Here is a 55971-nt window from a genome sequence, read left to right on the forward strand (position 1 = left end):
TTTGCGGAATGGATGGAAGGAGGGCTGGCTTGCTTTAGTCATTGTGGGGCTAAATGTAACCCCAGAGGTGAAAGCATTGAAAATGGTAGGCAAGAGCCATCTTTTTACATGGTTCACAGCCAGTGACATGTGACAGAGGAAGGAGGTGGGGCTGAGAGCCCCAGAGGGAGGACAGAGAACTGAGATGTGGGACAGATTCTCTGACCTGGAGGTCTTTCCCTCCCAAGGCTGAGCCGTGCCTGACCCCGGAAGCCACCCATGCCAGGCTTCCAGAGCCAGCAGGCAGTCCGAGCCCTGCACAGCCACTGCGGGGCGAACACAGCTGGCCAGGGCCCAGGAGAGCCCAGCAGGTTCCCCACAACAGACCTCCCTCTGCCGTTTCCACCATAACATTGTCAGGCTCCCATGGGGGCCCCTGGCGGGGAAGAACCCCCAGAGCCCCTAGCACGAGCCCTTCTTTTCAAGGAGATTGAAGGATGAGCTCCATCCATCACCACCAGAGCCCCCGTGCTGAGCACATTTGTCTCATTTGGCACCAGAGCGGGCGGGAGCTGGCTCTGAATACCAAGTGGCTTCTGCTGCCTGGAGCCCTCTCTCAGCCTTGCCTCCCGGATACTCCACAAAGGGAGCTGCCCACCTGCTCTAGGCAGACACCCCATCTGGGATACTCCCATGATGCTCCTGTTGCCTACCAGCTCTGATGTGCCCCCTCCAGGGATGCAGAATGAGGCAGCCAGGACCAGTGGGTTGTAAAAGGTTTGTTTAATGTCCCAGCACTCTGAGGAGAAGAAACTCCAGCCAGCTGGAGCCAGGAGCAGGACCACCCTGCCCCAACACCGAGCTCCAGCCTCCATGCTCCCACACCAAGCCCCCAGAAGCCACGACCAGGGACTGGCTCACAGCAGGGCAAGGAGACCCCACTGCTCCCTGTGACTCCAGGCCAGGTGGGAAGGGATTTGCATAAGAAGATAGCAAAAGCCCAGCCCACACCAGGACCTGAGGCTGCTGAGGTCGCTGAGCTGACCATGGAAGACATCATCTGTCACTGGGTTCCCATGGCCAGGATTTCATGGCAGAAGCCAGAAAAGCCCGAGCCCACCTACCCCCCAACGCTGGCAGTGCCAGGTAGAGAGTCCAGCTGAGCAGAATAGCTGACACGTCACACTTCCGATTCCAAGCTGGAGATCCGCCTCCAGGTGCACGGTCGGGGGAAGCCATGCATCCCACAGGCCACCCTACTGACCTCTTCCAGCCCCCCAGTGTCCCTGTATTCTGTGCTCAGCCCCAGAGTCCTGCCCCTGTGCCCCGGAGGCCCCCAAGCCCCAGGAAGCCAGGGGCCGTGGCTGACACAGGGTGGGAGGTGAGGGCAGACAGCCCCCCAGCAAGGTGGCAGGTGGGCATGGGCGTGGAGGCAGGCGTGCTGTCCATGCGGCCAGGGGGGGGGCCCTGCCCACATCCGCTCCTGGCAGGCCTCCCGGTAGGACGGCAGCCGCATCGACTGCGCCTGCGTCCAGCGCCCGCAGGCCGGGCGGGCACACCGGGAGGGCTCCGAGCTGGGCCGGGCGAAGGCCTCGGTCACCGAGCTGGGCAGGGAAGCGTGGCGCGGGCGCGAACCTCGGGCCCAGGCCGCGCGCAGGAGAGCCTCCCGCCCGGCCAGCTGCTCCGGCCCGAGCAGCGGCAGGTTCTCGGGCTCGGGGGTCTCCGGGAAGAGCGGAAGGAAGGGGCACCCTGACCGTTCGGCTCGAGGGAAGGAGCTGTAGTGACAGCGCTCGGGCGACTGAGGGCGCTCCGGGAGCGCGCGCCGCTCGGAGGCCGAGAGGTGCCGCCCGCCGCGCCCGGTCAGCGACGGCCACCGCGCCTCCCAGGCCGGCCGGCCGGACACCTGGGAGACGTCGGGTAGGGAGGACCCGGGCGTCGGGGGGCGGCCCGGGGGCTGCGGGGCCCTACGCCCCAGCGCGGTGCGGCCCCCGCCCGGCGGCCCGCAGCCCGTGGGGCTCGGCTTGGGGGTCGGGCCGGGGGTGGGCGGCCGCGGACTGGGGCAGGCGGGCGGCGGGGGCGCACGGCGGCCGCCTCCCCAGCTCTCGATGGTGCGCGTGGCGCGGTCCAGGGAGCTGCTCACGCCCGCCGTGGTCACGATGTCGCGCGCCGCCTGCAGCATCTTGAGCACGCTGACCTGGGCCGAGCCGGCGGTGAGGTCCGGGCTGGGCGGCCGCGCGGGGCTGGCCAGGCTCTGCACCCCGCTAAAGCAGCTGTAGATGCCCTGGACGGGAGGCAGGAGACCGACACGGCGTGAGCGGCGCCCACCCTTCCGGGACTGCCCCACGCCCCACGCCCCACGCCCCACGCCCCACACCCAGGTGGGAAACATCAGCCCAGGTGTCTCTAAGTCCCAGGAAGTAACTAACATTTGTTAAGCTCCTACTGTGTGCTGCTGGGAGAGCTTACAGTGGAGCTCTCCGAGGCACCAAGAGGGTAACTCCTTCTCCTAAAGTCACACAGCTTGTAAATGGCAGTGAGGACTCGAACCCCGGTCAGCCCGGCTCCAAAGTCCTGCCCTGCCTGCTGGAAAAGGGCTCTGCTTCTCACCTGCTGTGTGATGCTGGCAGGCCATGCCACCTCTCCAGACCTCAGTTTTTACATCTGTAAATGGGGCCATGGCCAGCTCTGACTTAGCTGGGTTGCTGCCCCTGAAGCTGGGGCCTGTCTAGGGTGGAGTGGGCACCCACCCTGCTGAAGGCCAGCAGGAAGTCCAGCCGGGACGCGTTGGGCACCGAGTGGCGCAGCTTCCGGTAGACCAGATGCTCCCAGGCGAAGACCAGCAGGGCCAGACCCATGGCCACGAGCAGCATGTAGAAGACGCCGGCCATGTTATCGATGTCTAGCTTGCTGCTCATCACCTCGTTCTTCTCGTTCTGGCAGATCCCCGAGAGCCACACCGTCTCCAGCTTCTGGGTCTCCCCTGGTGGGGGCGAGGCACACCTGGCTCAGGAAGGACCCTTCCAGTGCTCACCCAAGCCTGGAGTGAGGAGGGGTCTGGAGCCAGGGTACCACCCCCCTGTAGGACCACACGGGGATCCAGCCCGGCAGGGGAGGATGGGGGGAGGGGTGTCAATGAGCAGGAAGGAAGGAGAGCAGAGTGGGAGCTGGGGGGGGATGCCAGCCTCTGACATGCCCACCTCCCACAAGCCCACACTCCACATGCCCAGCAAAGGCTTGTCGACTGCATAAATTTTATCATTCATTTATTCATCAAACACTTATTGGTCACCTACACGCCGGGCATGGAGCTGGGCACACAGAGACAAAAGGCCTCGGCCCCCAAGGAGGCTGCAGGCACCTTCATGGTTATCACTTGCATTATTCTACGGCACTGATGGAAAACCAGACAGTTCTTTATCTCACAGGGTTGGGACTCTAAATTCAAACTGTCTCTGGGTGTTGGGGCAGCCCAGCCGGACCGCTCACACGTGTGAGCCCCCGGGGTACCAAGGCAAACCTGGGTTCTGGCTCTGGGATTAGGCAGGCTGTTGGCACTACCCCAGGTCATCTCAAGATGGCAATGGAGGGGAGGGGTCTTGGGGAAAAGTAAAGGAGTTCAGATGCCCCCAACCTCCACCGTGTGGCCTGAGCTCCTTCCTGTCTTCCCATCCTGCAAGGGCTCCCCAGCTAGTTCCTGCTCCCTCCCGGCAAACCAACCCCTCCCCACGTCTCCATCCCGCTGCTCCTAATACCCGCCACCCAGCCACTGCACCCACCTCTCACCCCCAGAGACCTCTCTCCGTGCCCGCGGGCCCTGGGCACTCAGAGGACAGTGGTGGGGATGTTGACCAGCCGTCGGGCAGCTGTCCCGACCACGGGCTCTGTGGCCCACCTGGGACCCACCCCAGCCCCCATCAGCGGCTGCACCCACCGTCCCCCAGGAACTGCAGGAGCGCCAGGTCTATGGCCCGCTTCCAGTGGGAGTCCTTCTGCATGGCGATGCCGTAGCCAGTGGTGGCAAAGACCTTGCCAGAGCCAATGGTGACCAGCTTGCAGCCCTCGTCCTTGCCCGCCATGTAGTTGAGGACAGCAGCGTCATAGATGAAGGCATCCAGCTTCCTGGGGACAGGCTGAGCCCTCAGGCCAGGGATCAAGTGGGGTTCAGGGCACCAAACCTGGGGCCTGACAGGGGTCTGGGCCACGTGGGCCCACTGACCACCACCCAGGAGGGATGGATGGGCAGAGCCTTCTCTAGTTCTCTGGGGTCCTGGTACAGAGAAGCCCCCTCCCACAGCTTCGGAACCCCACCTACCCTCCTCCTCAGAGAGGCCAGGGGACACTCTGCTCCCAGAGGACACACCCTCTCTGCCCTCCAGGCCCCTAAACATCCTAAGAAGGTGACAACCAACACCTGAGGGCACGGCTGAACCTTGGTCAATACCACAGCTGCGTCTCTGGGCTCTGGTGGGCGTCCTCAAGCTGCACTCTGCCCCAAAACCTCCTCACCCCCTCCCCGGGGGTCCTACATGGCAACCCAGTCTCACCGTCCCACCTTGGGTCTCTCGGGGAGACACGTGGGTAGAGACAGTCAGGGGGTGGGTGCAGGACTGCGGACCCACCCCATCTTGAGGCTGCTAAGCGCGTCCTCCACTGAGCGCTGGTTGAACTTGACCATGTGGGTGTGCATGTCACGGTAGTTGCTGCGAATGTTCCGCTCCGTGCTGCCGTTGGGCACGGTGCCGAAGCGGAAGGGCGGGTACTGATCCTGAGGCCGCTGGAACTGAGCGCAGAGGGCAGCGCCATTCATAACCCCTCCTCCAACCCTCCAGCCGACCCGGCCCCGACCCCATCCCCCCAGTCTGGACTTGAATAGCGAGCGCAGCATGGTCTTAGAGACTGTCCAGCCCACGCCTGTGTTTTACAAACGGGGAAACTGAGGCCGGGACAGGGAGAGACTTACTCAAGGCCACTTAGTCAGTGGACCTGAGCCGTCTCTCCCTGTCCCCGTCCCCAGCCCCCTCCTCCCCAGGCTCCCCCGCTTCTGCCTGCGCCCGCCTCCAGTTCAAATTCCACTGATTCCAACTGTCCTGTGTCCCACCCAAGGCCTGCCCCTGGCTGCGGCATCCCCCCCCACCCTCCAACAGCACCCTCTGGGGCTCCAGAACCTTCTTGTCACTGAGGCCAGACACAGTGTCGATGTACTGCTCCTGAATCATGAAGGCGGCCAGGTTGGCGGTGTAGCTGGCGAGGAAGATGACGGCGAAGAAAGCCCAGACCAGGACCATGATCTTGCTGGTGGTGCCCCGGGGGTTCTCGATGGGCACCGAGTTGTTGAAGACCAGTGCCCAGAGAAGCCACACAGACTTGCCGATGGTGAAGGACGGGCCCCCAGACTCTGGGGGTGAAAGGGGGGACACTGGTGCTCCTCTTGCCCGGCACAGGGGGGGTCAGGTTCAGCCCACCCAACTCCACGGCTCCCATCTCTGCTCTGTCCTGGGTGGAGACCCCATCCCTGGCTGTCCCCACCCCAGGGCACGTCAACTCACCTTGCTTCTCTCTCTCTCATGCATCTGATTGGCCCCCTGCATATTGTTGGAAGGCCAGGGACCTCCCCCACGGGGCATTCTCTGAAGGGCCCTCTGGCCCTGAGCCCACCCCTCCTGGGAGTGCCAGCCCTGCCCCTGACCCCGGGCCCAGGTGGGAGCTGACTCTTGCCGCTGGTGAGGTTCTGGTTGTAGCTGACGGGGCTGAAGTACTCGAACATGAAGACGGTTATGGCCACCACGGTGAGGCACATGACAAACATCATTACCCACACGGCAGGGCTGTAGGGCTCTGGGGACAGAGGCGGGAGGTTCAGAGGAGGCGGCGCCGTGTCTCCCCCCAACAGCTCAGGCGTTCTGGGTGCAGACAGGTGGGTCCATGTGGTCATATCAGCCCCGGGGACTGAGCTCAGGGGTCTCTGACTCTCAGAGCAGTGGAGCCCCAGGAGAGACGCCATCCCCCAGGGAGGTCAGGCTCCCCAGCATTCTTGGTCTCTCCCCTCCATCTGCCCTGGGCCAGGGTCCCATCACCCATCACCCACCCTAGGAAACCTCCCTTTGATTCCACATCTCCCCTGGCTCTCATTCTCCCTCTTCCCCCCACTTCCTTTCACAAAAGAGGGCCAGCACCCCATGCTCTTTCCCTTTGCCCTCCCATCCCCCTGCCCCTGCCTGCAACCTCTTCCACCCCTCAGCCCCTGAGGGTGGCCCCTCAAAGCCACAGGAGCAATCTCAGGGAATTCCCTCTGCTTTCCTCCTCTCCTTCCTCGCCGCCAGCACCGCTGCCCACGCTCCTGGGTCTGGAACTCCACCCCCGCCACACACACACCCCGGGCCCAGCATGGGTGAGCTGCTTGGAATCAGAGCTCTGAAGCCAAGCCTTACCCCTCATCCTACTGACACAGAAACCGAGGCCTGAGGGGCTGGGGAGACCGACCTGAGGTTTCTGACAAAATCACTTCAGTCTCCCTGAGTGAGAAGTCATTACTGCCCAAATCATTTTCTCCTTCGATACAATGCCCATCCTACGAAGTGGAGTTTGTTGCCTTCCCTGTGGCTGAGGAACCCTGCTCAGAGAGGTTCAGTGACTTGCCCAAGGTCACACAGTAGGAAGAGGCAGACCTGGGATTCCCTCTTCTGCTCCTGGTCGAGAGGCTCAGCTGTCCTCAGGGCTCTTTGAACCAGTCCACACTGCAAGTCCCACCTGAACTTCTGACTGGGCGCTCTGGGCAGGCCAGGACTATGGCCAGATCCCAGCACCTGGCACGGGACCCGGCACAAGGGAGCTGCCCAGGAAATGCTGAATTTCTAATCAAGTCAGAAACTAGCCCGGCTTCCCGTGCTCTGGGTTGGCTCCTCCAACCCCCCGTGAATCTTCTCCCTTTGTCCCAACGGCCCAGCCCAGGAGTTCCCTGGCGGTCCAGTGGTTGGGACTCTGCGCTTTCACCGCTGAGGGTGCGGGTTCAATCCCTGCTCAGGGAACTAAGATCCCGCAAGCCACGAGGCCAAAAAAATGAAACAAAAAGCAATGTCGCAGCCCACGAGGTACCTCCTGAAGGCAGCCTGCTTCGCTGGTTTTCCTGTCCTTCATAATGGTGCCACCTTTTACCCCGCTCTCCCCATCCCCCGCCCTTACCGAGCACCCAGGCTCAGGACTGAACCTGGACGTCACCTCTTCCCTCTCCGTTCTACCCACCTATCATAGCTCAGGCCTCCGGCTAACCTCCAAGGACCCAAGGCTGCAGTGCTGCCCTCTGAGGGTGCACCCCAAGCTCCCCATCTCCACCCACGCTCCACACGTCCACTGCACTATCCCTGCCCACCCCGAGCCGCACCCAGGAAGGCCGAGGGGGAGACGGTGCCGTTGCTGCGAGCCACCATCACGCTGATGCCCGTCTCCACGAAGGGCACAGAGAAGTCCACGATCTCGGAGCGCTCCTCATTGATGGTGAGGGAGCCAATGGCCATGTCTGCCCGCTTGTAGTACACCTGGCGGTCAGGCCCGGATCAGAGGAGGGGCTCCCGCAGGCTGGAGGACTCCCCCACTCCTCTCCCAGCCCCGCATCCAGCACCCACCAGCTGAGTCAGTTGTTCCCACTTGGGTCCTCAGAGCTCCACTTTCAGTACTGACCCGAGGGGTCATCATTGGTGCCAGCACAGTGCCCCTGCCAGTTCGGAGACCCTTAGGAGCTGGGCCTGGGTCCCACCCTGACTGATCCCCAGACCAGGAGGAAACACCTAAGGAACATCCGGGGGTGGCTGACGGATGGATGGGGCCCAGGGCAGCAGGCGGGCAGGTGGGCGGGCTCAGGTGGCCTGGGGCCGGGCCTACCTCCCCAATCATGCCGTTCCACACGCCGCGCACCCTCTTGCCATGCTTGCCGTTGGTCACCAGGTACAGGTCGTAGGAGAACTTGACCACCTTGGCCAGCTTCTTGAGGATGTCGATGCAGAAGCCCTTACAGCAAAGCTTGGTGTAGGGAGCCGTGTCACCACTGCTGCCACCAAGAGACCAGCAGGGGTCAGAGCCAGCGGCTCCTCCCAGCCTGGCTGGTGGACGCCCACTCCTATACCCAAGCATAAGGCACACACAACGCCCGCCATCGCACGGCGGCACACGGCTCACACCGGGCCTCCCGGGTGTTCTCGCGGACCTGAAGGTGTGGTTGCCATGCCGGCGGCAGGGCACAGTGTTGGGCACGCAGCCGCCTGTGCCAGGGTCGGGGCTCTCCACGATGACAAAGGGTCGCTCTTCCAGCGTGGCCACCGTCAGGTGCCGGCTGTCCACCACGGGCTGCAGGGAAGCACTGTAGCGAGGCCACACCGGGTACTTCATGTGGAGAACACCATGGTCCCAGCGCCCCACCTGCAGAGGATGACCGGCCTCAGCCCGGGACCTTCAGCCCCACTAAGCCCACGCTATAGGTGGGGCCTCTGGGCGAGGCCTGCAGGACCAAGAATCCTCCCGCCACACCTAAGGTCACTCGGGGCAGGACGAAGCAGGGCCTGGGGTGGGAGCATCTGGAGAACAGGAGAGTCAGGGCAAGGGGCTGGCCAAGGAGAGGGCTCCCTGCAGCCTCCCCGGCTTCTGGCCCCCCACTTTCCAGCCCAGCCTCCACACTGCTGCTGGCTCACGGCCTCTTCCTAAAGCCCAGACCTGAGCCTGTCACACCGCACTCATTCCCCCAAGCTTCACATAAAGTCCTTAGCCCAGCACTCAAGACCCTTCACGGGTCCAATTTATCTCCATCACCCTACCCTTCTTCCCCAGTCCCCACACCTCCAAACACATCACTTAAAAATGCTCCAGGGGAATTCCCTGGCAGTCCAGTGGTTAAGACTCGGCACCTTCACTGCCATGGGCCCTGGTTCAATCCCTGGTCAGGGAACTAAGATCCCACAAGCTGCGTGGCATGGCAAAAACCAAAACCAAAACCAAAATAAAACAAAAAAACTCTAAACCCTCCTTCCCCTCAGTCTACACCAGGCTACTATCCCTTCCCGATGGGCTCCTACTCAACCATCCATAGCCCAGCCCAAATATCCCAACTTCTGTGAAGCCTTCCCCAGTTTCCTCCTTTGAAGGCAGAACTAATTTCTGCCCCTCCTCTCTATTCCCATAGTGCTTTGCAAACATTGTTTCTTAAGCACTGACCACCCCAAATTCTATTTGTTTACGTGTCCGTCTAGCCAGCACAGCTGTGGGTTACTCCTTCAGGGGCAGGACTGTGTAATAAGAGTGCTTGATAAGTTCTATAGTGAAGGGTGTTGTGGGAGCCCGGAGCAGGGCTGCCTCAGACCCCCGGGAGACCTGGAAGGCTTCTCAGTGGAAATGTTTCAGCTGAGACCTGAAGGATGAGGGGCTGGATGAGGGACAGAAGGGACTCTGCTCAGCTGTGGGACAAGAGGGGAGGATAAAATGAAAGGATACCGAGGGCCCCTGGGCTCACCCCCTTCTCACCATCTCCCAGAGGCGGTGCCGGTTGAGGGCGATCACCACCATGGTGGGCCGGACCAGGTACCCACCAGGACTGAAGGAGAAGTCCCGGCCCTCCCAGGTGACATTCAGTAGGTGCCTGCGAGGGGGGAGAAGCCAGGGTCCTCTTAGCCCTGACCAGGACCAGCTGTGCCCTCCCCCACCTTCTGCCTCATCACTGCCACCAACAGGTAGCATTTGTGTAATTATTGTTCTGTTTCCCTGTGTTGACCCTCGAGATCCTCACCACACCCTCACACCCTGCTCTTTTCTCAGATGAAGAAACAATGGCCCAGAGAGGTGAGGTCACTTGGCCCCAGGCACACACCTAGTGGGAGGTGTGATCAGTGAGCCCAAACTCATGGCCACTCGTGGCCATCCTATGCCCTGGGCAGGTGCCCACCTGTAGAAGGCCTTCCGGGCAGGGCTGACAGGCCCAGGGTGGCCGCGGCACTCCCCAGCCGGGGTGGGCAGGGTGCCGTGCTGGCGCCGGTAGCCGTGGGCGCCGAGGGCCAGGATGGCCACGCCGTCGCGGACTTTCTGGCGCAGGCTGAGGCGCCAGCTCTCGGTGACGACGCTGATGAGGCCCACGGGGAAGGCGGCGGGGGGCGCGTCGGTGCTGCCCAGCGCCAGGTTGGGCACCAGCCACACATGCCCGGGCCCCACCAGGCCGGCCTGGGCCGCCTCGGCAAAGAGCACCTCGGCCTCCTCGCGCGAGCAGTAGGCCACCAGCACCGGGGCGTCGATCTGGCGCAGCAGGCGCTGGGTGTGGGCGCGCGTCCCGCCGGGGCCCAGCTCCAGCGTGAGCACGTCCAGCAGCCGCCAGCCCACGTAGTTGGCGTCGGCGACGGCGCGCACGCTCTTGAGGAAGAGCGTGTGGCCCGGGTGCAGGCTGGTGATCACGGCGAACGCGCTCCAGTCGTACTCCTCCAGCACCTTGAACAGCACCTGCAGCTGCTGCTCCAGGGACACGCCCAGCTGCAGGAAGGCGGAGCCCGGCTCCTAGGGGGAGGGGTGGGGCCTGAGCGGGGGGTGGGGCGAGCCGAGTCCCGCCCCGCCCCAACTTCCACTCCCTCCGTCAACCCCACACACCCTTGCGTCGGAACGTCTTGGGTGTCCCGGGAGCCCTAGTCTCGCGATAACCTCCTTCCCGCCCGCCCGCCCCGCACGTGGTTCCCAGCCCCTGCCGCCCATTAGAATGCCCTGGAGAGATTTTTTAAAATATTCGTCCCTGACCAAGGCTGGACCGCAAACCAGCAGAAGCATCAGCTGGGAGCTTGTAGGAAATGCAGATTCTCGGGCTCAGTGCTCACCTGCTGGATCAGAATCCCTGAGGATGGCGCCCGGGAATCTGTATTTCAACAAGCTCTTTAGGTGACTCTTGAGCCCGCTAGTCCAGACCAACTGAATGGGACTCTTAGACATGGTACACTGGGTGTCTGTATTTTTCTAAAGCACTGGGTGGGTGGAGAACCACCGTGCTGAGAGCTAATGTCAGGCCCACAGGTAACTGGGAAAGCACCATCCTCTATGCAGCCCTGGGGATGAGAATGTTCTTCCTCTCTACCGCCTCTGCCACCACAAACGCCCAGGACACTGCAAGATCGAGCCTGGGCTAGTGCAAGCCTCTCCTAGCTGTGGGTTCCCTGCTGCCACTGCAGCCCCTCCAAGATTTCACCACACTGCGACTGTCCCAATCTTTTAAAAAAGCAACTCCGAGAAAACTCTACAGGACAAGTAACCCAGTTCCTTCAACAAACAAATTTGCAAGGAAAAAAGAGAGAGTTGGAGGAAGAGCCTTGAGAGGGAAGACTCCGAAGTCATCCCAACCAATCGCTGGGTGGGAACCTAATCTGGCTCCTGATTCAAGTCAACAGACATAAAAATAAACATTTATGAGAACGCGGAAGATTTGAACACTGCCTGGATTCTTTATGATGTTAAGGAATTTTTATTATTTTTTAGATGTGATGATGTATGGTGGTTTTATTATTTTGTAAAGTCCTATCATCTAGAGATGTGTATTGAAGTATTTATGGATGGAATAAATATTGTGTCTGGGCCTTGCTTCAAAATAAAACAGAAGAGGAGAAGTGGGTGGGGGTAAGGCTGAGGCACGGTTGGCCTGGGGTGGATAGGGGATACATGGGGTCATTATACTCTTCTACTTTTATGTATGCTCAAAATTCCCCATAGGGCTTCCCTGGTGGCGCAGTGGTTGAGAGTCCGCCTGCCGATGCAGGGGACGTGGGTTCATGCCCTGGTCCGGGAAGATCCCACATGCCGCGGAGCGGCTGGGCCTGTGAGCCATGGCTGCTGAGCCTGCGCGTCCGGAGCCTGCGCTCCGCAACGGGAGAGGCCACAACAGTGAGAGGCCCGTGTACAGCAAAAAACAAAACAAAACAAAAAAATTCCCCATAATAAAAATATAATCATAAAAGAAAGGCAAATCAGATCAGTCTTCCCTCAACACCTTCTTCAGCTCCTCACTTAGTTAGAGTAAAACCCAAGTGTCCTCCCGTGTGGCTGGGACCTCGCCTCCCTCTCCAGGCTCCTCTCTGTTCCTCAGAAACTCTGTGCTGCTTCTCACCTCTGGGTGTTCACACCACCTGCTCCCTCTGCCTGGAACACTCTCCCCCAGTCCACCCCACACACACACCTTGTCACCCCCCCTCATCCTCCAGGTCCCGGCTTAGGTGTCATTTCTTAGGAGACCTTCTCTGACCAACCCCAGACCCAGAAGGGGTCCCACTGGACTCCCTCGGGGCATCCTGTGCTTTTCCTTCAGGACTAGGACCCCAGCTGTGATTGCTGGTGAATGTGTGTTTAGCGCTTTCTCCCCACGGGACAGCAAGGGCATGACCTGCCCTTGGATGTTCTCCGCTGCAGGCCAGCTACATCAGATCCCACACCCAGCCTGGCCCTGCACCTCTGGGTCTGGAGCCTGACCACGGAAGGCCAGAAAAACAGGGAGAAGGTGGGCGAGGGCTGCCCCAGAACCAGAGGTGGGTTTGGTACCTGCCCATCCCTCATCCAGACACAAGTGTGAAAGCAGCTCAGAAAGCTTATCTTCTAGAACACAGGAGCATCATTCCCACAGGCTTCTCCTCCCTCACCCAGGCCTCCCTCCGCCCTCACCCCCTTGCTGGGCCCACCCAATCCCAGGTTCCCAGGACCTAAGTGTCTCCCTGGCCCAGACTCAGCCCCTCTCCCCCAGCCCCAGCCTGGCTCCAGGCTCATGGGATGTAGGGACATGACTTTGAATGGGCACCTTGGGGGTGAGGACCACAGCAGAGCCCCCACTGATGCTGAGGATAGGCACGTGGGTCTGGAAGGAGATGAAGTCGAGGATCTGGGCCACGGCCTCGGTGTCCACGTTGTCCTCAAAGACGATGCCGTGGACTCGGGCAGTGCCCAGGAGCCCGCAGATCTGGGTGAGAAGACTGCTGGGGTTGGTGTTGTTGACACCCACGGTGAGTGGCTGGATCTCCAGGGGCAGGTCCAGGAAGCTCTGGGGGGTGAGGCGGATACGGGCCTGGGCCTCCGGTGGCCCCAAGCTGCCAAACACCACGGCCACCGTCACAGCCTGCTCGCCCTGCCCCGGGCCCAGCCCTGCCCAGGCACCGAGGAGTGAGGTGAGTAGCAGGACCGGCCCCAGGGCCCCACCCATGTCCACTGGAGGGTCCTGCGGAGAGACCACGATAGGCACAGGGAGGGGGACAGAGGCACGGAGAGAAAAGATGAATGACAGAGAGGAGGCAAAGGCCAGAGTCAGAGGGACACACACCCAGAGGATGAAAGAGAAGAGGGAGAAACCTCCCTCCACAAAGAGAGGCAGAGAGAGGGGGAGACAGACAGACACAGACAGAAAAAGAGAAAGAGACAGAGAAGTTAGCTGAGCGTCCAAGCGCAGCCCAGAGGGCAGGACCCGGGAAGAACGTGACCAGAATAGGTGCTCACTACTTCCATTCTACTGTTGAACATCAGGCTTGGCTAGAAAGGCCAGACCTTTGGAAACTCATCCATCTGGGTTCTGCCCCAGGAAGGTTCACAGCAAATGCTAATCTGGTGGGACTTCCCTGGTGGCGCAGTGCTTGGGAGTATGCCTGCCAATGCAGGGGACACAGGTTCAAGCCCTGGTCAGGGAAGATCCCACATGCCGCGGAGCAACTAAGCCCGTGCACCACAACTACTGAGCCTGCGCTCTAGAGCCTGTGAGCCACAACTTCTGAGCCCACGTGCCATAACTACTGAAGCCCATGCACCTAGAGCCTGTGCTCCACAACAAGAGAAGCCACCGCAATGAGAAGCCCGCGCACTGCAACAAAGAGTAGCCCCCGCTCGCCACAACTAGAGAAAGCCTGGGTGCAGCAACGAAGACCCAACTCAGCCAAAAATAAATAAATAAATTTATTTTTTAAAAAAATGCTAACCTGGTACCAAGTGCATGGATATGAGTCAGAGAGACCTGAGTTCAAGTCCCAGTGCTGCCACTTACTAACTGTGTGACCTTGGGGAAGTTGCTTAGCCTCTCTGAGCCATGATTTCTTGCCTGCAGTAATCACATGACCTACTTCACAGCAGTGGGAGGGCTACCCACTGTTATCAGTATCCTTATCCTATAGGTGACAGCCCCACAGCCAGGTAAAGGAAGGCAGCTCTTGTAACACACACATACACCCACCCACCCACCCACACACACACACACACACACACCCCTTCTCCATCCTAAACTGAATCTAACATCCTCAAGGGCCCTGCTCTTCATAATCCTACTTGGCACAAAGCCCCCTCCTCCTGGGCACTGGATATCCCTACTCTACCCTCTGTGGCCTCAATTAGTAGCAGCTCTTCCACAGCAGGAGTGTGTCACCACTGATTCATTCAGGGCTCGGGGTATCTCACACATGACCTGCCACCCTAGGCCATCGCTGGTGTGAGGGATTTTTTAACCTACCCCAAGGGCCTGACGTGTATCCCTGCGAAACAAACATCATTGCTTTTGGACAAACAGCCACACCGGTGAGTGGTGCCCACGGATACAGCTCTCCCTCCCAGCTGGCCATCGGCCACAGCTTTGCCACCCTCTCCATCTCCATGACATCCCCAGTGAAACTTCTGAACAGGGGAGAGCCAAATGGTGACCAGGCTGGGCTTGGTTTCATTTCAAAATGAGAAGACAGGATTTGGGGCAGGGGAGGGCACACTGTGCTCATTTTTGTGCTCTTGAAATCTCCCCCTGTGTATGGTTTCCCAGTACACTGACTTAGAACATCAGCCTGGAGGCGTGTGATTCTAGGGTGGGAACCTAAGCGTGCCGTGCCCACCACTACCTCCAATGAGGGATTTCAAATCACACCTGCAAAGGGCACTGTCGGGCTCATTTCTTCCTTTGCAATTCCTCTCTGTGCTCATCTCTGCCCACCTCTGTAGGTTCCCCATCCTCTGGGAAGCCCGAAGCTTCCCCCACTTATGCCTCCCAGCTCTGAGCTCTAGAACCGCGCTGTCAAATACGGCAGCCACCAGTCACGTATGACTACTGGGCACTTAAATGTGGCTTGTCCAAACTGAGGTATGCTGTGAAGTGTAATATGCACGCTGGAGAGTGAAGACTTTGTATTACAAAAAGAAAATCTCTCACTAATATTTTTATATGGATTACATGTTGAAGAAATATTTTAGCTACATTGAGTTAAACAATATAGTGTTAGAATTCATTTCACTTTCCTTTTTCCTTTTTCTAATGTGCCTACATGTGGCTCTCATTTTGTTTCTTCTGGACCACGTGACTCTAGATGAAGGACCCAGGTCCTCCCTCAGCTCTGAGGGGGGACTGCCCCTAGAAACTCTCTGTGCTGGGAAGGTGTCCTCCAGGACTGGAGATGAGGAGGGATTGCCGAATGCTCCTGGAGGGAGGGGCCCCAATCAGGCCAGTCTCTGAGCTTCAAACAGCAATGGGCAGATCCAGGCTCCAGAGTCCCAGCACCACGTGGCATCCAGCCTCCCCGCAAGGTAGGAGGTCATCCCCGAGCCCTGGCCTCGTCCAATTTCCCACTTGCCTCCCCCTGGCCTCCCACCTCTCCGCCTCCCATCCACCCACCCCCGCCTGCCCCACTGGCCTGAAACAGTCCTCTGGCCACTGCACCCCTCCTCTAAGAGCACAGCTGCTCCCTGGTGCCCACAAATGAAGTCCAGACACCTGGGTCTCATGGACAGAGCCCCACGCACCCCAACTCTCCTCCCCTCCGTACACCCCACACTCCCTCCAGTCTGGTGGCCAGACAGCTCCTGCTGTCATCATCTCCAGGCCTTTGCTCTGCTGTTCCCTCAGGTTACAATGTCCTCTTCCCACTGCCTCTCTCTTGTCTACAGGACAAATTCCAGAATTTTCAGAGCCCCACCTAAATCCCTCTCCCACAGAGCACCTGCCTTAGTGCCTGGCAGCTCTGGAAATACAGGTGAGAAGACAGAGGGTCTGGGTCTGGCTGTAAGCCAGTTGCCCTTCTCCCCCGCCCCCAGCCCCCACCCCCAGGTTGGGGAGCTCCTGGCTATGCCTCTGCGATGTCTCCCTCATCATTTTGCCCCCTGTTGCAGGAATTTGCCCACTCCATGATGCCCCTGCCCCATACTGGACTGTGGTCTTAAGGACCTCTGCCCACCCACTTGCCGTCGCACCTTTCACAAACGTGCTGTTAATATTTGATGAACTCCCGGACCCCCCAAAAGCCCGGCGGAGAGTGGCAATGGTGACACTTCCGGGACACTCAGCATCACCTTGAACGGCCTGAGCACCTCCACGAGCTTAGGGCTCTTCTCTTCCCCCTGCTCCCCCAATCCCAGGCAGGCTCCCGCACACGGACGTGCACGCGCACTCACACCCCAGACATCTGATGGCCGCCCACCAACCGCGCTGTTTCCCGGGCGCCCAGGGACCCCGGCTGCGCGGCTCCTCTTGATCCACTGCCCTCCGAGTGAGCGGCCTCAGCTTTGCCGTCGGGTTTCCCTCCCTCCATTTTGCCGAGCTAAGACCTGAACCCAGGCGCCAGGGGAGAAGACCACCCCTCCACCTTGCCCCCACTGGCGCGGTCACCGAGGTCTCCCTCCTCCAAGACGAACCCGCCCCCCCGCCAGCTGATTCCTCCCGGAACCCCCGGGGGAATCTCTTACACTCGGGCTGTGAAGTTCTGGGTATTTTTAGGCCAGCGATAAATAATTCATAGGGAACGTGGCATCGGGCTCCCCTCCCGGGAGGAGGGGGCGCGAGCGGCGAGGGCCACCGTCACCCGCGGCTCAAGGACACTCGCGATGCGGCCGCAGCAGCGGCGGCAACTCCGGGCGCGGGGAACCGCGCCACGCCTCCTGGCGGCCAAACTGGGCACCACGCACTCCGCGCCCCCCGCCTCGCTGCTACCCTCTGAGGGGGTCCCGGCTCCCAGGTCCCCATCCCCACTGCCCCAAGCTGGGTCGCCACCCCAAGCCCCGCGGGTAGGGGGCGCCGAGTTCGCCTGGCAGGCGGGGCTGTAGGCGGGTACCAGCCCAGCCCTGCCCTAGGGCGAACCCAGGAGTCCGGTTCCCGACCTACCCAGTCCCCTTCACGCTCCTCTTCGAATTCCTAACGGGGTTTAGGAGCAGGTTGGAAACGGACTGGCGCAGCCAGAAACTAGACGGGCTCTGAGACTGAGCAGACGAGCTCCCGCCGCCCAAGTTCCTTTCCTCAGTTTCTCCATAGCCCGGGTCGGATCGAGCCGGGGCGGTGCCACTGTCAGAGGGCTGGGGACTGGGCCCCAAGTCCCGACGGGTGAGCAGTAGGACAAGTGGGGTGAGCCTCAGGGCCCCGCGGGAATTCCCCCTTCGCTCACCCAGCAGGACCTTGGGATGGGTCGTGGGATGCACCCTTGGCGATTTTCTGGCCACTGGGTGCTTTTGCCTTCGTTTGGACCTGGCCCTGCCCACCTAGGCCTGGCACGAACCGTCTTCTGCCGCAGGAGGCTCAGTGGCTCCCCTTCCCCGCCGTCGGGGATCCTGGTCGAAGCCCCGGAGGACCAGAGCAACACGCTGGTGGGGCAGCCAGGGCCCAGCGCACCCAGGCTCTCGGCTCTCCCAGGTCCTCTTCGCCCACCCTTCCTTTCCCCTCCTCGGAGCCTGGGTCCGCCGGGCGCGGGCCCAGCATTTGGGAAGAGCCCACCACCCGGTGAAGCCCACGCTGATTTCCTGAGGTCAGAGGAGGGAGCGCTCTACCGAAGGAAGAGCTGGGAGGGGAGGACCTGGGGGACTTACAGCCTGTGAAGGGGCGGGAGTGTGAAGGCAGATGCGCGCGGTAGGTGCTCAGCAGACCTCCGGGAGCAGGGGACCGGGCTCCTGGAGCCACCGACAGCCCCCTTTCGTCCTCTCTGCTCCGTGCCCTCTCCAGCCCCCTCCGCTCTGGCCGAACCCAGCCACGGCCCCAGCTCCCAGCCCCGCTCCCCAGCCCCGCTCCCCAGCCCCCGCCCGGCTTCCAACAGCAACAGTTGTGGGGCCCGCAGCCTAGACTCCCACGTCCCCACACCGCACCCTCCCCTGCGGTGCCGCGGTGCCGGGCGAAAGAGCTGGAGGGCTCGGCGACCCAGGAGACGAATGTCTTGGGCGCCTCGCCCGCGCCCTTCCCTCGCGCCCGCCGCGCGCCTGTCACCTCGGCTTCTTCCTCACCTCCTCTCCGCCCGCCCGGGTCCAAACCCCAGGCCCGGTCCCCGAGGGTCCCGGTCCCCCGGCGCCCCCTTCCTGGGGTTCCCTGCGTCCACAGACTCTCCCCGGTGCCGTGCCATCTGTCTCCGCTGTCCTTGCCCGCGCGGCGCCTGAGCCCAGCCCCAAGTTGGCGGCGAAGTTGGCGCCCCCGGCTCGGCGCCCGCCACTCACCGGGGGGAAGGGGCGCTGCGCCCGCGCCCAGAGCCCGCGCCGACCGCCTCCCGCGCGCTGCATGTCCCCGCGCCTCGGTTCAGCGCGCTGGCGCGTGCTGTCCTAGCCCGGCGGGCGCCTGAGCTAGGGCGCCGCGGGGCCGGTGCCCGTGGCGCGGCCTGGCGCGCTGGACCGGGCCCGCCCCCCGGGCCCCTCTAGTGGCCCGCTCGGCGCCCGGCTCCGTCCCGGGCTGGGCAGCGCGCCGCGCCCAGGCTTCCAGGGCTCGCCGACCGGCTGTGGCGGAGCACTTGCCGCCGCCGCCACCCGCGCGGGCCCGCCCCACCGGGGCCCGCAGCCTCCGCCCCGCCCCGGCCCGCCCCGGCCGGCCCACCCCGCCGCCCGCTCCCGTGCTGTTCTAGGACTCTTGTTGCCCGCCCTCGCGTCCCTTCTCCCCTCTCCACGGCTGTGTCCCCAGACCCGACAGGACACTCGGGGCCAAGTGCAACCTCGGAGAAAACAGGCTGCCCGGAACCCCAGGTTCGAGCCCGAAGCTCACTGGGTGTGTGACCTTGGGCCGGTTAATTCCGAGAAGCCCCCTGTCTATAAAGTGAGGCCAGCATCTTGGGGCCTGGTGTAAAAGATGGAGAACAGGCTACGGACATTGATGTACTATTTTTTCAAGGCTTGTCAGTCTGGCTGGAAACCAACAAAGGCGGGAAGGACAGAGTGGGGGACCCGCCCCAGACAGAGGGGCCACAGGGAGCAGATGGGGCAAGCTGCTGCCCAGCTCTCTCTGTTCTTGTTTGGGTCGTACTGGGGACTAACCAGGGAGGGGACCCAGCAGTAGGGCCAGCAGAGCAGGCAAGGTGCCTGCCGTGTGGGCAGAAGGCAGGTCGGCTGCCGCAGCAGGACCAAGCTGAGAAAAAGACGGTGGGTGCCAGCACTGGCTGCCAAAACCCCTCAAGCCCCCAGGAGGCCCCTGAACAGGGAGCTGGCTCTGCAGCGCCACCTGGTGACTGGAGGGGAGCTGCAGCTGGAAGGTGACCCCGGGCCCCAGAAGAAGTCGCACATCAACCACCGTCCCTCGGTTGCAGGTGTTTTATTTCCAGCATATATCCGACCTGGTGACCCTCCAAAGTCCAGCAGGAGATAGGCAGGAGGGAGGAAGGTCAGCCTGCACCTGCACCCATCCCTAACTAAGGTTATCTCCTTGCTGAGAGTTGCCCACAGTGGCAAGAGCGACTTTCTGGTACGAGGAAATGCTCAGAGGCCCCTGGCAAAGGGGCAGCCAAGGCCCCACGCCAGGACGGCCAGGCGATGCAGTTGTGGTGCAGAGTCCTGCTCAGACTGACCCCGATCCCTCTCCCCCGCACAGCACTCCTCCCCTCCGTGCCTGCCTGGGATCTGGTCTCAGCGTCCCAGCAGCCGCAGCATCTCCTGAGGATCCAGCAGCTTCTCCCTGGGCTTCCCCGCACCCTGGCCCCGGGACACCTCCTCAGCATCCAGCTTCTCCCAGTCCGAGAAAGAAACAGGCCAGACCCCTGCGGCAGAGGGAAGACGGGTCACTGCTTTCACCTCCTCCCCTCCCCCAGCCCAGAGCAGCCCCCTTCCAGACAGTGAAGGGTCCAGGGAACCCCCACCCCACCTCCCAGGAGCTCACACGGGGCCCAGACCTCGGCGGCCGAGCAGGGCCTTGATGGCCGCATAGCCAGGCCTGGGGCCAGACGGCAGCAGCCCCGCTTTCAGGTCCTGCAGCAGAATCTGGCCGGTGACGAAGCTGTCAGTCATGGTAGTGGTGATGACACCTGTGGGCCCGCGCTTCACCCAGCCGCTGCAGTAGAGGCCTTGGAGAGGGGTAACAAAGGCGTAAGGAATGGGGAGTTGGCTGGACACCCCTGGCAAGCCTGGGCCTCAGTGCACACACATGAACACACGCTTCCATACACCCCACGGCCTCCCAGCATCCATCAGCTGGGCCCACTCTGGCCGCTGGCCCACTGCCCTCAATGCTTCCCAACCTGTATTTACCATGCCATCCCCCTTACACCTCAGTGTCCCTGTAGACCAGGAGCTCCCTGTAGGAGCTGGGTCCTGCCCACCTTGTTTCAACAGGCTCTCAGTAAACACTGAACGAATTAATGAATGACTAGACAGGTCTGTGGATATTAAATCAGGCTGGAAGCTCGCTGAGGCCAAGGGGCTGCTGCTTCGTCTCCAGTCCCAGCACTAGGCCTAGCCCAGAGCAGGCCTCAGTAAACTGAATGACTTAATAACCAGACATATGTGTGGGCATCTCAGCTAGACTGGGAGCTTCCTCTAGGGCCAGGAGGAGGCTGGGGCAGGGCCAGGGTCTTGGGACAGGGCCTGGCTCAGAGCACGTTCCCAATGCATGTCACCAGATGAATGAATGAATGTGAATGGCCCCGGGAGACACCAGCCTCCCTGCCCCCCACTGCACCCTCTCACCTGGCACATCCACAACCCGGCCCTCCATATTGGGGATGACCCCGAGTTTGGGGTCAAAGGGCACACTGGGGTCGATGGGGCGGCTCTTATAACCAATGCTGCTTAGCACCAGCCCACAGGGGAGGTCCTCCACGGCTCCAGTGGGCACTGCCCGGGTGGCCTCACCAACACCCTGTGGGGAGAGGGTGGGAAGCACCAGGCTGGGGCTGGGGAGATTTGAGAATGGGGGTGTCTTTGGGTAACAGGAGACTCACCTCCAGTCTGGTGACTGCCAGGCGGATGCCTGCCGCTCGCCGCCCATCTGGCGAGGGCAGCACCTGCTGAGGGCTTCGGAAAAAGCGGAGGCCCCAGGCGCGGGAGGCCGATGCCCGGCGGGCAGCCTCTGCCACCCCTGGCTTCTCCGTGGCTGCTCGAAGCAGTAGTTCCACCAGCCGCTTCCTCGGGCGAGGGACCTCTGTTAGCAACACAGAGCATCTCAGGGCGGCGTCCGGGTTACAGCCCTCTCCCCTAATGCCCTCTCCCGAGCCCTCTCTGACCTAGACCATCCCCTCCCCAGTGAGCCGGGGGGCCGGGCCAGGGCCCCTCACCCTTGATTCTGTCCTGAAGGCCCAAGAAATCCGCAGGATCCAAAATGGGCCGAGTTCCTGGTAACTGAATCATCTCCCGAAGCTCCTTGGTGGTGTGGGCGGGGAGTGGGGGAGGAGTCAGGCCCAGAGCGCTGTCCACTCCTGAGCCCACCCCAGAGCCCAGCCCAGGTGGGAGACACCACCAGCTCCCACCAGCTCCCACCAGCACGGAAGGCACTGGGCCCCAGGGGGGGCCCTGCCTGGCTCTCCCTCTTCCATCCCAGGCAGCTCTGCCCTGCCACACCCCCCAAGGAGCAGACCATCTACTTGGGACCCTGGCCCCTCTCCCTCAGGCCCCAGCACCTTAATGGTGAAGGCCACTTGCAGGGGTCCACGTCGGCCCACTATCCACACCGTCTTCACCTGACTCTGTCTCAGTGCCCCCAGGGCAGCCTCCGTGATATCCGTTTTCTGGCACAAAAGGAGGACCTTAAAGTCGTTGGACACTGACAGCAGAAGGGGGACCTCTCCATTGGTTGGGCGGTGAGAAGGTTGGCAGCCTGAAGTGGCACCACTGCCCATCCCCCCGACGGCCAGATGGAGCACTGCTGCCAATTCTGCGAATGGCTCCAATTAGTAGCAAACCAGGCCCACGCTCTTCATTCAACAAGTGTTTACTGAGGGTTTACCACGTGCCAAACACTGTGCAAAGGGCATGGATGGGGGGGTGTCAATGTTGAGCAAAAGAGACGTGGTACTGGCCTTCACAGAGCTTCTGATCTGGTGGAGAGAGAGACTTATCGAATATTCAATAAAAAGTATAAAATCGCAGTGGTGACAACATGCTTTGAAACAGAAGTAGCCAAGTCTATAGGAGGAGAGTATTACAGGGAAATGGACCTATTCAGGTCCATGGAGGCTTCCTGGAGGAAGGGAGAACTGAACCAAGAACTAAAAGATGCAAACAGGTTAACGGGCAGGAGGGGAGCTGAGAGGGTTCTGAGCAAGAGGAATGGTGTGTGTATACTGAAAACTTTTTTTTAAAAAGCCTATGGGGGCTTCCCTGGTGGCGCAGTGGTTGAGAGTCCTCCTGCCGATGCAGGGGACGTGGGTTCCTGCCCCAGTCCAGGAAGATCCCACATGCCGCGGAGCGGCTGGGCCCGTGAGCCATGGCCGCTGAGCCTGCGCGTCCGGAGCCTGTGCTCCGCAACAGGAGAGGCCACAGCAGTGAGAGGCCCGCGTACAGCGGAAAAAAAAAAAAAAGCCTATGTAGCTGCAGAATGTGAAGGGGGAAATGGTATGAGACGAAGCTCACGGGCTGCCTTCTAGAAGGCCTCTGCCCAGCACCAAGGGGAAACAGAGGCTCAGCGTGGAGGCACGAGGCCCAAACCCTGCAGGCAGGGGCACCCTCTCCTTGGTGTGACCCCCCCCTCCACCCCTCCGGCCCTTGACCTACCCACTCACCTCCAGGTACTCAGGTGGCGTCAGCAGGATCCGGGCCACATCCAGAGCCACATTCCCCTGCCCCAGAACCACGGCCGTGTCACAGCTCAGGTCCGGCGCCAGCTGGAGGACAGAGGTCTGGATAGGGGTCCCCTAACTTCGGCCCCAGTCAGGCTAATCTCAGCCTCACGCCCAGTCCCCGGCCGCACCCTCAGGCTCCCCTACTCTCGGAAAGTCCACCCGCCCTGAGCTTCAGCTCAGGTCCCTCCACCCCGACCCGGCGCCCCCTCTTCCCAGGGGCCTCGCCCCTCGGCCAGCCTGATGTTTCACATCTCATCTCACTGCGTGCTTCCCAGGCCTGTGGCTCCCTCTTCCCCAAGCTGCGGCAGCCAAGAGCTGGCCCCGGTGGAGGAGTGGGGAGGAAGAGGCCGGGGGAGCGCTCCCCAAACTCACCTTCCGGTTCTCAGGAAGCCCATTGTACCAGCCCACAAAGGCCCGGGCTGAGAGCACGCCCGGCAGCTCCTCTCCGGGGATCTCCAGGCCCCGATGGTCCTCCGCCCCGTAGCTCTGAGGAAAGACCCAGAGGCCTCAGCAGCAGCTAAGGGGCCAGGCAGCCCCCGCCGGGCTCCCAGCGGCCTCCTTCCTGCTTCTCCTCCACAGCCTCCGCCGTGGCCCTCACCCCTAGGTCTTCCACCCGCTGCCACCAACCACTGTGGCGGCCCTGCCCCCTCCCCGTCTGCACTCACCAGCACCACGGCGTGGTAGGCGTCCCGCAGCTCCTGCACGGTCACATCCCTGCCCACCATCACGTTGCCGTGGAAGGCACAGCGGTCAGAGTGGGCCGTCCGGGTAAAAGTGTTGATGACATTCTGCCGGGGCCGGAGTGGGAGGGGTTAGAGCGTGGGGCAGCTCCAGGGCCCGTGGCTATGCCACCCTCACCCCACAATGTCCGGGATGGCATCCCCCCAGAGGGCCTGGGGTCATTCCATGCAGTCAGGGAGCCTCCCTTCCCTCCTCACCTCAACCAAAGTCTCCAAAGCCCTGCTCTGAGCCCAGAGAGACCCACCTTCACCTCGGGGTGGTCGGGCGCCACGCCAAAGCGCACCAGGCCGAAGGGCACCAGCTGCTTCTCGTAGATGTCCACGTGGGCCCGGGAGTGGTGCTAGGGGAGAAGGCAATGGCTGTGGGGCCGAGGCGGGCCCCTGTGGGTCCTGCCCTTCCCAGGACAAAGCAGGAGAGCCCAGCTCAGTGGGCTAACAAGGTGGCCTTGACCCTCTGCAAGGAGAGAGAAAGGCCCACGACTCCCCATCTGCCTAGAGAGCCGGGCTAGAGGAGTGGGCAGCACAGGGCCAGGGCAGCCGAGGCCAGACTTCAAGGACTGCCAGCCCACTGAGATGGCGAGAACTCCGGCCAACCAAGGAAGATGGCAGCTTTCCCTCCACTGGAGTTGTATCAGGGGAGCTTCTTCGTCTACTTGGGTCAGACGTGACACACAGCCCTGCCCTAGAACCCGCGGACACTTCTAGAAATGTCCAGCCCATAGATGACCTGAGAACCACCCTTGGAAACTCACACCTGCTTCAGCTCTAGCCTCCGAGACCATCCTGTTGGAAAGCGGACCAGCAGGACAGAGACTTAGAGGCACAGCTGGGGCATGAGGGGAGCAGAGGGGATGGAAGTGGCCCTACTCCTAGTCTTAGAAAAAACAATCTCACTCGTATGTCGGTTCCACATTGCCTGCCCCCCACCCCGGGGCACCCAGAGGGGCCGTGGGGAAGGCTCAGGTTTGGGGGTCGGGCAGACAAGCGTGGTGTAGCTCTGCCACCAAACAGCGCATGGCCCCGGCAAGTCCCAGCGTCCGCCCGGGTCTCAGTCTCTCCGTCTGTAAACCGGGACAGATGACACGCCCCTCAGGGTTGTTGGGAAACATCCCGGAGGCCAGGATGGTGAGACTCTGGGCCACAAGCAGGTTCAGGGTCAAGCAGTTGGGGCTCCCGTGGGTGACACTACCCTGCCTCGTGCCCGATCAGGCTGTTGCGCGATTCCACACTCCCGATTCAGTGGGACTCGAGGCAAATGAGCTCCCGCCCTCCAGCAGCCCTCAGCCCAACAAAGCCTCCCGCTCAGCTCCTTGCCTCTGTCCACATCCCACTGCCTGCACCCAAGTCCCGGCCCTCCACGCGCCCATCGTGCCTCCCGACTCTCCCCACCCCCCTCAAGCCCCGCTGACGTCGCTGTGCCCTTGAAGAGCTGCAGCTCTGGAGTCAACAGCCGCGGGGCCAACCCAGCCCCACCGCTATCTGACTCTGTGCCGCTGGAATGTTCCTTACTGGACCACAGAACATTCCTTCCGGCGTGGGCTTCTGGATGAAATGAGCAAAGCCTACACCCTTAGCCCAGGGAGTGACCTGCTGTGGGTGTTCAATCAAAAGCTGTCATTACCGTCACACCACCTTGCTCACAAACCTTCCCTGGCTGTCCTGCCGCGGGACAAAGTTCAAACTGCTGAGCCTGGAGGTCGATACCGGACGCTCTCCGCCTTTCCATCTTATCTTCCCTTCTTTCCAGCTGTGGAGCCTGCCCTCCAGCTCACAGCGCTCTCTCCAAGGCCACCTCCATAAGGCTCAACCCGCTGGACCTATTTACTGGTTCTCTCACAGGACTGGCCTCATCTTCCAGGATGCCCCTCCTCCCTAGCTCTCACAGGTCCCTGGCTGTCCCTCTGGCTGTTCTTTTCCAGGCCCCTTTTTCTCTGTCCCCCCTCTAACAAGAATATTCTCTGAGGTTCTTCCAATCTGAGACACCCCCCTTCCCTTGCCCCCGCACACATTCCCTGGGGAATTGTCATCCGCTCCCTCCTGTGACTTCAAATTCCCGTGGACTTACTGATGACATTCTACTCTCTCTCTTCTGCCCAGACCCCCCACCAAGCCTGAGACCCCTGAACAGCTCACCCCAGACACCTCACACCCATTGGGATGAAAGTCAGTCCTCCCCTCCCCCAAACCTCTCCCTCTCTGCTCCGGGGTAGGAAGCTGGGGCTCCTCCCTGACTCCCCTCTACCCTGTCCAATCAGACCCCCATCCTCCCCACTGCTCTTTCGGCCACTAGCCCTGCCTCTCGCTCTGCAGGCAGAGAGAGGGCTCCAGATCAAAAACGGGGTGCTTTCAGTCCCTTGCCTAAAACCCTTCACTGAAGCCAACCACCTATAGCAGCAGGCAGGGGGTTGTTTTCAAATATTGATTCCTGGGCCCCAGACACAGTGTGATTAGGTGGGAACTAGGCCCAGAAATGTGTATTTTCACAAGTCCCCCAGAGGTCTCTGATGGAGGGAAGGGGGTAGACAGCACCAAGAGAAACTGCATGAGTCCAAGCTGGTCAGTGGCTTCCCAGCCACAAGGATCTGGGCCCGCCTACCTCCTCCAGCCTCTGCTCTCACCCCTCCACCCTCACTGCACACGCCCACCTTCCTGAACTCAACGGTCCCCAAACCCGCATTCTCTTTCCTCTGGGCCTTTGTCACACGGTCCTCTGTGCCTGGGGCCCTCTGGCCTCTTACCCATTCCCCTGCCCCACTGGGCTTGTCCTTCTGTCCTTGAGACAGTAATCTGGACGTCACCTCCTCCAGGCTGGGTTAGGTACCCCTCCTGTACACGCCCCCCCCCACATCAGAGCCCTAGAATACCGCGTAAACCCTCTCCCCACCACTCCACGACCTCCCACAGTAGGCTGTCAGGTCCTTGAGCATGGGGACCACGTCTGTCCTGCTCGCACCCATGTTCCCAGTGCCAAGCTGTGCCTGGATCATGTCAGTGTCCAGTGGTTGGTTACTGAATGGCCCAGCGTGGAGCTTAGGAGCGGCCTCTGCCATCGGAGTGCCCACGCTCAGAACCCAGGCCTTCCCTGCTCAGAGGTGGGGCCTTGGGCAGCCTCGCTCAGTTCTCATCTGTGAAGCAACAGTCGTGCCACCTGCTTCGCAACTTGTCTTGGGGATGCGATGAGATGCTGTACACACGGTGCCTGACTCGGCTAAGTGCCACTGTCCCAAATGTGCTGCGCGTGTCCCTGCCGCGGGAGCACAGCCAGTCGCTTGGAGCTCCCAGTGGGCCAGGACCAGCCTGTAACTGGCCTCGGTGCCCATCCCCCAGCACCTCCCCCAGGGAAAGTATGTGCAGGCCAGAGCCTTTGTTCACACTGGGGACATTGAGAATCCTGCCTGGGAGGCCTACCCTCCTCCCTCTCCAAACTTCAGGCTCCGCTCGCACAGTGCCCCCTTACACAGAGCCCTCCAGGACCTCCCCAGCCCCTGGGAGATCCCTGGTCTTCCTGCCAGCGCCCGTGCAGGAGGCCCTCTCCAGAGCCTGAGACCTCCTTCAACGCACTTCTCCAGGAAGCACTTTCTGACTGACCCCACCCAACTGGGCTCACGCTGGTCACTTCATCGTAATTAGCTCTTTCCCCTGTGCTGCTTGGAAGCCGTGCTCAGGTCACTTTTTGGCAGGGTGACCGACTCATCCTGGCCTCCCCAAGACCCTCCCAGTTTAACACTGAAAGCCTTACATCCTGGGCAAGCTGAGCAGGTTGATCGCCCTACTTTTTAAGTATTAATATCTGCATATGTGTGTGTGTGTGTGCATGTAATTAATATATTCATCCTTTCTCCTCTCTCTCCACAGCAAGGTCATTGTCCTATGTCTCAGCCTAGGTCTCCCGCACCCCTCCCCCACCCCACCCCACCGCCACCAACTCAACACCAACCCATGATTCTCCCTCCCTCCTCCCTCCCACCAAGGTCTGCCGAGGTTTCAAGGGTGACCAGCAACCTTGGGGCCCTGCCCACCAAGGCTAATACCATAAACCTTGAGACCCCGGCCATGGGGTGGGGGAAGGCGTGTAATGGAGGGTGGAGAGCACGCTGGAAGACCAGCATGGCATGGGGAGGGCTGGAGCTATTGGCGAGGAGAGTGCAGTGAGGGGCCTAAAGTTACAGAAATCCCTGAGAAGAGGGGGTGGCCTCAAGATGCAGGATGTTCGGGACAGAGTGGAGACAGAGGAGAAAGAAGGGAAGACGAGGGGCAGAACAAAGTCATCACGCAGGTCTGCATAAGCTCCCTGGAGTACTTGGCTAAGAAGGCATAGCCGACCGTCTGCCACAGACCCCTGACCATCACCCATGAGGCAAACACACTTCTCTTCTAGCTGAGGACCTAGAGTGGGGAGCCCCAGGTGACAAAGCATGCAGGAAATGTCCCGTCTAGATGGGCTGGGAGCCCCTTCCCCTTCAGGGACCCAGGAGTGCTTTTAAAACCCGAAGGAGTGGAGCTTGCCTTAGGATTGGAGCAGCAGGTGAATCATGGGAAAAGGAACCAGGAGGAAGCGGCTTACCTTTAGCAGGTGTTGGGCGGTGTAAAAGCCAGCTGGGCCACTGCCCACCACACAGATCTGGGGGGTCTGCTCCTGTGTGGACAACTGCTGGTGGAAGCCTAGGGCAGGGGGGACCGGGGAGGAAGGTCAGTTCAAGACTCCCTCCCGGGACTTCCCTGGTGGTACAGTGGTTAAGAATCCGCCTGCCAATGCAGGGGACGCGGGTTCGAGCCCTGGTCTGGGAAGATCCCACATGCTGCAGAGCAACTAAGCCTGTGCGCCACAACTACTGAGCCTGCGCTCTACAGCCCGCGAGCCACAACTACTGATGCCCACGGGCCACAGCTACTGAAGCCTGTGCTCCTAGAGCCCGTGCTCCGCAACAAGAGAAGCCCCAGCAATAAGAAGCCCGCGCACCGCAGTGAAGAGTAGCCCCCACCAGCCGCGACTTAGAGAAAGCCTGCACTCAGCAACGAAGACCCAACACAGCCATAAATAAATAAAATAAAATAAAATAAATAAAATTTAAAAAATTAAAAAAAAAGACTCCCTCCCCATCCCAAGCCCCAACTTCAGTGTCCAACAGAAAACGGGGTTTCCCAGGCTTCACCCTCATCTGCGCACTCCTTCTCTTTTTCCTCAAAGCTTTGGCGTTTGCAGGGTCCCTTACTTCATCTGAATTCCCAAAGGCTGTGTCTCCATCCAGAGCCCTCATCTCACCCATGAACTTACTATGCCGCTGAAGATGGCCTACTCGACAATCCCCATCACCCCTGAAGCTTCCCTGCTCAGCACTTCTTAATTTTTCTCACCGGGTTCCCAACCCACCCAGCTAGAATACCACATCCTTCCAACAGACCCCATATCGCCACTGTGGATCTCCCCACAAGGCCCCATTTTACCTCTTCTTACCTCTCTCTCCACAGAGCCCTCTATTGCCCATAGAGGCCCCTGTTTCGCCTCAGACTTCCCTCTCGCCCCACAGACCTCCTTATCACCCCCCCATTCACTCCTTCTCACTTCTGTGGACATCATGGTCTCCCCTTCTCACTTTTGTTGACCCCTGTCTCACCCCAGGAGCCTCACATATTACCGCACAGGCCGCCACCTGCCCCTGTACACCACCCCCATCTCATCTGCATGAGTGGACCCCTCCAGTCTAGCCCCTGGTCCCCTCTCTCTCCCCTCTCCAGCCCTGAACCAGCTCGGCTCTTACTCCTATACTTAGCGCTCGCAGGCCTCCCCGCGCTCCCATTCAGCCCTACAGGTGCCCTGCTCCTACTCTGGGTGCTTTCGGAAGGAGGCGGCCGGGTCCGAGGCCATGCCGTCCAGGGCGACCAGCGCCAACAGCGCGGAGCCATGCCTGGAAGAAGCAACTAGACAGCGGACCCGACCCCGCCCTGATCTCCCGCACCGGCTCCGGCCCCGCCCTCGTCCTTCTTGGGACCCCGCCCACAATTGCGGCCCCGCCCCAAATCCCGCCTCCCACGCTCCAGGAAAGCACAGCGTGGCGGCTCCACCCCCACACACGAAAGAATCCCGCCGCCCTAATGAAAAGCCCGCCCCCCTGGTCCACCCCTTTCCGCTGAGGGCCCGCCCCCCAGGACTTCCGGACCGTATGTGACTCAATAAATTGCTCCGTAATCTTTACCCTCCCTCCAATTATCTGGAGCCTAGAGTTGGAGGAGAGCAAATCCCCACTGCTGTTTCAATCCCGCCTGAAAGAAGGAACCAATTAGAAAGGAGCTTACTTTACTTACCCCACCCCCGGAAGCTGTCGTCGCTTGCTGATGACGCGACGCCTGTCCCATTTGATAACGTACCCCGGCTCGTTTCCATATCAGCCAATCACAAGCCAAGTTCAAGCGAGCCTCCCCGCTCATTGGGTAATAACCACAGAGTCCGGAAGTCTGGAAAAAGGGTCTCCAGGCAGGACTTCGGGCATTCCTTTCACCGGCGCCGGGCGTTACACAGGTTTGACCCCGATAAGATGCTGTCCAGGTTGGGCCAGGGAGAATTTTAAACCTTGGAGATCTTGTTGCTTAATCGTCCTCCCCTTTACAAAGGTGAGGGAACAGAGAGGAGCGTCTTGCCCTCTGTACCAAGGGCAGAGCCAGATCTCCCACCCTTGTCCAGCAGGCTGGAATAGGATGAGGCGAATGAGGCAATGGCCTGGAGTACAAAATTTAAGGGGGCGCCAAAAACCTCAGTAATCAAAGTAATAATCTTGTAATGCAGTGTTTCAGAAGATCAAAATTAAGGCAAAAAAATCCACAAGAAACAAGATGTATTTTTTAATTTATTTTTTATACGGCAGGTTCTTATTAGTTATCTATTTTATACATATCAGTGTATATATGTCAATCCCAATCTCTCAATTCATCCCACCACCACCACTATCCCCCCCCTCCCCGACTTTCCCCCCTTGGTGTTTGTTCTCCACATCTGTGTCTCTATTTCTGCCTCGCAAACTGGTTCACCTATACCATTTTTCTAGATTCCACATACATGCGTTAATATACGATATTTGTTTTTCTCTTTCTGACTTACTTCACTCTGTATGACAGTGTCTAGGTCCATCCACGACTCTACAAATGACCCAATTTTGTTCCTTTTTATGGCTGAGTAATATTCCATTGTATATATGTATCACATCTTCTTTATCCATTCGTCTGTTAGTGGGCATTTAGGTTGCTTCCGAGACCTGGCTATTGTAAATAGTGCTGCAGTGAACGTTGGGGTGCATGTGTCTTTTTGAATTATGGTTTTCTCTGGGTATATGCCCAGTAATGGGATTGCTGGATCATAACGAGATGTATTTTTAAATGACAGGTCCGTAGTCACATCTGACCCAGTGATTCTGATGCTGCCTCCCCCACCCTTCCCCCAAGGGCCTTCTTGTGAAGCACATCCTTGGAGAAGCCTTTCCTGACCCATCCTCTCCCAAGCTGGGTTAGGGCCCCTTTTTGTCCCTGCAGCACTCCAGCCCATCATTACCTATTACACTGCTTTATCATTCTTTTTTTTTTAATAAATTTTTAATTATTTATTTATTTTTGGCTGCGTTGGGTCTTCGTTGCTGCACGCGGGCTTTCTCTAGTTGTGGCAAGCAGGGGCTACTATTCGTTGCGGTGCACGGGCTTCTCATTGCAGTGGCTTGTTGCGGTGTACGGGCTCTAGGCACGTGGGCTTCAGTAGTTGTGGCTCGCGGGCTCAGAAGTTGTGGCTCGCGGGCTCTAGAGCTCAGACTCAGTAGTTGTGGCGCACGGGCTTAGTTGCTCCGCGGCATGTGGGATCTTCCCAGACCAGGGCTCGAACCCGTGTCCCCTTCATTGGCAGGCGGATTCTTAACCACTGCACCACCAGGGAAGTCCCTATCATTCTTGAATTATTTTTTTTATTGAAGTTGTCGACTAAAAGAAAAATGCACAATGTACACATCGTGAGTTCAGTTTTATTCCGGGACCTTACTGAAGACTGTAGCCTAGGAGACAGCCTCTCAGATTACTCTGAGAAACTACTCCAAAGAGGTAGGGGAGGAGCCAGGATATATATGAACTTTTTTTGCTGGGAAAAACATGTAGTCAAGCAAAAAAAGAGTATTGCTCATCACAAAGAACAGACATCTCGAGTTAATGCTTTTACTGCTTTTCCGTGTAAGATGCAAGAATATGGGGTCACTGAAATTTTTCCTTAGATATATAAATGAACTATCTAGGGACCAGTATATCCAAAGCACAGAATGCTTCCTGGTTTTCCCCATCCTGAATTCCCCTTTGGGATCATTGCCAGTGGGTGACTGCAGTAGCTAATGGCTTGATTCTTGTAGAACTGGAATGGCAGGCAACATTTTTTTCTTTACAAAGTACAATGAACAGAAAAGTGCACAAACCATAAGTGTACTATTTGATGAGTCACCACGAAATATAACCATGTAACCACCACTCAGATCAAGTAGAACATGGCCAGCACCCCCAGGAATTCCTTGTTCCCCTTCTAGTCACTTCCCCTCCCTGGTACTCAGAGGTAAATACTGCTCTGATTTCTAATAAGTCATTGTGTTTTGTGCTCATCCCACTAGACCAGGAGTAGGCAAACTACTGTTTGCAGCCCAAATCCTGCCCACCACCTGCTTTTGTATTTGTATTTTTTGTATTTTTTTTGTATTTTTGTTTTGTATTTGTTTTGTATTTTGTAAGTTCATGGCTGTTACATTCTTAAATAGTTTTTCTAAAACTGTAAAGAATAATGTTCTGTGACATGTGAAAACTACATAAAATAAAAAAAAAATTCTTTTAAGGACCTCCCTGGCGGGCCAGTGGTTAGGACTCAGCGCTTCCACTGCCGGGGCCCAGGTTCGATCCTTGGTTGGGGAGCTAAGATCCTGCAAGCCTCGCGGCGTGGCCAAAAATATATATATTATATTAGAACACAGTGATGCTTATTTCTTTACATATTGTCTCTGGCTGTTTTTGCACTTTGACGGCACAGTTGAGTAGTTGTGACAGAGACCATATCATCCACAAAGCCCAAAATATTTATCATTTGGCCTTTTACTGAAAAAGTTTGTCAATTCCTGCACTAGACGGTAAGCTCCAGGAGATTGGGGCCCAATCTCATTCACTCTTTTATCCCCAGAGCTTTGCACAGTGCCTGGCACATAATGGATGTTCGTAAAGAGTTTGTCTTAATGATCCGTTTATTAAGACGGCAGGAAGAGAAGGACATTCAGGATCTGACACCCCAGCAAGCCCTATAGGGCTCCCTACCCAGAGGTAGTATGTCTGGTGGTTAAGAGCAGGAATTCTGGAGTTGGACACACCAGGTTTGAATCTTTCTTCCTCCACTTGCTAGCTATATGATATTGATAAGTTTAATCTCTTTAAGGCTTATCTTCACAATATGTAACGTGAGGGGAAAATAGTACCAATTTCTTGCAAAGATTAAAGTTAGATAGCATAGGGGAAAATGTGCTGTAAGTTCTGAATTGATGTTAGCTATCATCATCATCATTGTAAACATTATCACCTCCGATACACCTCTGTTAATTAGACCATAGGTGTCTGCAGAGCCCTAGAGGGGCTTCATTCACTCCTGTCATCTCCCCTCATCTCTCAAGCCCCACGCAAACCCAGCCACAATCCCAGCGCAACAGAAAATCGAGCTTCAAAGTGATGGAGTGTTCTTGGGTGCTTCTTGTACAGCCAAGTCTGGTACCAGGGCCTCCAGCTGCAGCGCATTCCCCACTCAGGCCCAGATCATTAACAATGAGTCACTGATTGTATTAGGATGGTTTTATTTTTATTTTTTTAATAAATTTATTTATTTAGTTTTTGGCTGCATTGGGTCTTCGCTGCTGCACACAGGTTTTCTCTAGTTGCTGAGAGCTGAGGCTACTCTTTGTTGCGGTGCACAGGCTTCTCATTGCGGTGGCTTCTCGTTGCAGAGCACGGGCTCTAGGCGCGCGGGCTTCAGTAGTTGTGGCTCGCGGGCTCTAGAGCGCAGGCTTAGTCGTTGTGGCACACGGGCTTAGTTGCTCAGTGGCATGTGGGCTCTTCCCAGACCAGGGCTCGAACCCGTGTCCCCTGCGTTGGCAGGCGGATTCTTAACCACTGTGCCACCAGGGAAGCGCTAGGATGGTTTTAATCATTAGCCAGGACTGTGCAATGGGGCCTTTTCTGATGTTGCATTTTTCTTGTGGAGAATAAGCAGTTTGATTAATCGCATTCCCAGTCCTTAAGGCCTCATCTGAGTCGCTAATGCATTTCAAAAGAGCAGTGATAACATATAGCAAAGCAGTAAGGGGGGGGGGGTGCTGCCAAGCCTGCCTCGTTCCAAGAGGGCTGCTTGGATCCAAACCTCTGCTCTATCAGTCAGCCTCCCAGCAGGAAACAGACAGTGTGCTCAGAGGGGCTGACTGAAGAGAGTTTAATGAAGGAACTCTGTGCAGAGGTGTAGCAGGATGCAGGGTGTGGTGAAGTCCCTCCAGGGCTAGCAATAGCTGGAAGCCACTACCAGCCCAGGCCCGGAAGGAGCAAAAGGAGGGACTATTTCAGAAGTAGTGAGAGCTGTAGCTGTAGGAGAGGGCGCCGGACAGGAGGTGTGGGCTTTGGGACAGGAGCACAGGGTGGAGGAGAAGGTAATGGCTCTGGACGGGCAAGTGGCAGCTGCCCAGCAGAGCCACCTAAGGCCACACCAGAGCTAGGTTCCCTAATAGGACCCGGCTTAGCGAATGCCTTCACCTGCCCTCTGACCCCTCAGCGCATCCCATTTGCTGGCATTTAGCCTCCCCATCTTCAGGGTCACCACACCCTTCACCTGGTCCAAGGACTTCACTGAAAAACAAGGCAATTGTGTGCTCAGAATAGACTTGCGTGTCCTCGACCAGAGATGATTTCTGCCCCCAGGGGACATTTGGCAGTGCCTGCAGACATTTTTGATGGTCACAACTTGGGTTCCTGGAACCTAGTGGACAGAAGCTGGGGATGCTGCTAAACACTTACAACGCACAGGACAGGCCCCCAGCGACGGCACTATCTGGCCAAAACGTCATGGTGCTGAGGTGAGAAACCGTATTTTAAACTAACTGCTCTGGCTCCTGTCACAGGCTGGGCCTCCCTCTCTGTTCCTCCATCAGCCTCCAGCTGGGCCCTTCCTCCCACCCCCTAATCCAGCCTCCAGCCAGGGCAGCTCCCAGCCCTCTCGCAAATCAAGGCTGCGCGCTTTGGGCTGAATCTCAGTGGTGTCCCCATACCTGGACCTCTTCCTGCGGCTGGCACCAGTAGTTCTCTTATATTCCCATCTCGCTCCCAGGCTGCAGACCATCCTTTCACAGCCGAGCCGAGCCCTGGACCCCCAGCTCGTGTATCCGCACCCCCCACACACTCTCCTTCCCCTCCTTCCTCTCCTGTCTAAGGCCATCTGACCTCCAGACCCTGTTCCCGGAACCCCTCTCCAGCCTCAGCGACCCTCCCAGTAATTTTCTCTCTCTTCCAATTGAGAATTCTTCCACCCCTTGTAAACATCATGGAACAAAGCAGACTTCTAGAGCTAGCCAAGGTCACGCTCAAAGCTATTCATACCCTTTCTCCCCTTATTTCGCCGGGAGTGCCCTCCCCACAAAACACACACTCTGATCTCACAGATGCTGTGGGTCTCGGGAGCTGCTGAGCCACTGTCTTGCACAGGCTTCCGGGCTGAAAGCTTAGGAAGGTCTCTGCCAAAGGTAACCTCTCCTCGTGGTCCCTGGGGAGAGGGCTCCATAGGGGCCAGAATCTCAAGGGCACAGGAAGCAGCAGTGGCCAAGTGTGGGGCTCCCTGGCACCAGGGAGTGGACCCTTCTCTCCCCTAGGTGTCCCCGCCTAGCCCGCCCCCTCCATAGGGCCCCTCCTTACCCCCGTCCTGTAGCCCTACCAAGGCTCAGAGCGAGCAGGGGAGGAATCCGGCTGTTCAGTCCTGAGATGAAGTTGGCTGAGGTCCAGACTGACCGGAATGCCCAGCCACCTTTATTCCTTCCCTCCAGGTATTCCTCAAAACCCGGAAAAGCAAGCAGGGCAGGTGGCCCCCAGGCCCCCAGCATGAGCTCCCCGTCTCACTGCCCACCTCCAGGCAACCTAGCCGCACCCACTGGGCAAGGGCCCGCGCCCTCCCAGCCCCGGGGGTGGGCCCGGAAGGGAGAGCGGGGTGACTGCGCCGGCCTGCCCCTCACTGCAGCCCCACCAGCTCTGTGATGGGAGGGGTCTGCACCATGAGCTCCTCGTAGTGGTGGAGAAACAGCCGGAAGCGAGCCAGGTAGGAGTCCTCGTTGTACGGCAGCTGCTTCTCACGGAGGAACTGGGACACCACGGGCTTCACCTGCCAGAAGGTGGGCGGGAGGAGGGGCCGCTGAGCCGGGGCTGTGGGCAGGCCCATCCCCACTGGGACCCTTCCTCTGCCCAGCCCCCACCCCCCCCACCCCCCCACCCCCCCACCCCCCCACCCCCCCCACCCCCGCTCCTGTCTGTTTTGTCCCATGATGCTCCGGAGGAGCTGAGGGGCTTGGAGAATTCCCGCCTCCCATTTCCAGCAGGCAAGGGAAAGGGAGGGCTTCTCCCCAGCACCCTTCTCTGGAGCTCCCGAATCTGTGACAGTCCTCCTTTGCGTAGGGGGATAAACCACAGCTCCTTTTCACCAAACACCTACGGAGGGCCCAACATTTCAGATCCATTTCTTCATTTCATCCTCAAAGCCTGTCAGCGTAAGCACTACTTAGTCCCATTTTACAGATGAGGAAGCCGAGGCTCAGAGACATTCAGTTAACTTGCCCAGAGCCACACGGCTAGTAAGAAAACCAGGTGTCTCTGGTCAGAAACCCACACTGCTGCCTGTACCCTGGACTGACCTTCCTGGGAACCTCTGACCAGGCCAGTTGGTTAGAGAACCCCGAAGGTGACTCCCCCTCCACCCTGAGATAGTTTCTTCATCCAAGCGTCCCCAGCCCGACCCTCATCTACCTTCAGGCACATGTTGTCGGAGAGCCTGGGGAAGAGGTGGTGCTCCACGTGGCAGCTGATGAGGGAGTGGCCGAACGCCCAGTCCAGCACGGGCAGCCGGGGCAGGTTAAGCACCCCCAGGCTCATCATGTGAATCCGTTGTGGCTTCTTGTCCCGGGAGAACATGGGCAGCCCGATGTGCTGTGACAGACACAAGCGTCACGCCCTGGGGCTGGGCTGGGCAGCCCTGTGCCTCCCCACCCTGCCTCAGGCATCCTCAGCTAGCATCCGGGGACCCGTGGGTCCTGCCGCCTTCCTCACCTCCCACTCCAGCAGGACCCAGTAGAGGCGTGAGGAAGCTGAGGTCCTCCACCCAGCTGCGATGCGACCCTGTCTGTGCCCCTCGCTGAGTCTCGCCCGTCTCCGGGTCCCTCTCCCTATCTGTGCAATGAAGGGCTTGGCTTGGGTGCCTCTCGGATCTCGTGGTCCTCTAAGCCCACGACTGCCCACCGACGTCCCTCATGTCCCTGTGCCTGCATCCCAAAGAGACCCTTCTCTGCTTTTTTTCACCAAAATCCTGCTCATGGTTCAAGATCAAGTTTGCGCATCCTTGTGTATTTTTTCATTCAACAAGGATGTATAGGGCTTCCCTGGTGGCACAGTGGTTAAGAATCCACCTGCCAATGCAGGAGACACAGGTTTGAGCCCTGGTCCGGGATGATCCCACATGCTGCGGAGCAACTAAGCCCGTGAGCCACAACTACTGAGCCCGCGTGCCTAGAGCTCGTGCTACAACAAGAGAAGCCACCACAATGAGAAGCTGGTGCACCACAACAAAGAGTAGCCCCCTCTCGCCACAACTAGAGAAAGCCCGTGCGCAGCAACAAGGACCCAACGCAGCCAAAAATAAATAAATAAATAAATGCATTTTTTTAAAAAAACAAAGATGTATAAACGCCTGCTCTGCCAGGCACTGTCCTTGGTCTAGAGGATGTGGAAGTGAACGGGAGCTTCTGCTCTAGCAGGACAAGCAGATGGGACACAACTATGGGATTATGTCATGGGATTCAGTCATTAATGGCAGCGTGGTAAGTGCTGGGATGGTCATATGCAGGATGCTCTAACCTGGGGTCTTCACTTGTCCCGGGAGCAGGGAGCTGACCATCCCTGGAAATGGCCCAGAACTGAGTGCTGAGCTGCTGGCCCCCCATGAAGACCTTCGTCTCCAGCTCCTGCATCTGCCTGCCTCGACACGTGTGTGCTGGGACCTCTGCGATGGCCCTTGGGCTTATCACAGCAAGAGCCCTGGAGGCAGGAGCTGGGGTCCTATTCACTTGTGTCCCCACAGAGCTTAGTCTAGTAACCTACACATAGAAGCTTCTTAATAAATCTCTGATCTGTGTGTGAAGGGCAGCCGGTGTTGAAGAGAAGCTCCTTACCTGGGACCAAAACTCTCTGTGATGACCCACAGAGAGAAAGGAAGAGAGAGGGTGGGCAGGGGAGGTGGAGGGATGCTTCCTCAGGTGGCCTCTCTCTCCCCCCGGAACCTAGGGTCCAGCCTGCGCCAGGCACCCTGGAGAGTGATCCCTGTAGCCCCCCAGCACTCAGGGTAGGGGAGGCCTCACCTGGAAGATGTTGACATGAAGGTAAGGGTGGGCCAGCAGGGATCTGGTGATGAGCATGCAGACCAGGGCTGAGCTGGGGCTCTGGAAGCCAGACACATTCAGCAGCAGCCAGTAGTGAGAATAAAGGCCCAGGGAAATCAGGCCAAGCGTCCGCAGGGCTGTCCCGAGCTCCACCTCTCTCAGCCGTTCTGCCAGAAGGGGCAAGAGATAGAGGGAGGGGTCGGCGAGGTTCCGATCCGACGTGAGTTGGCTCCCTGGTGGCTCAATAGTGCCAACTAGGGTGACCTAGGTGTTCAGCTCATCCATACACAGCCCTGAAAAGTAGGTTCGCCCATTTTCTTTTCTTTTCTTTTTTTTTTTTTTTTGGCCGCGCGGCTTGCAGGATTCTTAGTTCCCTGACCAGGGATCAAACTCGGGCCCCAGCAGTGAAAGCACCGAGTCCTAACCACTGGGCCTCCAGGGAATTCCCTTTTGTATTTTTTTGTTGTTGTTCTCACGCATTTAATGGATGAGAAAACAGAGCAGTAAGCAACCTGACCAAGGTCAGTCTGACAGTAAGTGGTGGCCTGGGACTTGAGCCCAGGTCTGGCTGTCCCCTCGCCCCTGCTCGTTCCACCGTATGATATTGCTCCTATGATACTAAAAATTATAACATGCAATAGAGTGTGAGGCATTTAGAAAGCATTTTTATATCTATGACCTCATTATGCTTTCACACCATCCTTTTCTTTTTTTTTCTAGAAAAAAAGATATTTAGTAAACAATAACACAAGTGAATGTTTATAACATGATCAGGGATTATTAAATAGACAACAAGATGATGGTAAATGAGGCTTGTATATCAAATATAAAGAGTAAAGGTTATTCATTTATTTATTTAGGCATTTGATGCCTTCCCATGCAACTTTCTAGTCTTCTCAGATAGCTACAGCGTTTTTTAAATTCTTATTTTATTTTACTGTGGTAAGAACACTTAACATGAGATTTATCCTCATAGGTTTTAAAGTGTGCGGTACAGTACTGTTGTCTCTGGGCACAGTGTTATACAGCAAATCTCTAGAATTTATTCATTTTGCAAAACTGAAACTTCATGCTCATTGAACAGGGACTTTCCATTTTCCCCTCCCCACAGCCCCTGGTACCACCATTCTATTCTTTGCTTCAATGAGTTTGACTACTTTAGATCCCTCATATAATACGTGGAATTGTTTCACACCCTCTTTGAGGAGCAGGTAAGAACCTGAGGTTCAGAGAGGTTAGGTTACCTGCCTGTGGTCACCAGCCAGTAAGTGGCAGAGCCAGACTTGGCCCCAGGACCAAGGTTCTCTCCACCCTGCCTGGCTGTCTCAGAAAGTTTCTGTCTGGTCTTAACTCAGGGCTTCTCACTTCTTCCATGAAGCCAGGAGAGGAAGGAAGGAAAGGGGGAACCAGATCTTTGCAGGGCCCAGCCCTGGCATACTCACCGACAGCCACCAGTGGGGTTATGATGGGGATCAAGAGAGGAGCGAGGAACATGTAGACGTAGCGGTTGAGGCAAGGCAGCCTCCACGTGCTTGAGTCCCCCAGGCCCAGCACGTTGGTGTAGCCATGGTGCATCTTGACGTGTCCGTACTTGGCGTGCTCTGCAGTGAAGGACGTGCACACCTAGACGAGGGAGCCAGAAAGGGCGCTGGGGTCTGTATCAGGCACAGGCGAGCAAAGCAGGATCTTCGGAGCCTTGAAAACACCCTCCCTCCCCAGACCACGCATTTCCAGGGCCTTCCTGCCTTCCACCCACAGCTCATCAGCCTTGAACATCAACTCTCAGGGATCCACGACCACAGAGTGGCAGCCAGTCAAAGCAACTGCGTCCACTTGGCGTGCAAAGCAGTTGGCGTGCACAGCCCCCCGTGACTGCAGCCTGCAAGCCTGAGGATCGGACACACTGCAGGTAAAACTCCTGGCATGTGTTGCCAATTATTTTGTGAGGGTTTATCTTTGAAACGTCTGTACCTTCATAACACTGCTTTGCATTCGGGGCCCACAGCAGTGGGGGCAGGGGTGCAGGAGTGGCCTGGGGGCGAAGAAAGGCCATCTTCTGAACTGTCCATGAGGGTGCCCCGGTAGGGACCAAGAGTTCACTTCTTCCTAGGGGTGACTCTTCCCTGGCGTGACCCGCTGTGGGATTCTCTGAAGCTGGCAGTGAGCGGCAGCAGCTCAGACTCCACGAGCAGTCATTCTGAATGTAAAAGAGGCGCTAAGGTGTTTCTTATGCAAATATATGCAAATGAACATGCAGCCATCAGCCTCTTCCAGTATTTTATCCAAGCCAGAAGATGTTGCTAATTTTATTGAAGATGCTGCCTGCCTGTTTCCAGGAGGACGTGAAGGGTTTCCCAATGCCAGTCACTGTGAGCCCCATACAGACAGCAGAACACACTCAGTTGAGTGTTCAGCATTCTGCACATTACACATGTAACTAATCTTAAGCCTGGCAGGGTGTGGGGGGGGTTATTATTATTATTATTATTATTATTATTATCAGTGCTGTTATTATTCACAGCTGACAGAAGCAGAAACTGAGATAGAGGCCACATGCCCACCCCAGCTCACTCAGCTAAGTAGGTGGCAGAAGTGGGATTTGAACCCTGGTTCCATCCAAGATAAGGCATAAAACCCCTGGGGTGAGTCACTGCAACAGAGCATGAACCCAGGCTTAGAGTCCAGGCAGAAGAGACAAAACCGCGAGAAGACAGATAAGGAACGACACTGTCTTCCCACTGTCTGCAGAGACTCTCTCCCTTGGAACGAAATGAAGCCGAAAAGTAGGATATGATGTCACAACAGCAGTTTCATAACAGACAGGGGAAGATAGTCAAAGCAACACAGTACGGGCCCCTCTCAAGGCAGAGGGTGTGAAGATAAATGCTGATTCAGCGACAGTGTGCCTGTGGAGTTCACAAAAACAGGAGAGGCGCTGTGCTCTCAGATGATGTAACCCACAGAGGGGTGGGTTTTATCTCTGGTTTCGTAACCTTGCCAAGGGGCAGAACCTGGGGGAGGCTGCAGAAGGTGGGCAGGTAGCCTGTCAGTTAACGTGATGTCTCTTCCAGGCCTGCTGGTCTGGAAGGACCTGCTGCTCAAGAGGGCCAGGCAGTTGGTTCAACAAAGGGGCCTCCGCCGGGGTCTGCCAGGACCTCCTCAGAGGCCAGCCTGCCTCTCTCCAAGGCCTGCAAGTGTGTTTTGAATCTCACGGTTCTGTAACCAGAAGAAGCGACTGCTTTTAACTGCTCCTTCCTCGTACTTCTGCTCTGAGGGCCGATCCTGTCTGCATTGCTTCTTTCTTCAAGAAATGTCAGCTGAAGGCAGCGATCTGCTCTCCCCTCTGGCCCAAGCTCCACATCTCCTCGCTGACCGCACTTTGAGTAGCAAGGCCAGAAACGACCTGGGGCCTGAACCCTACCAAGCCTGGTAAGAACTTGACCCTCAGGGGCCTGGTAGGGCCAGGTGCTCAGCCACGTGCCCAGACCTGGGAATGGGGTCCGGGGCGGGGATGAGCCACCTGTGTGGTCTGACGTAACACATGATTTGTGACTCAGCACAGGCTTGCAGAGTCTGTGTGCTTTGCCTTTTTATATAACTAAGAAGAGATCTGAGGCTGTTTCTGTGAGACTGGAATTCTCCCTCCCATCTAGATGTTCTTTCCAGAAGAAGAAGGAACGCGGTGGGTTTGGGAGAAGGAGAGATTGGACATGGACTGCGGTGTGTCTCACTTGCACCCATCAAGGGGCGGGAGGATGTAGCCACGGGCCACAGATGATCCCGCCGCACAGGATTATTCACAGGTCTCACCCACGAGGATTTCCCATCCAGACCCAGAGAAAGTTCCAGAAGCTTCTTGATATTGCTACCCTCTGTACCCTCAGGAAGACTTAAGAGCCTAGACCTCTTAGCCGCACTCAGGCTCTGCAAGTGGCCAGAGTGTGTGCGGGGCGGATGTCAGTATAATTCCTCTGGGCATCCCCTCTCAGCTAAAATCAGAGGCCCAGGCCTCTCATTCACTCATTTAGTTGTTTTTTCACTTAAGCATCCTCAGACCTCTGCCAGCAGCCAAAGGTAGTTATCTAATATTCTCCTGTTTTATCTTTTACACAAACAATACTTTGCAGGATTAAAAACCATCATTATAAGATTATGACACAAACTTGAGTTTCAGATAGGTCACTTTACTGGATTGGAAGGGGAGGGGCAGGACGAGGCAGGTGATGGGCCAGAGGCTGTAGGTGTGGCCACTAGGGGAGGTGAGGAGTGGACGGAGGAGGAGGCATCAACACAAGGGCCAAGCTTCCAGCTCGAGGCCCGGCGCAGGGTGGGGTCACTCCAGAGATGGGGCAGGAGAAGAGGGCCACAGGCATGGACCAGCTGAGAAAGAGGGGCTGGGGGTCGTCACAGCGGCAGCATCCCTCAGGCAGGAGGGACTCCAGGCTGGAGTCTGCCCAGCTTCCATTCCTCCCTCCAGACCCTCTCTCACTGATCCTGGGGCTGAGCAACCCCTTCACACTGGCTTCAGAGTTTGCGGGGTGGTGGGGTGCTTCTGAGGCCCCACAGGCCTCAGCAATTGGTTGGTCAGATAAAGTATAGGGCACCCACATAAATTAGAATCTCAGATAAACAACCAATCATTTTTTATAGACATATATCCCAAACACTGCCTGCATTTCTTGTTTATCTGAAGACTAAAGTTCACTGGGCATCCTGGATTTTTTTTTTTTTTTTGACTGTGTTGGGTCTTCACGGCTGTGCACGGGCTTTCTGTAGTTGTGGCGAATGGGGGCTACTCTTTGTTGAGGTGCACGGGCTTCTCATTGTGGTGGCTTCTCTTTGTTGCACAGCATGGGCTCTAGGCGCACAGGCTTCAGTAATTGTGGCTCGTGGGCTCAGTAGTTGTGGCTCGCGGGCTCTAGAGCACAGGCTCGGTAGTTGTGGTGCACGGGCTTAGTTGCTCCACAGCATGTGGGATCTTCCCGGACCAGGGCTCTAACCCATGGTCCCCTGCATTGGCAAGCGGACTCTTAACCACTGCGCCACCAGGGAAGTCCCGCATCCTGGATTTTTATTTGCTACATCTGGCAGCCCTACTCAGTGAGAACACAAGTCCCTGAGCGCGAGTCCTCGGGTACCACGCGGGCTCTCCCGCTAACAGTGATGTGTTAGCACCTTCGGATAACAGAGGGGCCGCGGTGAGGGCGGAAGCCAGAGGAGCCTGGAGTGCCTCATCCTGCTGGGAGCGGCCTGGATGTGGTCGGGTCTGATCCTATCAAGCGGCTCGCATGAAATTCTTTCCCTTTTCAGGCCTCGTCCCTAGAAGCTCCCAGCTCCTCTGCTTGGCCCATGGGCCTCCTTTTCCCCTTTTCTCCAGAGTCCCCATGAGATTCTAGTGACTCCAGGTTTCTGTGGGTCCCTCATGCACTATGCTCTTCCCAGATCCATGCCTTTATCTGTACCTCTGCTCAGCCTGCAGCCACCTTCCTGCTTCTGGGCCTGGGATCAGGAGCCCTGTCCTGGCAATGTCTCCTCTGGACACTCTCACCAGGGGTTCTCGGCACTATTGACATTTGGGACCAACACTGTCTCAGCCCCCAAAGCTCCGCAGCAAACCCAGCCTCCCTCCAATCTCCCCTCCCAACTGGGCAGACACTGGGCCCCTGGGAGCAGCCCCACCCTTTTCTCTCCAAGCCCCTCCCCCAGGGACACTCCTCAGACTAAGTGCTGCCCCCCACAGATGACCACCTGATCTGCTCCTGGGTCCTTGGCCTCTGGGGGCCAGCAGGCAAGCCCACCCAGAGGCAGGCTTTTAGAGACCCTCAGGAGTTGGCATCACCACAAGAACCCTTAAAAGTACATTTTGCAAATCTGCACATGTGATAAAATGGCACAAACACACACACATACACCAATGTCAACGTCCTGGGTTTGCTGTTGAATGACATTTACATAAATGGAACTATTGGGGGAAACTGGGTGAAGGATCCACTGGACCTCTGTCCTCTCTGATCTATTTTTGCAATGTCCTATGAATTTATAATTTTTTCAAAAATATAAAGGTTTTATTTTTTTTAAGTATATTTTGTACTGCAGATCTGAGTTTGCCTGCTAAATAATTCTTTTAATTAAAAAACTTAAAAACCACAGCGGTGCAAACTCAGATTACCACCCCTCTGGGGGCGGAAGGGGCCAAACAGAAAGATTAGAAGCAGCCCAGAGGATAACAGCCACCCTGAATTCGTGGCAAGGGAGCGTTCGAGCATCAGGACCAGGCTGGGGGTTCTCAGCTTTGTTTCCACCACCACCACACGGGACTGGAACGAAGGTGACCGCATTTCCCTGGGTGACACCCCTCCCCCAGGGCAGAGCTGGCCTGTGCTCTCTGTGGACCATCTGTGACTCCACCCCCGTAGCACAAAGCTGACTTCAGAAGGAGGGTTTGAAGTTGAGACACAGTGGAGCTTAGTAACTGGTACAGCCTGTTCCCTCCTACTCAGGGGAACATCTTGATAGTGAGTGACTTGCAAGGGAGTCCCTAAAGCCCTCTTGACTGCAGGAGTTAATCTTTCCCAACTAAAAATAGAGTTGTCATATGATCCTGCAATCCCATTCCTGGGCATGTGTCTGGAGAAAACTATAATTCGAAAAGATACATGCACACCAATGTTCATTGCAGCACTATTTACAATAGTCAAAACAGGGTAACAACCTAAATGCCCAGTGACACATGAATGGACAAAGAAGATGTGGTATATATATACTATGAAATACTACTCAGCCATAAAAAAGAATGAAATAACGCCATTTGCAGCTACATGGATGGACCTAGAGATTATCATACTAAGTGAAGTAAGTCAGAACGAGAAAAAAATAACCATATGATATCATTTATATGTGGAATCTAAAATGTGACACAAATGAACTTATCTGCGAAACAGAAACAGACTCACAGACATAGAGGACAGACTTGTGGTTGCCAAGGGGGAGGGGGGAATGAGGGAAGGATAGATTGGGAGTTAGGGATTAACAGATGCAAACTATTATACATAGCATGGATAAACAACAAGGTCCTACTGTATAGCACTGGGAACTGTATTCAATATCCTGTGATAAACCAGAATGGAAAAGAATATGAAAAAGAATGTGTGTGTGTGTGTACATATATATATATGGAAAACTGAATCACTTTGCTGTATAGTAGAAATTAACATTGTATATCAACTATACTTCAATAAAATAAATTTTAAAAAAATCTTTCCCAAGCTTCAGTACTTAAAACATGGGGGCCTGCCCGCCCCAGCCTGCCCCCCACATTCCTGTGGCCTTTGACTGGCAGTCCCCAAGGATATGACTGACAGTCCCCGAGAATATAACTAGTAGTCCCTATGACATAGCCCAGGCCAGGGTGATCAGTGGGCAAGGTAGAGGGTCAGAAGTACACTAGTAGGGGAAATGGAACATTCTGGTGTAGACTGGAAATGGGTCCAGAGGGAAGTTCATCCTGGTGTGGGTGAACTTCCTGGTGTATGATTTGGGATACTTTTGCAGAGAAACAACAGCAACCTGGATGTCAGCCACCCCGTCCATCCTGCCAGCTCCTCCCCTCAGATCTGATGGGTCACAGTGACCTGTCTCACCCCCAGCCCTTGACAGCAGACCTTCAGACAAACCAGGCAAAAGCTGGCTGCCCCAGGAAAGCCAGTGACATTCAGCTGACACCTGAGGCTGCAACTAGCGGACTAGATTCTTCTATAGTGATGCTGCCTCCTGAGGGTCACGGTTTGAGAAAAGCACAGGCAGCCAACGAGGAGGATTACAGAGAGACAACAGGATGTGCCAGACGGGGAGAGCCAGGGATCCAAGAGGGTCCCAGGTCGTCCGCTGAGATCCTGCATGTCGAGAGCTGGTCCTTTGCGTGATGCAAAGGACAGGTGGTGGTCCAGGGCCTGAACAAACAGCCCCCTCAACACACACACACACACACACACACACACACACACACACACACACACACACACACACGTCCACTGAGCTCTGCATAAGTTGGTCAACCTTTCAGTTAAAAATAAACCGCTAACAGAGAAAACAAAACAAATAACAACAAAAATCACTAACCCTGGGACTAGCCTGGTGGTCCGGTGGGTAAGACTCCGTGCTCCCAATGCAGGGGGCCCGGGTTCAATCCCTGGTCGGGGAACTAGATCCTGCATGCTGCAACTAAGAGTCCGCATGCTTCAACTAAGATCCCGAGTGCCACAACTAAGACCCCGCGCAGCCAAAATAAATAAATAAATAAATTTTTCTTTTAAATTACTAACCCTTTCCTTGCAGTTGACTGTGTTCCCTCCAGAGGGAAAAAAAAAAAAGAAACTTGTTACTTCAAAGCAAACATTGAAGAGTCAGGCCCAAACCCTAAATGAAGATCTAGGATGTCTCATTTAATCCTCATGCTGGCTTCATGAGCGAGGAAACATTATTCTCATTTATTAGGTGAGGAAACTAACAGTTAGATGCTGGTCCAAAGGCAGCCACTGTGTCCAAAGTGCCCGTGACGCTGTCCCCTGCCTGGCGGACAAGACCCAGGACTCCACTCGCCCCGCCATGCCATGGGCTGAGGAGGTGGAGCCACCCCTCCTTCTCACTGGGAGCTGGATCTTCCCCAGAGGGTGGCCAGGGCCATGCCTTGATGGGGGCGTGGAAGAGTGGAGGCCTCCCACTCAGGTTGGCCATCTGAGAAATCTGTGACCTGCCCACAGCTGATTGCAGCATAACAGCCTCTGTCACAACACAGGGGTGGCAGCCAAGCCCCCCCCACCATGGGGGGGCTCACCCACCTCTAGGCTGTGACCCTCCAGCAGCTGGCTTTTCCCTGGACCTTGTCCCCCCATCACCTGCAGGGTCATCATCAACAAATACTGAGTTCAGCCCTGTGCCAGGAGCTAAAGGGACAAGGAGGCAAAGATGAGGCCACTGCCCTGGGTCCCAGGGGACAAGAAGAGGTGCAGCCACCAGGCTGCCTGGGTCTTTCAGGGTGGGCCACGCGCTCTGGTTCGCCTGGAGCCCTCCTGCTGGGGAGCCTGGGAAGACTCCTCCTTCTTAGCTGCCCCCAGGCCCCTGGGACTCAGTACAGCTTTGTCAAATCCACACAGAGCTAACCCTCCCTCTCGTGTCCCGTGTGACTGCCTAACATGCCCGGTTCCTCCCCTGCCTGTGATGACAAACTCAGGGGGGCATCTGACCCTGGCTCCGTGGTTGGGCCTGCACCTTAGGGTCTGGCTGGGACCAGTGCCCAGGGGTCCCCGGGAAGGAGAGTGTCTTGAAATGGACCCTGAGAACCCATTGGTTCCCCCTTGTCCTTGGCACTTTAGAAATGTGTGCAAGGGACTTCCCTGGTGGTTCAGTGGCTAAGACTCCAAGCTCCCAATGCAGGGGGCCTGGGTTCAATCCCTGGTCAGGGAACTAGATCCCACACGCCGCAACTAATAGGAGTTCCCATGCCTCAACTAAAAAAAAAAGAGATCCTGCAAGCGGCAACTAAGACCCGTGCAGCCAAGTAAATAAATAAATACTAAAAAAAAAAAAAAGAAAAGAAAAGAAAAAGAAATGTGTGCAGGTGGAAGAGATGGGTTTGGGGAAAATGAGGGCAATGGAGAGTTCTGGGTAGGAAATGCTTCCTCTCACCCAACCGATGCAGTGTAATTTTATAAAACGTCGTGTGTGTGTATGTGTGTGTGTGTGTGTGTGTGTATGTACAGTTACGTAGTTTTATAAAGTTATATAACTTTATTAAAAGTTAATAACTGAGGGACTTCCCTGGCAGTCCAGTGGTTAAGACTCCACACTTCCACTGCAGGGGGCACGGGTTCGATCCCTACTCGGGGAACTAAGATCCCACATGCCACGAGGCGCGACCAATAAATAAATAAAAGCTCTTTAAAAAAGTTAATAATTGAGTTAATTGGTCATGGTAACCAGTTCCTGGCAAAAAAGGGCTGTTTCTGGTACCAGCTTTCATATTAGTTCATAAGGGACCTGGGTGGCCACGGGAGAGGCCGCCTGGAAAGGAGGGAAGGGGCTCTCAGAAGAACTGGAAGGCCTGACACCAGTCCAGAGAGAAGGGCAACCTGGCCAGAAACCTTTGCCTTCCTGACCGTGCCTATAGGTTGAGGCAGCATGGGGAGGCAGTGGAAGCAGGGGGCCCAAGGGTCAGGAAAGAGAAGGCGCCTTCCTGGTACAGCCCTGGGGAAACAGGGGGCTTCTAGGATGGCTTGGCCATTGTCAGGTGTCCTGAGATGGCAGAGCTGGGGTGCTGTGACACCAGTCCCCTGCTCCCCTGCCCTTTGGTCTGTGGTTCACATCCTAAACCCTGATTGCAAAACCAGGAGGCCCCGAAGGTGTAGCCAGGACCTGCCAACCACAGGCATCCTGGTGGGAGGAGGAAGCTCTACCACCCTTGGCCCAGGGCTGCAGAGAGGCGAGCCGGTGCCCCCAGGAGAAACGGGTGCTCAGACCACATCGGCTGCCACAGTTAAATACTCATCATTCCTCATGCAGCCCTCTACCCTCTCAAGGGCTTGGGGACGTGCACACACACAGACACACACCCACCATAGTGAAGGCTGTACACTTGGGCCCACAGACCACAGCTGCAGCTGCCGGCCCTCGAGGGCACACACAGCTGCACACACCTAGATTCTCACACACAGTACCAGCAGCTGCTCCCACCCAGTCCCAGGCTCACCTCCACAAAGAAAAGCACCCAGATCTTGCTCCAGCGTTTGGACTCGGTGAGAGCACCATGAGTGGCAAGGTGGCTGCCCTTGACAGTGAGCGTGTAGTGGCACACACCCAGGATGGTGACGCCCAGGGCAAAGACCAGGAGATTCTCAGAGCGCAGGCAAAGGAACCCTGCATGGAGAAGGGAGAATTGGTGTTAAGGGGAGCGGTAAGGGCAGGGCCTTTCTCTGGTTCTTGGAGATCTGGGCCCAAACAACCCAGCCCGCATCCCTGGGAGCCCAGGCCAAAGCGGGCCCAGTCCTGAGGACTGCCACAGACAGCGGTGAGGCAGGTCCCATGATGGCCTGAGGGGCATGGGTTGGCTCTCTCTACCGGATTTGGGACAAAACAGCCCCACTCACTCACCTGGGAGACGCTGGGAGTCTTGATTCTGCGCCCCAGCCAGGGGAGTGATGGTGTGGAGGGCATGGTGGGGGGTCCAGGCCAGAAGTGCAGGGAACGCTCCATCCTCCCTCTCACTCCCCTCACCCCATCCCTGGTGTCCCCTTGGAGCACCCTCTCCTTCCCCAGGCCACCTCATTCTTCCCTGCCTCTCCTTGACTCGGCTCAACTTTCTCCTCCACTGCCCTTCGCGCCATCAGGGCTCCTCTGGGGACACAGGCAGGACACCCCAACTAGACTTTCGGGGTTGACCCTCTGTCCCGGGGTCCCGGGCACGCGCCGTCTACCCCACCCCGCCGCCCCCCAGCCCTCTCCGTCTCCCTCCCCCGCCTCCCACCGCCCCCATCCCAGCCGGGCCCCTGATCGCCCTGGCCCCGTGTCCCTCACCGGGTGGCAAGGCGAGGAGGCTGAGCGCGAGGATGGCGCAGTCCACGCCGTGGCGCTCCCACCACGAGCTCACCCTCACCACGTCCTGGACCCGCACCTCCAGCTCGCCCAGCAGCGACTCGGCCCCGCCGCTCGCACGGAGCTCGCCCCGCGCCGGTTCCATGGGCTCCGCGCGGCGGGCTCGGCGCTCGCGGAGGACTCGGAAGACCCGGAGCGGCTGCGGCGCCGGGCGGGCTAAGCGCAGAGCGCGAGCCGGGGCGGGCCGGGGCGGAGTCACGCGCGCGGCTGGGATCCCCGCCCCCGGTAAGGGCGCGTGCCGGGCGCCAGGGCTCCTGCTGCCGAGCGCGGCGGCGACCCGGCCCGGGGCCACCCTCCCGGCGGGCAGGACCAGAATCGCCGCAGGACGAGCGCGCGGATGTGCGGGGGTGGGGAGGCCATCCGGAGCCAGAAGCAGCTCACTGTCCAGCGGCCCCGGCGGGGGCGGGGCGGGGGCACAGAGACCCCAGGGGAGACCCCCGAGGGCCTTCCCTGATTGCCTGATCTCAAATAACTCCCTCGCGTTCTCCCGGACCCCGCACCCCGCTCGGGTTTGTGGTACCATTTTTATCCCATAGCTTAAGTATTTTTCTCAGTAGCACTTAGCGGACTCTCCCACACAAGACACGGACATTTGTTCCCTGTTTCCACCGACAGACTGGGCGCAGGTGCCGACAGGCCTCACTTTGCCGATTTTGCTCAAGCTGTATCTTCAGTACCTTAAACAGTGCACGAAAATATTTTTGAATTCATGGGACAGAAAATTCGAGGCCTCACTCTACCCAGACCAGTGGGGGAGTGGGGGCACCCCTTTGAATCCGGCTTTAGCAGCGGTGACCCGTGGAGGGTTGGCTTCCCAGCCCAGTGGCTTTGGGGGTGAGAAGGGATAACTATAGGGAAAAAACGTTCAGAGCTCAGCATTCCAGGTGGGGTCCCTCTGCAGTGCCGCTCACTCGGGGGCGGTGCCCGGGTCTGAAAGCCAAGGCAAACAGCACCCGTCCTAGCCCTTCCCATCAGCCCAGGCCCCAACCCAGCGCTGCTGGAGGTCGGCCTTGGCCCCAGGAGCACAAGCCACTGTGTTCTGCAAACACCCTTCTCGGCTCCTGAGGGTCCTTTCTCCTTTTTCTTTTTTAACTTTCCCCCTGGTTTTATACTGAAGTCCCTTTAAAAATGAGGTCTGGGATGGTGAGGACAGCAGCACTGGCCTCAGGAGACCTTTGGAGAGGGGGAGGGGAGGGGAGGGGAGGGGAGGGGGGAGGGGAGGGGGGAGGGGAGGGGAGGGGGAGGGGAGGAGGGAGGGGAGGGGGGAGGGGAGGGGAGGGGGGAGGGGAGGGGAGGGGAGGGGAGGGGAGGGGAGGGGGAGGGGAGGGGAGGGGAGGGGAGGGGAGGGGGAGGGGAGGGGAGGGGGAGGGGAGGGGAGGGGAGGGGGGAGAGGGGAAGGTGGTAGGAGGGAAGAGATGGAGAAGTCTATGAAAGAGGGTCAGGAACACTTAAGACTGATTCCTCGGTCTTCCTTGGCGTTTTCCTTCACTATTTCTTATGAGTTTATCCCTCCAGTTTTTTATAAAAGGGCAAGATTTCTTTACCAGGCTGCTATTCAAAAGGGCTTACGATTTAATAGGCCAGTTCTCACCACACACACGTCTGGCTCCGTACAGTTTACCACTGACTTCCAGGTACTTATTAGGCTTGGTGTATCCCCCACAACTCGGTGAGGATGACGTCATCCCCATTTAATTGATGGGGGCCCGGATCTGCCCACAGTCACCCCACAGTTATTAAATGGCAAAACCAGCACTCAAATCCAGGAAGTCTCTAAATCCAATCATCCTTTGTTTTTATCAGAGATTCTTCCTTCTCAAACATACTAGCATTTTCAGGGAGGGGATACCTACAATTTTTTTTTAATTAATTAATTTTATGTATTTATTTTTGGCTGCACTGGGTCTTTGTTGCTGTGTGCGGGCTTTCTCTAGTTGTGGCGAGCAGGGGCTACTCTTCGTTGCAGTGTGCAGCCTTCTCATTGTGCTGGCTTCTCTTGTTGCGGAGCACGGACTCTAGGAGCACGGGCTTCAGTAGTTGTAGTGTGCAGGCTCGGTAGTTGTGGCACGTGGGCTCAGTAGTTGTGGCATACAGGCTTAGTTGCTCCACGGCATGTGCGATCTTCCTGGACCAGGGCTAGAACCCGTGTTCCCTGCACTGGCAGGCGGATTCTTAACCACTGCGCCACCAGGGAAGCCCGATACCTACAATTTTTAAAAGGATATTTGATGTTAACATGCAACATTGTAATTCTATAAGGGCGAAATCCTACTGCTTTCATTCTATAGACTGGGGAACTTCCTGGTACCAGGAAGCCCCTCTCCAGGCCTGGGCTGCCCTCTGGACCTCTAAGTGGTGCTGGAAGGAGGCAAATGCTGTGTCGAACAGGAGCAGAGGTGGACGAGTATTAGAGGAGCTCAGAGGAGCAAAGAATCCCCGTGGGCTGGGGCTGACTGGTAGCCTCCTTGGAGAGAAGCAGACTTAATTTAGAACAGAGTTAAAACAAGAGGGTACTTTGGGTGTAGATGGCAGGGGAAGGGGCTGTGGGTTGGGAGATGGGGGGAAAAACAAAAATCCGAAAGATTTGAATAGACAGTTCACCAAAGAAAATGTACAAAGGGCCAATAAACCCATGAAAAGATGCTCCATGTCATTAGTCCCTAGGGAAATGCAAATTAAAATCCGAATGAGAAAGCCCTTCAGACAGGGAGTATGGCTGGAAATAAATAGCGGGGCAGCGCTAAGCATTGGCAGGGGGATGTGGGGTAACTGACCTCTCATTCGCTGTTGATGTGAGTAGAAAGTGGTACAAACCCTTTGGAAAACAGTGTGGCAGTCTCTTTTAAGGTAATATACACTTACCCTATGACCCAGCAATTCAGCTCCCAGGTATTCACCCAACAGGAATGAAAACGAGTCCATGTAAACACGTGAACCTGAACAATCATCGCAGCATTATTCGTTACAGCCAAGCTGGAAACAGAGAATGGAGAATGAACACAGCAGCTATGATACACTCACACAACCTACACGATAAAAAGGAGGAGTTGGTGCAGGCAACAGTGTAGATGAGCTGATAGATGTAATCTCACAGACATTATGTGGAGGGTAAGAAGACACAGTTACTTTCTATGATCCCTTTTATAACTTCAAGAACAGGCGGAACTAATATATAGTGATAGAAATCAAATCAGGGACTTCCCTGGTGCCGCAGTAATTAAGAATCCGCCTGCCAACGCAGGGGACACGGGTTCGAGCCCTGGTCTGGGAAGATCCCACGTGCTGCAGAGCAACTAAGCCCATGCGCCACAACTACTGAGCCCGCACGCCTCAACCAGAGGGCCCGTGAGCCGCAAATAAGACCCGATGCAGCCAAGTAAATAAATATTTAAAAAAAGAAGGAAATAAAATCAGTCCTTGCCTAGGGAGGAGTGGGTGGGGGACATTAATTACAAAGGGACATGAGGAAACTTTCTAGGAGGAGGGAAATGATCTGTATCTTGATTGTGGTGGTGTTTACGTGGATGCAGACATCTGTCAAAAGTCACTGACACGCACACTCAAAAATGGGTGCATTTTATTATAGTTAATTACACCTCAATAAAGTCAACTAAAGCAACAACAAAACAGCAAAGCAGATTTCCCTTTAAAATTCAATGAGCTGAACACTTCCCTAGGTATATACTCAACAAATGCAAAGAAACATACAAAAACATTCATAGCAACAATACTCAAAACAGGCAAAAACTGGGGACAACTCAAATGTCCCCCAACAGGAGAAGAATAAATAAAATATGGGGAATTGCCTGGGGGTCCAGTGGTTAGAGCTCTGCGCTTTCACTGCCATGGGCCCTGGTTCAATCCCTGGTCGGGGAACTAAGATCCTGCAAGCACACAGCACGGCCCCCTGCCAAAAAAAGTGGTCTATGCATGCCATGGAGTACCATTCAGCCCATACCTAATGTTTAACAAGATACACCAGACGCAGCCGAGCCCAGCCTCTGTTTTATTCCATTCATATAAAGTTCAAAAACAGGCTTAGGGTGGCCGTTACTGATGAGGGGTAGCGACCAGAAGGGCATGCAAGGGATTTCTGGGGGCTGGTACACGTTTTGTTTCTTGATCGGATGTTAGTTATCCTTGACTGTGTTCAGTTTATAAAAATTCATCCTGCTATACTGTAATGATATGTGCATTTTTCTGTATGTGTGTTATACTTTAATTAAAACATTTGCTTTAATTTAGAAAACAAATTTACGGTTACCAAAGGGGAGAAGGATCGGGGGAGGGATAAATTAGCAGTATGGGATTAACAGATACAAATTACTATACATAAAATAGATAGGCAACAAGGATTTACTGTATAACACAGGGAACTATATTCAATATTTTGTAATAACCTATAATGGAAAATAATCTGAAATGTATATGTGTGTGTATATATATATATATATGTATATATAACTGAATCACTTTGTTGTACACCTGAAACTAACACAATATTGTAAATCAACTAGTACTTCAAACTTTTTTTTGATTTTTAAAATTGGTAATGGTTTTTTTTAAGAGGTATTAATCAGAAGGTAGACGGCACCCATAAATCCAGAACAGTAAAGGATGGGAAAGCAGGGTGGGGCTGGCATCTGCGTTCCCTTGGCCAGGGGGGCTGGCAGCTGAGCATGTGGTGGGGGTGGTGGGGGGCAGAGTGGCTGATTTACCGAACTCTTCCCCGTTCCTCTCTGTCAGCCCATTCTGAGCTCTCAGCTCCTGGCCGTCTGCCTCCCACTCCCAGCAAAGGTGAGAATGACTTGTGAGAACAATGCCTGACGTGAAAGGCTCTGGGTGGTTGGCCAGGCAGCCCTGCCCCCATCAAGGCTCTCTGCTTGGCTTCTCACAACAGGTTCTGGGGGGCAGGTCTGGGCAGGCTCCTTGCCCTCTGCCCACAATGGGCTGCTAACCTGCTGCTAAGAAAGAGACAGCCAGGGCTAGGGGCTGTCTACACCTGCCAGCCACCCTTCTCTAGACCTGCCTCTGCTCCCACTCAACCTCTCACCTGTCCACACAAGACTCAGTCAGCGTACACGAAGAGCACAGCTTTAGAGTCTGGGATGCTTGCTAGCTGTGTGACCTTGGGTAAGTCACTCAACCTCTCTGAGCCTTAGTATCTTCATATACACTAAAAAAGGAGTGAGATAAATATCAACAGGAGTTTTAATATTTTCTTCCTGTACCCCAATGGACTGCGTGCATACCCCACTTTGGAGATGACTAGACCATAGCCTAAATTCTAGATGCTCAGCTTGGTCTTTGAGGGCCTCCAAGTTCTAGCTCCACCTCTGACTACTCTCCTGCTTGGGCCAGAGTGACTACTCCCTGGCCTCTGACCCCTGGATGGGTATTGCCCTTTCTCACTTCTCTGTCTTTATTCCCAGGGAAATTGTTTCTGCTCTCACCCCCCATCCAAGCCCCACCCGTCCTCTGGGGCTCTGGTGACATCAGCCACCCCTGCAAAGTTTTTCCAGTGTTCTCGTATATTCCACTCATTCAACCCATTTTATTGAGCATCTACGGTATGACAGGTGCTCCAGCTCTGTGTCTTTCCCTTCCCCTGACCTCGGCATCTCCAAGCTTGCATTATTATTTTTATTTTTATTTTTTTTGGCCATGCGTGGCATGCGGGATCTTAGTTCCCTGACCAGGGATCAGACCCACGCCCCCTGCAGCAGAAGCGCAGAGTCTTAACCACTGGACCACCAGGGAAGTCCTCCCGGCTTGCATTAGGCATCAGCTGTCATGTACTTCCGGCAATGATCCCCCCTCACACCATGATCTGGCCACAAGATTCAGTGTGCTCTGTTGTAACAAATAACCCCAAATATCTCAGTGGCTAAACACAATACGGGTTTATTTCTTGCTCACATCACTGTCCGCTATGGGTCAGGTGGGGACTTGGTTATTCAGGCTCCTTCCACCCTGTGATGCCTCCATCTCCAACACAGG

General features: G+C 56.8%; 3 protein-coding genes across 5 annotated transcripts; all 3 read right to left on the bottom strand.

The window, feature by feature from the left end:
* Positions 1–1159: 1159 nt before the first annotated feature.
* On the bottom strand, positions 1160–18453 carry GRIN2C (glutamate ionotropic receptor NMDA type subunit 2C; the record flags this gene model as incomplete). The annotated part of the gene is made up of 13 exons (XM_082859880.1): positions 1160–2260; positions 2727–2959; positions 3911–4098; positions 4599–4759; positions 5145–5374; positions 5689–5814; positions 7358–7511; positions 7855–8020; positions 8177–8388; positions 9484–9598; positions 9902–10500; positions 12770–13183; positions 18391–18453. The coding sequence occupies 13 exons, from the start codon at positions 18451–18453 to the stop codon at positions 1160–1162; spliced, it is 3762 nt and encodes a 1253-aa protein (XP_082716006.1).
* A 1013-nt stretch (positions 18454–19466) lies between these two features.
* Positions 19467–29569, bottom strand: FDXR (ferredoxin reductase; the record flags this gene model as incomplete). 3 transcript variants are annotated; one of them, XM_082860597.1, is made up of 13 exons in its annotated part: positions 19467–19910; positions 20043–20213; positions 20836–21007; positions 21090–21289; positions 21423–21507; positions 21765–21872; positions 22866–22967; positions 23298–23411; positions 23591–23713; positions 23911–24006; positions 28230–28301; positions 28780–28898; positions 29491–29569. In XM_082860597.1, the coding sequence occupies 13 exons, from the start codon at positions 29567–29569 to the stop codon at positions 19780–19782; spliced, it is 1572 nt and encodes a 523-aa protein (XP_082716723.1). In that variant the 3' UTR covers positions 19467–19779. The 3 variants fall into 3 exon arrangements, with proteins under 3 accessions (XP_082716723.1, XP_082716722.1, XP_082716721.1); XM_082860596.1 differs by lacking the exon at positions 28780–28898 and having other exon boundaries at positions 28230–28327; XM_082860595.1 differs by lacking the exon at positions 28780–28898 and having other exon boundaries at positions 28230–28327; positions 29425–29569.
* A 6054-nt stretch (positions 29570–35623) lies between these two features.
* On the bottom strand, positions 35624–50494 carry FADS6 (fatty acid desaturase 6; the record flags this gene model as incomplete). The annotated part of the gene is made up of 6 exons (XM_082860761.1): positions 35624–36062; positions 36701–36880; positions 38305–38492; positions 39768–39948; positions 49070–49236; positions 49894–50494. 6 exons carry the CDS (start codon positions 50492–50494, stop codon positions 35913–35915), a joined length of 1467 nt encoding a protein of 488 aa, XP_082716887.1. The 3' UTR covers positions 35624–35912.
* Between the last annotated feature and the right edge of the window lie 5477 nt (positions 50495–55971).

Source organism: Leucopleurus acutus, assembly GCF_964270905.1.
Source record: "Leucopleurus acutus genome assembly, chromosome: 19".
Classification (NCBI taxonomy): domain Eukaryota; kingdom Metazoa; phylum Chordata; class Mammalia; order Artiodactyla; family Delphinidae; genus Leucopleurus; species Leucopleurus acutus.